At 44.7% G+C, this 71,292-nt stretch overlaps 1 protein-coding gene across 2 annotated transcripts; it reads left to right on the top strand.

Annotated features, from left to right (window-relative positions):
• The first annotated feature begins 16,488 nt into the window (after positions 1 to 16,488).
• Rassf2 (Ras association domain family member 2) lies at positions 16,489 to 65,099 on the top strand. Of its 2 annotated transcripts, XM_004661492.2 has the most exons (13): positions 16,591 to 16,759; positions 17,476 to 17,550; positions 39,788 to 39,878; positions 42,195 to 42,270; positions 45,936 to 46,087; positions 48,289 to 48,377; positions 51,923 to 52,083; positions 52,904 to 53,005; positions 54,722 to 54,773; positions 55,748 to 55,869; positions 57,585 to 57,682; positions 59,725 to 59,827; positions 61,217 to 65,099. In XM_004661492.2, the coding sequence occupies exons 3-12, from the start codon at positions 39,820 to 39,822 to the stop codon at positions 59,792 to 59,794; spliced, it is 981 nt and encodes a 326-aa protein (XP_004661549.1). In that variant the 5' UTR covers positions 16,591 to 16,759; positions 17,476 to 17,550; positions 39,788 to 39,819; the 3' UTR covers positions 59,795 to 59,827; positions 61,217 to 65,099. The 2 variants fall into 2 exon arrangements, with proteins under 2 accessions (XP_045012090.1, XP_004661549.1); XM_045156155.1 differs by lacking the exons at positions 16,591 to 16,759; positions 61,217 to 65,099 and adding an exon at positions 16,489 to 16,508 and having other exon boundaries at positions 59,725 to 61,209.
• The last annotated feature ends 6,193 nt before the right edge of the window (positions 65,100 to 71,292 follow it).

Genomic DNA, 71,292 nt, shown 5'->3' with positions numbered 1-71,292 from the left:
CCCGCCAGTGGGTTTGGCTAGCACTTATTGCTGATGCTGTAGCTTTGTAACTCATGGCCTGAGTGTCCCAAGTCCCCTTCAGGAGTCTGTCTCACTTGCCTGTATTTGGTCACCATGAGGTACCTTCATGTCTTTTTGCCCTGAGCAGCCACCATAGCCTACTGATTCTTCTTTACGTGGGGTCTCAGAGAAGATGACCTGTGCATTGTGTCACATCTTCTGGTTTCTCCATTAACAATGATTTATTCTTTCAGTGGTGAGTTCATTCTCTAGGGACCTCCACTCAGATAAAACTAGATCTTTGACTGATAGAAAAGAATTTCAAAGCTGGACCTGGTAGCATACATCTTTAATCCCAGTATTCAGGAGGCAGAAGTAGGATAATTGCCAAGAAACTGAGGTCAGCCTGGGACAACAGAATGAGTTACAGGTCATTCTGGGCCACAGTGAGACTCTACTCTACTGAAAAACCAAAAACAAAACAACAACAACAAAAAAAAGGATGGAGAGATGGCTTATTGCTTAAGGTGCTTACTGTAAAGCCAAAGGACCCAGGTTTCATTCCCCAGGATCCATGTAAGCCAGATGCACAAGGTGGCACATGTAGCTGGTTGTTTGCAGCAGCTGGAGGCCCTGGAGTGCCCATTCTTTCTCTCTCTTTTTCTCCCTCTCTCCCTCTCTCTCAAATGTATACACACACACACACACACACACACACACACACACATACATACATACACACACACATATATATATATATACATACATACATACATACACACACACACACACATATTATATAAAAGAAAAGAATGGAATTCTTTGGACTAGAGAGATGGCTCAGCCAGAAAGGTGCTTGCCTATAAAGCCTAAGGATCAGGTGTTCCATATCTCAATACCCTCATAAAGCCAAGTGTACAAAGTGATGCGTGTGTCTGGAATTCATCTGAAGTGGCTTGAGGTCCTGGTGTGCCCATTCTCTATCAGCCTCTCTCTTGTTCTGTCTCATAAATAAATAAAATATTTTTAAAATCTTTAAAAACAAGCAAACAAAAAATAGAACTTGAGGGCAAGTCTGAGGAAGCAGTTAGCACACAAGTGTTGTTCAGAGAGGGGTGGCCTTAGGTATTTTCACTGTGGCTATATGTGTAATTCTGTGGCTGTTTAAGTTAAATTGCTCAGAGGATGCAGTTTACAACAAGGTCAAAGATTAGGCTATAGAGATTTCTCAGTGGTTAAAGGCACTTGCTTGTCCACTGACCTAGGTTCAGTTCCCCAGTGTCCACTTAAAGCCAGGTGCAAAAAAACCGGTGCAAGCAATTGATGTTTGTTTGCAAGCAAAAGACCCTATATGCCCACACATGAGTGCAAATAAATAAATAATAAATAAAAGATTAAGCAAGTTTTAAAATAAGTAAAAAATATTAACTGGTTTACTTAATTTCTTTATTTAAAAGAATTTACTGGGCTGGAGAGATGGCTTAGAGGTTAAGGTGCATGCTTGTGAAGCCTAAGAATCTAGGTTTGATTCTCCAGGTCCCACGTAAGCCTGATGCACATGGAGGTGCCTGCATCTAGAGTTTGTTTGCAGTGGCTAGAAGCCCTGGACTGCCCATTCTCCCCCCCCCCCTCTCTCTCTCTCTCTGTTTCTAATAAATAAATAAAAATAAGAAAGAATTTCTTTTTGTAAATAAAATTTTAAAGTGATTTTTTGAAGTGTGTTGTTCAGATTTGGGGATGAGAGGAGTGTAAATATAGATAACTTCAGGGCCACAAACATTCTGCTCTAAGCAGGCACCTTTGTTGTTGTTGTTTTTTTGTTTTTTTTTTAATTTTTATTTATTTTATTTATTTATTTGAGAGCGCCAGACACAGAGAGAGAAAGACAGATAGAGGGAGAGAGAGAGAGTGGGCGCGCCAGGGCTTCCAGCCACTGCAAATGAACTCCAGACGCGTGCGCCCCCTTGTGCATCTGGCTAACGTGGGACCTGGGGAACCGAGCCTCGAACCGGGGTCCTTAGGCTTCACAGGCAAGCGCTTAACCGCTAAGCCATCTCTCCAGCCCACCTTTGTTGTTTTTAATACCCTTATTTGAAATGTCTTTATGAAGGTACACACTGCTTCTATAGGCAATTTTGATTTTATTAGTTGTGCTGGAACTTCTGAATCCAGGCAGGTTCCAAAGTGGGGGACTTCTTTCCCCTCCTATGTCCCCTTGAGTTTCCATATCTCTCTATCCTGCCTCAGTCCCAACACTAAAAACAAAGACAATGGCTTCTTTTTTTCTGTAGGTTATTTCTTTGAAGCCAAAGAAGTCCATACCATTCATAAGTGTGAGGGCCAGGAGTACTCCTTAAAGTGCTTTTGCAGTTGTTTGAGGCAGGGTCTCACTCTAGTGCAGGCTGACCTGGCACACTCTCTGTAGCCCAGGTTAACGTCAAACTCACTGTGATCCTCCTAGCTCAGCTGGGATTAAAGACATGCCTTTAGTTTCAGCAATTGAGAGGCTGAGGTAGGAGGATCACTGTGAGTTCAAGGTCACCCTGAGACCACATAGTGAATTCCAGGACAGCCTGAGTTATAATAAGACCCTACCTCGAAAAACCAAAAAAAAAAAAAAAATATGTACCCCACTCTCGGCCAGTGAGCCTCAAATTGTCATGTGTGAGAGCCCATGGATTTCCTAGATCCTTGATCTAAGAGAAGACAATTCTAAAGTATATTTCACTAGTTTGTTAGAAGGCATCTTGAGAAACTGAGCCCCAGTTGCTCACAACAGAAGCATCCTTGCCAGATGTTGGACATTCCCACTTCCTCATGTCACCTCTGCTTTCTGGGTCCTAAGTAAATGTCCTGCAGTCTGGCCAGTGGCTCACAATTCAGTTTTTCCAAACTTCTGCTTGTCTGTGACACTCAGGGATTGTGGGTGACTCCAAGAAGCTAAATCCAAACCCTATCTGTCATTACAGGAATACCCTCCACATTGACCTGAATGAGGCTGCCCCTTGCCTAAATCAGTGCTCCCAAGAACAAGGGTAAGGGAACTTGGCAGGCAGTTTGGTAATGTTTTATTCTATTCTCAAAAGTCCTGTTAATTCACTAACAAATCTTCTTTCCACGTTCAAAGGTCACAGTGGGGAAGAGGCAACTGGCTGACTTCCTGGCCCCTTACCACTTCCTTCCTTCTCCTAGGACCTGCTGGAAACTAAAGAAGGCCTTAGACCGTGAGTTCTCTGCATATCCTTCTCTCTCCAAGCACCCACCACTTGTCCCAGTGCTATACCAAGAGATAAAGAACACTGGAAGCTGTTTTCTTTCTGTTGGTGTTCCATACTCCGCCACTAGTTTGCTCCAGAGAAGAAGGAAGTCAGCTCAGGACTTCCTTCATCAGCAGCCTCGTGTCTGTAGTTCCTCAGACTCCCCTTCCCTGCTCTGAAAGCTCCACACTGTGCCCTCACACTGTGGAGGTCACTAGTCACATGTGACTGTTGAGCATTTGAACTGTGGTTTGTGGAAACTGAACTTTATTTGCTCAAAAGTAAAATTCAAATTTATATGTAATTAGTAGGAAAAATTTAAATATATTGGGAATCTTGTGAATATGTGAGTCTACTTTTTCAATTAGAAGTTTTATAAAATGCAAGTATAGATTGAGAACTTTTCTTTTTGCCTTACAGTTTTTTTTTTAATTTTTATTAACATTTTCCATGATTATGATTATAAAAAATATCTCATGGTAATTGCCTCCCACCCCCACTTTCCCCTTTGAAATTCCATTCTCCATCATATTACCTCCCCATCTCAATCATTGTACTTACATATATACAATATCAACCTATTAAGTACCCTCCTCCCTTCCTTTCTCTCCCCTTTATATCTCCTTTTTAACTTACTGGCCTCTGCTACTAATATTTTCCTTCTCATGCAGAAGCCCAGTCATCTGTAGCTAGTATCCACATATGAGAGAGAACACGTGGCGCTTGGCTTTCTGGGCCTGGGTTACCTCACTTAGTATAATCCTTTCCAGATCCATCCATTTTTCTGCAAATTTCATAACTTCATTTTTCTTTACCGCTGAGTAGAACTCCATTGTATAAATGTGCCCCATCTTCATTATCCACTCATCAGTTGAGGGACATCTAGGCTGGTTCCATTTCCCAGCTATTATAAATTGAACAGCAATAAACATGGTTGAGAACGTACTTCTAAGGAAATGAGATGAGTCCTTTGGATATATGCCTAGGAGTGCTATAGCTGGGTCATATGGTAGATCAATCTTTAGCTGTTTTAGGAACCTCCACACTGATTTCCACAATGGCTGGACCAGATTGCATTCCCACCAGCAGTGTAGAAGGGCTCCTCTTTTTCCAAATCCCTGCCAACATTTATGATCATTTGTTTTCATGATGGTGGCCAATCTGACAGGAGTGAGATGGAATCTCAATGTAGTTTTAATCTGCATTTCCCTAATGACTAGTGACATAGAACATTTTTTTAGATGCTTATATGCCATTCATATTTCTTCCTTTGAGAATGCTCTATTTAGCTCCATAGCCCATTTTTTGATTGGCTTGTTTGATTCCTTATTATTTAACTTTTTGAGTTCTTTGTATATCCTAGATATTAATCCTCTATCAGATATATAGCTGGCAAAGATATTTTTCCCATTCTGTAGGTTGCCTCTTTGCTTTTCTCACTGTGTCCTTTGCAGTGCAAAATCTTTGTAATTTCATGAGATCCCAGTGATTGATCTGTGGTTTTATTGCCTGAGCAATTGAGGTTGTATTCAGAAAGTCTTTGCCAAGACCAATATGTTGAAAGGTTTCCCCTACTTTTTCCTCTAGCAGTTTCAGAGTTTCAGGTCTGATGTTAAGGTCTTTAATCCACTTGGACTTAATTCTTGTGCATGGTGCGAGAGAAGAATCTATTTTCATCCTTCTGCAGATATATATCCAGTTTTCCCAACACCATTTGCCAAAGAGGCTGTCTTTTCTCCAATGAGTATTTTGGGCATTTTTATCAAATATCAGGTGGCTATAGCTACTTGGGCTTACATCTGGGTCCTCTATTCTGTTCCACTGATCTACATGTCTGCTTTTGTGCCATTACCACGCTGGTTTTGGTACTTTAGCTCTGTAGTATAGGTTAAAATCAGGTACCACCAGCCTTATTTTTGTTGCTCAGTATTATTTTAGATATTCGAGATCTTTTGTGATTCCAAATGAATTTTTGGATTGTTTTTTTCTATTTCCATGAAGAACGCGTTTGGAATTTTGATAGGGATTGCATTAAATGTGTAGATTGCTTTTGGTAAGATTGCCATTTTCACAATATTGATTCTTCCAATCCAGGAACAAGGAATGTTTCTCCACTTTCTATTGTCTTCTGCAATTTCTCGCTTGAATGTTTTAAAGTTCTCATTGTAGAGATTCTTTACTTCCTTGGTTAGGTTTATTCCAAGGTACTTTATTCTTTTTTTTTGATGCAACTGTGAATGGGAGTGATTCTCTGGTGTTCATCCTCTGTGTGTTTGTTGTTAGCATATATGAAGGCTACTGATTTCTGGGTATTTATTTTATATCCTGCTACATGGCTGTAGGTTTTTTATCAGCTCTTAACAGTTTGCTAGTAGAGTCTTTAGGGTCCTTTATGGATAGAATCATGTCATCTGCAAATAATGATAACTTGATCTCTTCCTTTCCAATTTGTATCCCTTTTATGTGTGTCACTTGCCTTATTGCTATGGCTAAGACTTCCAAAACTATATTAAATAAAAGTGGGGACAGTGGACACCCTTGTCTTGTTCCTGATTTTAGTGGAAAAGCTTCCAGTTTTTCCCCATTTAGTAATATGTTGGCTGTAGGCTTGTCATAAATCGCTTTTATTATATTGAGATATGCTCCTTCCATTCCCAGTCTCTGTAGGACTTTTATCATGAAGGGATGTTGGGTTTTGTCAAATGCTTTCTCTGTGTCTAATGAGATGATCATGTGATTTTTGTCCTTCAACCCGTTTATATAATGTATTACATTTATAGATTTGCGTATATTGAACCATCCCTGCATCACTGGGATAAAGCCTACTTATCAGAGTGAATGATCTTTTTTTTTTTTTAATTTTATTTATTTATTTATTTGAGAGCGACAGACACAGAGAAAGACAGATAGAGGGAGAGAGAGAGAATGGGCGCGCCAGGGCTTCCAGCCTCTGCAAACGAACTCCAGACGTGTGCGCACCCTTGTGCATCTGGCTAACGTGGGACCTGGGGAACCGAGCCTCGAACCGGGGACCTTAGGCGTGAATGATCTTTTTGATATACTCATATTCTGTTTGCCAATATTTTGTTGAGAATTTTTGCATCTATGTTCATGAGGGAGATTGGTCTGTAATTTTCTTTTTTTTTGTTCTATCTTTGCCTGGTTTTGGTATCAGGGTGATGCTGGCCTCATAGAAGGAGTTTGGTAGAATTCCTTCTTTTTCTATTTCCTGCAAAAGCTTAAGAAGCAATGGTGTTAGCTCTTCCTTAAAGGTCTGGTAAAATTCAGCAATGAATCCATCTGGGACTGGGTTTTTTTTAGTTGGGAGATTATTGATAACTGTTCAGATCTCCATGTTTGTTATAGGTCTATTTAAGTGATTAATCTCATTTTGATTTAATTTAGGTAGGTCATATAAATCAAGGAAATCATCCGTTTCTTTCAGATTCTCATACTTTGTGGATTATATGCTTTTATAGTATGTCCCTATGATTTTTTGAATTTCTCTGGAATCTGTTGTGATGTTACCTTGTTCATCTCTGATTTTATTAATTTGTGTCTCTTCTCTCTTTCTTTTGGTCAGATTTGCTAAGGGTTTATCTATCTTGTTTATCCTTTCAGAGAACCAATTCCTTGTTTCATTAATTCTTTGGATTTTTTTTTGTTTCTATTTCATTAAATTCTGCCCTAATCTTTATTATTTCTTCCCGTCTAATGATTTTTGGTTTGCCTTGTTCTTCTTTTTCCAAGGTTTTAAGGTGAAGCATTAGATCATTTACTTGCAACCTTTCTAATTTCTTAATATAGGCACTTAAGGGTATAAATTTACCTCTTAGAACTCCTTCATTGTGTCACAGAGATTTTTTTTTAATTTTTATTATCATTTTCCATGATTATAAAATATATCCCATGGTAATTCCCTCCCTCCCCACCCCCACACTTTCCCATTTGAAATTCCATTCTCCATCATATTACCTCCGCATTACAATCATTGTAATTACATATATACAATATCAACCTATTAAGTATCCTCCCCTCTTCCTTTCTCTACCCTTTATGTCTCCTTTTTAACTTACTGGCCTCTGCTACTAAGTATTTTCATTCTCACGCAGAAGCCCAGTCATCAGTAGCTAGGATCCACATATGAGAGAGAACATGTGGCACTTGGCTTTCTGGGTCTGGGTTACCTCACTTAGTACAATACTTTCCAGGTCCATCCATTTTTCTGCAAATTTCATAACTTCATTTTTCTTTACCGCTGAGTAGAACTCCATTGTATAAATACGCCCCATCTTCATTATCCACTCATCTGTTGATGGACATCTAGGCTGGTTCCATTTCCCAGCTATTATAAATTGAGCAGCAATAAACATGGTTGAGCACGTACTTCTAAGGAAATGTGATGAGTCTTTTGGATATATGCCTAGGAGTGCTATAGCTGGGTCATATGGTAGATCAATCTCTAGCTGTTTTAGGAACCTCCACACTGTTTTCCACAATGGCTGGACCAGATTGCATTCCCACCAGCAGTGCAGAAGGGTTCCTTTTTTTCCACATCCCCACCAACATTTATGATCATTTGTTTTCATGATGGTGGCCAATCTGACAGGAGTGAGATGGAATCTCAATGTAGTTTTAATCTGCATTTCCCTGATGACTAGTGTCACAGAGATTTTGATGTGTTGTGTTCTCATTATCGTTTGACTCTATAAATTTTCTGATTTCCTTCTTGATTTCTTCATTGACCCATTCATCATTTAGTAGTGTATTGTTTAGTTTCCATGACTTTGTGTATGCTCTATACCCTTTTTGCTACTGATTTGTAGTTTAATTCCATTGTGGTCAGATAGAATGCAAGGAATTATTTCAATTTTCCTGAATTTGTTAAAATTTGCTTTGTGTCCTAATATATGGTCTATTTTAGAGAATGTTCCATGTGCTGCTGAAAAGAATATATATTCTGCAGCCATTGGATGAAATGTCCTGTATATATCTGTTAGGTCCATTCTTTCTATGGCCTCATTTAGTCCAGATCCCTCTCTGTTTATTTTTTCCTGGGATGACCTGTAAATTGATGATAGTGGGGTGTTAAAGTCACCCACCACCACTGTGTTTTGTGTTATCTGTGACCTTAGTTCTAATAGTGTTTATTTGATGAATGTGGGAGCCCCCATGTTAAGTGCATATATGTTTAGGATTGTAAATGTCCTCCTGTTGGAGTGTGCCCTTAATCAATATAAAGTGACCTTCCTTATCTTTCTTGACTAACACTGGACTAAAGTCTACCTTGTCAGATATTAGGATAGCAACCCCTGCTTGTTTTCTAGGCCCATTTGCTTGAAACACCGTCTTACAACCTTCACCCTAAGATAATGTCTATCCTTTGTAGAAAGGTGAGTTTCTTGAGACAGCAAATTATAGGATCATGCTTTTTAACCCAGTCTGCAACCTATGTCTTTTGGTTGGGGCATTGAGGCCATTGATATTAAGAGATATTATTGAAAGGTGTGTATTTATGTTTGCCATTTTTTTTTTTTTTTGTGGTTCTGGTTCTACCTGTGCTCTCTTGTGTTAACTAGTATTTGAGTATTGCTTGTTTTTTCTAGGTTTCTTGTATGTGTGCTTTTCCTTTTCTTCAGCATGGAGGATTCTATCAAGAATTTTCTGTAGAGCTGGTTTTGTCTTCAAATAGTCCTTTAACCTGCTTTTGTCATGGAATGTCCTTATTTCTCCATCTATTTGAATGGATAGCTTTGCAGGATAAAGTAACCTTGGTTGACAGTTGATATCTTTCAGAACTTGGAATATATCACTCCAAGCCCTTCTGGCTTTAAAGTTTGTGTTGGATAATCTGCTGTAATCCTGATGGTCTTGCCTTTGTAGGTAACTTGATTTTTCTTTCTGACTTCTTTCAATATTTTTTGTTTGGATTGTGTGTTTGGTAGTTTGATTATAATATGGCGAGGAGAGGTTCTTTCCAGGTTTTGTCTGGCTGGGGTTCTAAAGAATTCCTGTATCTGCATTGGCACCTCTTTCCCAATTTGGGGGAAATTTTCTTCTATGATTTTGTTGAAGATGCTTACTATGCCTTTGGAGTGGAATTCTTCTCCTCCTACTATGCCCTGAATTCTTATATTGGATCTTTTCATAGTGTCCTGAATATCTTGAAATTCCCACTCATACTTTTCTATAGGTTTGTCTTTCTCTTTGTTGGACTATATTAGATCTGTCACTTGGTCTTCTAGCTTAGATATTCGGTCCTCTCCTTTATCCATTTCTACTGGTGAGATTTTCTACAGAGTTTTTTATTTCATTAACTGTGTTCCTCATTGCTAGTAATTCTGACTGGTTTTTCTTTATTATTTCTTATTTCCTTATTTCTGTCTTGTATTGCCTTCTTTATTTCATTAAATTGGTGTCCTGTGTCTTCTTTGATTTCCTCTTTGATTCCTTTGATTTCCTCTTTGATTTCTTCTTTGATTCCTTTGATTTGTTCTTTGACCTCTTTGAACATATTTACAATCATTCTTTTGAAATCTTTCTCAGGCATTTCCTTTAACTTGTTCTCACTGGAGGTCATTTCTGATGCGTTAATACTGTTAGGTGGATTTATATCATCTTGCTTTTTAGTGTTTCTTGTGTTATAATGTATATATTTTTGCATCTTGGATTAAGTAAATGCTTGCATTTTCTAGCTAGCTGGGTATTCTTAGCTGTATCAATTGATTTGATGTTATATATTTTCAGGGTAGTAGCTTAAGGTGTTAGGTGTGGCTCTTAAGACTCTCAGAGTATCTACAAAGGTGTTCCTAGGGGTTCAGTTTCCCTGCTATGGGAGTATTCAAGTAGGCTGAGTGGAATAAAATACAGGTAGATTCTAAAATTTAACTAAACACTGTACTCATTCAATCAAAAACAGCACTGAATATTTATGCAAGTGTAGTTATTATAACAACCAGATCCTCTGTCAACAAAGAGGTTAAGATTTCTGGTCTGTTGAGGGATCCAAGTCAGCTTGTGACCAAGTAAGAACCTTCCCTGGTGCAATCCCAGTTACCTTGGATGATTTTGGTCTCAGTCAAGTTGCTGCCTGGGTCGTCGGGCTGCTGTTCTGATTTCTGGAGCTGGGCACTGGCTTTTCCTGTGGGGCTAACCAAGCCTGGCAACTGTGGCCCTGCAAATCAGCACCCTCACTGCTGGAACTGCTGCTGCTAAAGCTGCTGCTACTGGGTCCACCGCCACTGCTGCCACTGAAGCTGATGCTGCTATATCTGCCGCCGTTTCCTCTTAAGCTGTTGCTGTTGTGTCTGCCGCTGCTGCCGCTACTGGATCTGCTGCTGCTGCTGGGGCCGCTGTTACTGGTGCTGGAGCCACTGATGTTGCTGCCGGACTCTGCTCCTGCTTGGGTCCCGCTGTCAGCCCAAGTTGGCATGGCCGGGTCCAGGGACCGCTGCTCTGTTCGCTGGAACTGGGCTCAGGCGGTGGGGGAGAGGAGGGAGCCGCAGCTGCTCTGGTTCTCTCGCTGTTCCACGTGTTCTTCTACCTCGCGGTCTGCTCCTCCATTGCTCACTGCCGCTCTCCCCTCACGTTTCCTGAGTTGCGGAGAGCGCAGTGTGAGGGGAAGCTCCCACACGTGGATTTTCCTTCAGCTGGGGCCGAGCCTGGCGGCTTTCTGGTGTGCCGCAGCGGTCGGAGGATCTGCTGGGGCCGCTTTTGCCGGCCTGTGCAGGCTCTGGATGCTCTGGATCTCTCCTACTTCTCCGCTGCCACTTCAGTTTCCTATACACCTCACTTTTTAGTAAAAGTGTGTATTTTGCTGAGTTTTTTGGTCTTTTTCCCCCCTAGGCTGCTTTGGTATGGTATCTACGCCACCATCTTAACTGGAAGTAGAGAATGTTTTATGGAAGCACAGTTTGTGAATGTTTTATAAAAATTTAACATCTGAATTGGATGTATAAAAATGTAGATACTGATTTTAGCCTTGTGAAAATAAAGTGCAAAGAAGTTCATGAATAATTAATTTGTGTTCATTGCATGCTAAAATGATATTTTGGATATACAGGTTAAATAAAAATATCATTAAAGTTGTTTATTTTTACTCTGTTTTATTGTTGTTTCATTGATGCAGTATACTTCAGGTTGGCCTAGAACTTGCTATATAGCCCAGGCTAGCCTTGAATTCAACATTCTCCTGCTTCAGCCTTCCAATTACTGTAATTACAGATGATACTATGCATGGTTTCTGTTTTTATTTTTTTGAATATTTTATTTATTATTTACTTAAGAGGGAGAAAGAGAGAGAAAATGGGCATTCCAGGGCCTCTAGCCACTGCAAATGAACTCCAGATGCATGCACCACATTGTACATCTATCTGGCTTACATGGGACATGGATCCTGGAGAATTAAACCTGGATCCTTGGGCTTCAAAGGCAAGCACCTAAACCACTAAGCAATCTCTCCAAACCTCTTGTTTTACTTTACTTTATTTTATTTAGTCAGTTGAGAGAGAAAGAATGGCACACTAACACCTGTAGCCACTGCAAACAAACTCCAGACATGTGCACCACTTTGTGCATCTGGTTTTATGTGGGTACTGGGGAATCAAACCTGGGTCCTTGAGCTTCACAGGCAAGTGCCTTAACTGCTAAGCTAGCTCTTCAGGCCCTTGTTTTTGTTCTGCCTTTAAAAATATTTTAATTATTTATTTGACAGAGAAAGAGGGGGGAGAGAGAGACAGACCTGTGCCCCCTTGTGCATCTGGCTAACATGTCCTGGGGAATCAAACCTGGGTCCTTTGGCTTTGCAGGCAAATGCCTTAATTGCTAAGTCATTGTTGCAGTCCGGTTCGCATTGCTGGTAGAAATCACCCAACCAAGAGTAGCTTCTGGGAAAAAGAGATTTATTTTGGCTTACAGGCTTGAGGGGAAGCTCCATGATGGCAGGGGAAAACGATGGCATGAGCAGAGGGTGGACATCACCCCCTGGCCAACAGAAGGTGGACCACAGCAACAGGAGGGTATGCCAAACACTGGCAAGGGGAAACTGGCTTTAATACCCATAAGCCGGCCCCCAATGATACACTCCCTTCAGGAGGCGTTAATTCCCAAATCTCCATCAGCTGGGACCCTAGTATTCAGAACACCTAAGTTTATGGGGGACACCTGAATCAAACCACCACAGTCATCCAGCAATGTTTTGTCTTTTTTTTTTTTTTTTTTTTAGGCAGGGTCTCATTCTAGCTTAGGCTGACCTGGAACTTTCACTGTAGTTCCAAGCTGACCTCCAGCTCACATCAATCCTCCTTCCTACCTCTGTCTCCTGAGTGCTGGGGTTAAAGATATGCATCACCATGCCTACATGCCTGGCTTTCTGTATATCTTTTTTTTAAATTTTTTAAAAAATTTTAATTTATTTATTTATTTGAGAGAGACAGACACAGAGAGAAAGACAGATGGAGAGAGAGAGAATGGGCGGGCCAGGGCTTCCAGCCTCTGCAGACGAACTCCAGACGCGTGTGCCCCCTTGTGCATCTGGCTAACGTGGGACCTGGGGAACGGAGCCTCGAACTGGGGTCCTTAGGCTTCACAGGCAAGCGCTTAACCGCTAAGCCATCTCTCCAGCCCTCTGTATATCTTTTTGAGGTGGGGTCTTACTCTAATCCATACTGACCTGGAGCTCATAAAGATCCTCCTAGCTCTGCCTCCCTATTGCTGGGATCAAAGACATGTGCCACCATGCCTGGCTCTGTACAGCATTTTTCAAATCTTTAAAAAAAAATTTTTGTTCATTTTTATTTATTTATTTGAGAGTGACAGAGAGAGAAAGAGGCAGATAGAGAGAGAGAGAATGGGCATGCCAGGGCTTCCAGCCACTGCAAATGAACTCCAGACGTGTGTGCCCCCTTGTGCATCTGGCTAAGGTGGGTCCTGGAGAATCGAGCCTCGAACAGGGTCCTTAGGCTTCACAGGCAAGCGTTAAACCGCTAAGCCATCTCTCCAGCCCTAAATCTTTAAAAAAAAATTTTTTTTTATTTGCAAGCAGAGAAAGACAGAGAGAGAATGGGTGTGCCAGAGTCTCTAGCTCCTGCAAACAAACTCCAGATGCATGCACCACTTTGTGTGCAACTGACTTAATGGGGAATTGAACTCTAGTCATTAGGTTTTGCAGGCAAGTACCTTAATTGCTGAGCCATCTCTCCAGTCCTCTGTACATCTTTTTTTGTTGTTGGTGGTGGTTTGTCGAGGTAGGGTCTTGCTGCAGCTCAGGCTGACCTAGAATTCACTATGTAGTCTCAGGGTGGCCTTGAACTCATGACGACCCTCCTCCCTCCTCCCAAGTGCTTACACCTCATTTTTAATTGGCTCCTACAAAGGTTCAAATCATACCTGCGGGTCTTTTATGGGTTTTGTTTATTTTGTCTTTTCAGGAACTTTTTTTTTTTTTTTTTTTTGGCTTTTCAAGGTAGGGTCTCACTCTGGTACAGGCTGACCTGGAATTAGCTATGTAGTTCCAGGATGGCCTTGAGCTCACGGCAATCCTCCTACTTCTGCTGGGATTAAAGGTGTGTGTCATTATACCCGGCTAGGGAACCCCAGGTTTGAACCATTCTAGGCAAGTGCTTTGCTGCTTAGCTGCAGCCCTGGTACTCAGTTTAATTTTTATTGGAGAATTTTAGACATTGCTCCTTTGCTGCTTCCCTGGGCCAAGAGCCTCTCTGTCCAGTTCCTAAGGATGGAACCTTACAAGAAACCATGGCTTGAAGGTAACCTGCAGTGCATCAGTTTAGCATTTTCATAAAAGTATTTCCATCTCAGGTATAGTGTTCCTGTCCTGCTCTGAAGGATGAGAACCTATTCCTTTCCCATTGGTGGCTTCTATAGGTGGAAACTGATGAACAGAAAGATGCTTACCAGTGTTCTGAGTCACCCACTCACTGTGTTCACTGAGGTGGAGAAGGTAAGTATGTTTCTGAATCTTCACTTACTCACTCACTATAGGAAGATGGAGAATACAAATAAAGAGAAAAAATATTGTTTTCACAAAAATTGTGATTTTTGCATGTGTTTTTAACTTTTTATTGACAATCTCCATATATATGTGTGTGTGTGTATGTGTGTGTATATATATATATATATATATACATATATATATATATATATATATATACATATATATATATATATATATGACATACACTGATCTGATCATAACCCCTCTACCACCCTCCTTTGTCCCCCTTCCTAGTCCTCTATCCACTGAACCCCATCTTCTTTCTAACTTTTGATGTGTTATATATTATACATATATTTGGCCTTCATATTATGCAGGTCTTGTGTAGGCAGTGACAGCCACTGTGAGGTTGCTGTGGGTTTTTTTTAATGTTTTTGTTTATTTTTATTTGTTAATTTGAGAGCGACAGACAGACAGAGAGAGAGAGAGAGAGAAAGAGGCAGAGAGAGAGAGAGAGAGAGAGAGAATGGGTATGCCAGGGCCTCCAGCCACTGCAAACGAACTCCAGATGCATGTGTCCCCTTGTGCATCTGGCTTACGTGGGTCCTGGGGAATTGAGCCTCGAACCGGGGTCCTTAGGCTTCTCAGGCAAGTGCTTAATCACTAAGCCATCTCTTCAGTCCTGCTGTGTTTTTTGAGACAAGGTCTTACTACATTATGTGGCTCAGGATGGTCTCAGATTCACAATACTGTCTCTGCCTCCTGGGCACTGGGATTATAGGTATGTACTACCTGGCTTGGCAGATTTGAATTTAAACATGGCCTAGAGTCAGTGTTTCTGACATTACTGGTTAGACATTAGGAGTGCAGCCCTACCCCAGATGATTGGGTATTAGATGGTCACTTGACTCAAGGTGAGCCAATTAGGCGCTCTCCTGGGAGACTGGCGTAGAAATTAAGTCCCTGGATGCTTTCTGGAAAAGTAAAGCCTTGGCCCCTGATATTAGACGACATGGCTATCTGTCATGTGTAGACAGAAGGTCAGGTTAGAAGAAAAGACAAGACCACGGAGAAGGCTACCTGGGCTGTTGGAAGCCCTGAGGGCTCTGAATTATCTTTCATCATGCTCTCCTTGTGGTTCTAACCTGAGACACTCAAAGCACGTTCCTTGAGGGGTCTCCTGGAACTTGTGGAAGGATAGGGGCTTAACCAATGCAGAATAATGTGGCTCCAGAAGTGAGAAATTAATGAGGTTGGTGTTTATAACTCTAAGGGAAAGAGCTAGATGCACTTATCTATTTTTTCTTTTTTCTTTCTTTTTTTCTCTTTCTTTTTTTCTTTCTTACAGTAGAAAACACTAACCAGTAGCCTCCGGGTAGCTGTTGGTTCCCAGCACCACCCTGCAGCTGCCTTTTGGGTTCAGTAGATTTGTGGCTGGCCAGGGAAGCAGCTCACCATTTATAACATTGTTTCTAAGGGAGACGCATTCCGAGATCTAAACAATGACTTTAGGAGAGAATGTTTGGCTTCCAGGCGGATGGGATGAGCTGGTTTGTACTTTGGGGGTTGGCTGCTCATTAACTGTAAGGCTTCCTTCCCCTTGCCCAGGGGCGTGGGGACCCACTGCAGGGTGGGGACATGCATACGAGAGAGAATTGTGATGAGAGGTTACAGAAATCTCAGCCTGAGTGCACTGGCAAATCCAGAAAAAGAAGAGGGGGGTGGCGAGAGATGGACAAAGAAACTTGGTCTTCATATTGCTGTCACGTCTGCCAGCCCGAGAAGTCTTAGGGCCTGCCTAGCCCCTGCTCAGCTCAAACGCTTTGAGAGCGAAGTCCAGGTGTTAGAAAAAAAGCACCTTTCCCCCGCCAATCTGCACACACTCTGCCCAGAGAATCCAGATTCCCTAGGTGGGCTGCATGGAGCAGGGGGGCTGCTCCCTGGGAGTGGCTGTCACAGCGCCAGGCTAGTTGGGAAGCCTGGGTCAAGGCTGCATCCCGCTTGTAGAGGGCCGCAGCGAAGGGGTGACGGGCGCCACTTTATCTTCCCCAGGCTTACACCCCTACCCCGTCCCCAGCTCCTCCCGCCCGGCAGAAACGCTGTGGCCCCGGAGCGGGGTCTCCTTGGCAGGGAAGGGAACGCGTTGCCACAGCATTGTCTTGGAGGGAGGGGAGAGGCTCCGCCCCCTAGGAGGGAGGAGAGAAAGAAAGGGAGGGAGAGGAGGGAAGAAAGGCTAGGGCAGAGGGGTGGGGAGAGAAGGAGAGCGAGAGAAAGAGGAGGAGAGAGGACGGTCGGATCGGGTACGGGTGATGGAGGCAGAGCGTCAGGAAAGGGGCGGAGGGGAGCTCGGAGGGCGGGGCACACGGCCCCCCAATCGCGTTGCCACCCTCCCAGTCTTGGGGGACTGAGCGGGTCCCGGGGATCCCCGGTCGAGGAGCGGCTGTAGTCCCCCCTCAGCGGCGCCCCCACTTTCCAACTCCACTCACGGCTCCCGGCTGCGCGCGCGAGATGCAGCTGGCCCGGGACGCAGGCGCCGGATGCTGGGCGCAAGGTGCAGGGCCCCTTCATCTTCTCCAGTCCCAGCTCCCCACCCTTCTCCTCCAGCCACAAGGGCTCCTGGCGCGAGCGGTCCCCAGGGCCTCTTAGGCACAGAGCACCAGCCCATGAGCCTTCTGGCCCAAGAAAGTTGCGGCTCCGCGCTCATCTTGTCCCCTCTGATCTTCAGTGGTCTTTTCTTCTGCCTGCACAAGTGCGGCGGCGGGAAGCGTCCCCTCCCCCCTGACCCAGGGTGCCCGGGACTCCTGGGCGAAGTGGGGCCCAACAGGTGCAGAGCTGCAGGCCTGGGCAACCTTGGGAAGAGTCGGACTCCGATCCGCTTCCCTTGTCCCCGGCGGTGGGACAATTTCTCTAGGCCAGCACGCGGCGCGCCCAGGGCTCCTCCGGCCGCCAGAGCGCAAAGGGGTGCACGAGTGCGTGCGATTCTGGGGCACTTCCCCTTCGCGGTCTCCGGCCTAGAGGTCGCTTGGGCACCTAACTTTTAGTTCTCTCCGCCGACAGCCGATGCTTTTGGTGGCCGCAGCCACTTCTGCATTTTAGACGCTTGCTTTGCGCTCAGCCCTGCTCCAGCTGCGTGGCAGTGGCCTGAGCAGGGAGGCAGAGTTCGTGCTTTTCCCTTCTGTGGGGCCGTGTGGATTCTGGATTGCCCACAGCACCTCATTATTCCCGGGACAGGCTCGGTTCTCAACGCTGCGTGCACTTCATTCCCAGGTGTCTGGAATCCAGCGGGCTAGAAGGAATTTTCCCAGAGAGCAGAGGCTGAAGCTGCAAGGACCAGCGCCAAGGGTAAGTACCTTACAAGTGGTGCGCGGCTGTGTGAGGAAGAGACGACTTGTCTTGGCTTCGGCCACAGCGGGAGGAAAGAACTGAAGCCAAGATTCTTCCAGCTGGTGCACTGAGCCAGAGCATTCTTTGAAGAGTGTGTGGAGGAGGGTTCCGAGGTTGGTTGGTTTTACTTTCCAATCCACATCTATCATTGGAAACTTTCTACAGGTGGTCTGAAGGCTAAAGAAACCTTCCTGTGGCTAAGATAGTGTTTTATCTCTCCGTTTCGTTTCCTTCCTTCTTTCCTTCTCTTCTACCTCCCTTTCTCCATCACTCCTTGCGTTCTTTTTTTCTTCCTTCCCAGGAGATTGTGTAGTATTTATTTTCCGGGTGGTGCCCATTTGGGCTTAGGGACCCCGGAGTAGGGCCATCAGTGTGGGCTGTTTTCTCTTCTGGACCGGAGAGCCTGCTGCTCAGGACCTGCTGCAGTCCAGTGGGCCTCAGGGGATCATCAGATGATGGCTGAGCTTGGAGAGAAGTTGTTTGAGGACAGGTGTGGCTCCTGCCTGGTACAAGATGGAAACGTAGTGAGAAGCCTGCCTGGACACCTGGAGGTGTGGGCTGGCACAGTTTGAGACACCTTGTGTCCAGAGCCTGGAAGGACAGATCCATTCCTCCTTTAGCAAATGTTAAGTGTTGAAGAGACACAGGACAAGATCTGGGATGTAGTTTAGACAATCCAAGTACTCCCTACTATCCTTTTTATGCTGTTGGAACCCCATTAAAATGAGGAGGGGCAACTTTGAGAATCCCTACTGAAAGAAGGCCAGTGGGTGGGAGGTCCTAAAGCCAGCTTCCTCTGGGGGAAGCTTTGAGATGGGCCAGGTCGGCCAGGGCAAGGGCTGCCCCTGCATCTGTTGTATCCTCAGCCAGGGTTATCCCCGCCTTCCTGAGGGTGATCTGCCTATGTCCCTGGGGCTCCACAGTACACCTTTTTGGTCTTTGTGTGGCCTCCTCTCCGTTGCATGCTTTTAGGAGTTAAGGGTGGGTCATGGCACACCTTGTCTTTAATCTCAGCTTTCTTCTTCGTTTTGATGCTTTGGCCCACCTGTGACATCTCAGTGACCACTGGTTTCACTTTGATTTCTTGGTCTATTTCCAGAGCAGGGCTTCCTGTCTGCATCCTGTGTGAGCTACTTAGGATTGCTGAGGACCCTGGCTTGAGAGGTGCCTAGGGCTGTGCAGCTTGGCACTTCTGCTGCCTTATTTGGGCTGGACTGTGGGGCTTGGCAGAAAGGGGACCTGTTGTCCAAGCACAAAAACACCCTGGACCAGAATATTGCTTTTAGTCCTCTTTGGAATACTATGGCATGAAATGTCCTCACTGCCTGGGATGGGGGTGGGATTGGGTAGAGGTAGGGCATGATTGCCAGAGTCCTAATGAGAGCCTGAGAGAGAGCTAGGGGATCCCAAGAACAGTCCCAGGGCTGCCCAAGCCTGCTTCCCTCTCCCTCAGTGGAAAACTGGGCAGATCTCAGTCATGTGCTTAGAATGGAAGATGTCCAATCATTGTCCTCAAATCATGGTTGCTGGCTTATAAAGCAAAGGCAGCAGTCCCTCCTGCCACCCTTCAAAATGTGGTCCAGTTTTTTACCCCTATGACACACAGTCACTCTCCTCTCTGGTCACCCTCCTCAGTGTCTCCTAGAATTTGAAAAGTTCTTGAGGTGGAGTAAGTGCCCACAGGCCTGTGATTGCCAGTTTCATTTATTGGCCTTTTTGTGAATTCTCAAGGAGGCCTTGTGAGGGGGAGGGGAGCTAGTAAATGGGAGGAGGTGCAGTAAACAAGGCCAGCTTAGACTGCTGGTTATGTTGCCAGTGGGTCATTGCCGACCATCCCTTGGTGACAGACTTGGGAGCCTGTAATCATAGGTTAATGTAGCATTTTGCAAAGTAGTTTGGGCTTGCAGAACTCCTGTTTGAGGACAATCAGAGGTCAATCTCCCAGAGAAGAAAGAGACTACGCAGGGTATTTGGCAGATTCTAGTGACTTCCAAGGGCTTTTTTTTTTTTTTCTTTCTGTTGATAACAAATGACAAAAAGATACCTTGTGCTTTCTTTGGACATGTTAACCCAAAGTGATTAGGCAAAATAGGTACATCTCTCATCATTCCCCACAGCTACTCTCAGCTGTTGACTGCTTGCTTCTGTAAGTAGAGTAGGAAGAGTTGGGTTTGGAGTTTGTCTCGTATCTACCATCTTCTTGCGCAGGATGTGGGTCATTTAATAGGTCCTATCAGTGTTGTGCATACATGCCCTTAGCTTCCACCAGTGACTGGCTGGAGGAGGTGTATAAACACTCCAACCCTCTCACCCTACTGGCATTGCTTTAGGACATGTTTTATGCTATCTCTAAAGTTCCTTCTTTTTTTAAAAAAATAAATTTATTTATTTAAGCGAGGAGGGAGAGAGAGAGAGAGAGGATGAGGCATGTAGAGAAAGAATGGGCCTTTAGCCACTGCAAACTCCAGACGCATGCACCACCTTGTGCATCTGGCTTATGTGGGTCCTGGGGAATCAAATCTGGGTCCTTAGGCTTCACAGGCAAGTGCCTTTACCACTAAGCCGTCTCCAGCCCTAAGTTCCTTCTTAAGATACTGCATGCCATCTACTCATGATAGGAACTTGTCTCCTTGGCTGCCTGCCTTCCATTCATGTCACTCCCCTACTCCCTCAGCACTTGCACTTCAACCTTTGTCTCTGCTTCTGGGAGAGACCCAGCTAAGATCAGCTTTTGACTAGCATTAAAAATTTATTTAAAATCTCAGGTTCCCTAATCATAAAATAGAAATTATAATACTTATCTCACAGCAGTACACTAAAGATCAAATGAACTGCTGTGTGCAGTCAGACAGGGCCTGGCACACAGCAAACATTCAGGAAACATTTGCAGCTCACTGGCTAATACTGAAGGGGGCTGGGATGGATTTGAGAGTGTATTGTGGTAGAGCATGGAAAAGTATGACAGTTGGAGAGGGAGGTTGTCCTTACATTGGTGTTTCTAGGTTGTGTCCGATGACACACTGGTGTTTAACAAATGATTTTCAAACGAGTGAGGAGTGAGCCTTATCTTGAGGTGTTTGCCAGTTTCTGTAGTGTAAATATTCCCACTATGGCTGATTTTAAGCTACCAAATGGCACCACTGAGCACTGAGTCAGGCTCTGTGAACCTTGAGAAACAACAGGACCCAGCTCCAGCCTGCCTCTGCCATGACTGGGCCAGGATGTAACTCCAGTGAGCTTACTTTCTATTTTTCATTTTATTTATTTTATTTATTAATTTTTTTATTTGAGAGAGACAGGGAGAGAAAGAGGCAGAGAGAGAGAGAGAGAGAGAGAGAGAGAGAGAGAGAGAGAGGGAGGGAGGGAGGGAGGGAGAGGGAGAGGGAGAGGGAGAGAGGGAGGGAGAGAATGGGCGCGCCAGGGCCTCCAGCCACAGCAAATGAACTCCAGACGCATGCGCCCCCTTGTGCATCTGGCTAACGTGGACCCTGGGGAATTGAGCCTCGAACCAGAGTCATTAGGCTTCACAGGCAAGCGCTTAACCACTAAGCCATCTCTCCAGCCCTCTATTTTTCATTTTAAAGACAGGATCTCAGGTAGCCCAGGTTGACTTCAAACTTGCTACGTCGCTGAGGCTGACCTTGAACTTTTGATCCTCCTACCTCTGCCTCCTGGAATGCTGGAATTAAAGGCGTGTACCACCCTGCCCAGTCTACATTCTGTTTTCATGTGGCATAGGGGCTTGCGCCCAGGGCCTCAGGCATGCTAGGCAGGCACTGTACCCACTGAGCCGCATCTCTAGCCCCTCACCTTCCAAGAGTATTCACAGAGAGGAGGAGGGTAAGAATTGTACTAGGTGTCCCAAACGTGAGGTGTATTTAACCTCTGCCCTGAGCTCGTTGAATCACTGCGTGAGACAGTGCTCGGCTTCATGTCATGATTATTGAGATATTGAGACTAAGTCTTTCTGGGCTTTGGTTTCCTCTTTTCCAAGGCAAGGGATTATCAAGGCTATCCAACCTACAGCCTGCAGTCTGCACAGGTCCCGTGATAGCCATGCCTGCAGCTCAGTACATTTTTAGAAGATAACATGTCACAGTGTCAGAAGGTTGGACACTTCTGCATTAGATTGTTCCCTGTGTCCTTTCTACCTCTTTCTTTCTTTCTTTCTTTTTCATCTTTTTTGTTTATTTTTATTTATTTATTTGAGAGCAACAGAGAAAGAGGAAGGAGGGAGAGAGGGAGGGAAGGAGGGAGAGAGAGAGAATGGGTGCACCAGGGCCTCCAACCACTGCAAAGGAACCTTGTGCATCTGGCTAACATAGGTACTGAGGAATCGAGCCTTGAACTGTGTTCCTTAGGCTTCACAGGCAAGCACTTAACTGCTAAACCATCTCTCCAGCTCTTCTTTCTTTCTTTTTATATTTAATTTATTTATTTGAGAGAGAGGGAGAGAGAAAAAGAGACAGCTAGAGATAGAGAGTGACAATGGGTGCACTAGGATCTCTAGTCCCCGCAAACAAACTCCAGATACATGTACCACCTTGTGCATCTGGCTTATGTAAGTACTAGGAATTGAACCTAGGTCCTTAGGCTTTATAGGCAAGTGCCTTAACCACTAAGCAATCTATCTCTCCAACTTTTTAAAAAAACTTTTAACTTTTTTATTGACAGCTTCTATAATTATAGACAATAAACCATGATAATTCCCTCCCTACCTCCACTTTCCCCCTCACAAATCCATCTCTATCATATCCCCTCTCCTCTCAATTAGTCTCTCTTTTAATTTTGATGTCATCATCTTTTCCTCCTATTATGAAGGTCTTGTGTAGATAATGCTAAGCACTGCAAGGTCACAGATATCCAAGCCATTTTGTGTCTGGAAGAGTGCATTGTAAGGAGTCTTAGTCTTTCTTTGGCTCTTACATTCTTTCATCCACCTCCTCTTTAATGAACCCTGACCTTGGAAGGTGTGATAGAGATGTCTTAGTGCTGAACACTCCTCTGTCACTTCTCAGCACTATGGTGTCTTTTTAGTCATTCTAGTGGTCACCACCATCTGAAAAGAGAAGCTTCTCTAACCAAAAGTGAGAGTAGCATTAATATATGGGTATAAACATCTAGAAGTTCTTATGGGACATTTTGGTGGGCATAATATATACATTTAGCCAGACAACAGCAGGTGTTACACCCCTAGGGCTCATGACTTCCCTTGCTATAGGCTTTTGACTAGGTTTTTAGTACCAGCCATGTATGCCCTCCTGTGGAGAAGGTCTCTAGTCTAATTAGAGAGCAGATGGCTTCCCCCATAACAGACTAGCTCTTGGTTTCTTTCAGAAGGGTCCATTGTATTTTCCTTTTGTATACTAAAGAAGTAATCCTGCTGGACAAGGAATTAAGTAGATATTAACCAGTAAAACTCTGCCTTCCCTATTATATATGTTTCCTTTCATAACATAGACAAAATGTGTTCCGGAAGAATTCCTGAAGGGACTAGTTTTTTATGACAAAGATAGTCCCTAAACTTTCTAAACTACTATGCAGTTTTGCAGAGACCCAAGTGGAGTCCAAGAAAGGTCCATGCTGACAAACTTTTATAAGATAGAATCCAACCTCCCTGGAGCAGTTTTACTCTTCCTGCTCTGGTGGACAACTTTCCTGAGGGAGTCCTTGACTCAGCAATTCCACTAGGGATGTAATTGGACAAGTGCGTGGGGAATGTCCCTTGCATCATTATTTTTACTAATGATGACATCATCAAAAACTGGAGACTAAATGTTCTACAGTCAGAAGTTAGCTAATTATGGCATGTCAACATACCATGTAGCATCAGAAATAAAGGCTATATAGATGTGGATCTATAAACATGGAAAAATACTGTATATCTCTAAGAAGCAGGCTACCCAGCAGTCTGCTATTATTGTTCTGGAAAGATTAATGATTACCTCAAGGCATTAGAATTTACGGAGGTTTTGATTGATGTAATTTTGTTTCCATATATAAGAATATTATTTTGTTTTTAAATAAGATTTTATATTTATTTATTTGAGAGAGATAGAGGGAGAGCGAGAGAGTAGAATGGGCATTCCAGGGCTGCTAGCCACTGCAATGAACTCCAGATGCATGCATTACCATGTGCATCTGGCTTATATGGGATCTGGGGAATTGAACCTGGGTCCTTAGGCTTTGTAGGCAAGTGCCTTAACCACTAAGAAATCTCACCAGCCCTTATTCTGTTTACATTTTTAATATTTTTTGTTTATTTGAGAGAGAGAGGGAGAGAAAGAGACAGAGAGGGAGAGGGGGAATGAGAATGGGTGTCCTCAGGCCTCTAGTCATTGTAAATGAATTCCAGACACATGCCCCTCCATGTGCGTCTGGCTTATGTGAGTACTAGGGAATTAAATCTGGGTCCTTAGGCTTTGCAGGCAAGTGCCTCAACCACTAAGCCCTCTCTCCAACCCTCCATATTTTTTTTCTAGTTAGGGTCTCACTTTAGCCAGGCTGAGTTGGAACTTACTCTGTAGCTACAAGCTGGCCTTGAACTCAGTGATCCTCCTACCTCAGCCCTCTGAGTTCTGGGACTGAAGTCATGCACCACAATGCCTGACTGTAATAATTTTAATGCTTTACTGTAAATTATAAAATTGACCATTTTCACTACTTTTAAATGTATACTGCAGTGTCAGTGAACATTGACAGTTTTTTTTTTAACAACCATCACCTCTATCCATTTCCAGAATATTTCCATAATCCTAAACAGAAGACCCATTAAGCATTAACTCCCATCTCCTGGTAACCTCTATCCTACTGTCTTTATGAATTTGCTCATTCTAGGTTCCATCTAAGTGGAATATTTTCCTTTTAAGATTATTAGTCTTTTAGGTATATGTTTAAAAAATAGGGCTGGAGAGATGGCTCAGCAGTTAAGTGCTTGCCTGTGAAGCCTAAGGACCCTGGTTTGAGGTTCGATTCCCCAGGACCCACATTAGCCAGATGCACAAGGGGGCACATGCATCTGGAGTACATTTGCAGTGGCTGGAGGCCCTGGTGTACCCATTTTCTCTCTCTCTGTGCCTCTTTCTCTCTCTGTCTGTCGCTCTCAAATAAATAAATAAAAGTAAACAAAAAAATTTAATAAATAAATAAATACAAGTGTATATGTTTGTGTAATAAAAAGGAAAGCCCTGGGAGAGAGAGGTGGTATTTGTTCTTTGCGGTTTCCTATTTTGGGGGTCACAGGGCTCTGGCTACTCTTTGTGTCCTGGAGCAGATGTCAAGCTTCCATCTCCGTCTCATCTTGGCAGGACCGGGGCAGATGGTTGGAGTTGAGGAGGGAAGCCCTGCTGGTCTGGGAGTGGACCACAGCTGTGGCATGCTTGCTGCTGACAGCAGGGCCTCAGGACCCAGGCCCCTGCTGCTGAACTCTCACCTCAGGGTTGTGGGTGGGGGGTGAGTTTGGGAGGGTAGGCATGTGGCTTAACAGGCCTTTGGCACAGCAGTTGTCCTGCAGTGAGTGAGGTGCAACCAGGTGGAAGAAGGGAGTTTGAGACCAGTGCCCTTGAATATTTACTCAAATTTTCTATTTTGAAATATTTAAAAGGGCTGGAGAGATGGCTTAGCAGTTAAGACATTTGCCTGCAAAGCCAAAGGATCCAGGTTCAATTCCCCAAGACCCACGTAAGCCAGATGTACAAGGTACTGCATGTGTCTGGAGTTCATTTGCAGGGCTAGAGGCCTGGCACACCCACACCCATTCTCTCTCTCTCTTTCATTCTCTCTCAAATAAATGAATCATATATATACATATATATATATGGCTTAGTGGTTAAGGCACTTGCCTGCAAAGCCTAGAGACCCAAGTTCCATTCCCCAATACCCACGTAAAGCCAGATGCACAAAGTAGTGCATACCTCTGGAGTTCATTTGCATTGGCTGTGGCTAGAGGCCCTGGCACACCCAATCTCTCTCTCTCTCTCTATCTCTTTCTGCTTCCAAATAAACAAATAAAAATATTTTAAAATGCTTGTTCCTAGCATGGTATGAGATGTAGGGAGATTTTAGTTAGTATAGTCCATGAAGCCCCAGGCACTCTGCAGAGAGGAGCAGATAATTGGTAATCTCTTCCTGAAGTTCCATGCAGGACTTTCCTGATTACATGGCCTTTCAGGGCAAGATTGCAAGGCCGTGCACGTGAAAGCCTCACTGGGGCTATGGTATAGGGCTATGGGCATGTGACAGGGTCCAGCCAGGAATGTGAGTGCTTCAGGTTGGAGCTGAGGGGAAAGGAGGTCAAGCGGACTAGGAAACCAGGTCTCATGGTTCTATTCAGTTATCCAGGGGTCACGGTTTTTCTCTGGGATCCCTGCCTCTGTGGCAAATGCTTTAAGATCCTTGTTAAGGGAGTCTGTGGGACTTCAGTGCAGTGATCAGAGCTAAATCTTGGAAGCCTGTCAGGAAGTCTCTTTACCTGGTTTTGTCTTTTCATCTGTCCAGTGGGAGGCTGCCCTTTTAATCCCAGGTGCTAGGGAACTGTGAAGAAGATTGTATAAAATCAGCCTTTCCGGAACATGTGGACTAGAAGTTCTGTCTTTCATAGTGCTGATTTTAGTCAGCTGGTGGTGGGGCAGGCCAAGGGCGCTGTTAATGTGACGCTGTAAAGAATTTCCCTGGAAATGTGTTGGAAACCCCCAGATGCTCAGTCTCTTCTGGTATGGGAAGATCTGCTGTGTGAGGCAGAATTTTCCTGCACATGTTGTTGGGTGTTACTCATGTTAAAAGAGGGTGGGTAAGATGCTCCATTATGGCTAACTGCTCGAAGGACACAGTACTAGGCCTTTCCCTCTAGTACAAGGAACCTGTTGATATCTGGGGGTGAGGGGTGCATCCATCTTAACTTTTGGTTTTCAGTAAAAAGTAGAGGAAACCCCAAGTCTGTGTATACACAGTTCCGATTCTCAGACTAAACACCAAAAAAGGAAGAAATGCTAGGGTTCCCTTCAGGAAGGGGATGTGAGGTCAGAGGTGAGTCTGTGAGTGGCTGGTGGCTTAGAAACCACTCTGTAAACAGGACGTGTGGCCCTCACAGAAACCGGTGGGCGGAAACAGCGAATGGGAGGCCTCTCTTTACCTGCCAGGTTCAGTCAGCGTGTGCGGAGCTGGAAGCTCAGCCTGCAATGGGAACTTAAGGCTGCAGGCCTTAGGCCCTGCCTGTGGGCCAGCTTCTCTAGGGAACCAAGCCCCACTTCCATCTCAGGCACTGGGCTGGAAGGCAGATTAATTTGCCCTTCCCAGGTAAGACATTAAAACCACCCTATAAAATAGCCCTTGCATCTGAGAAATGCAGGTCAAGAAGTGTTTCCTGTTCTTCACTGTACAGGGGCCAGCATTGTCTTCTGCAATGGGCCCTAATCTTCTTGAACCAAACCAGTCATGTGGAATTTTTCATGTGGCTGAATTTTAGTCCCTGATGAGAATAAAGTATGTATATGGTGGCAAGGTCCCTCTGGTGAAAGAGAGGCTGCTTCTGGAAAAAAAGCCATGCCAGGTCCTTCCCTGGAAGGGGGTGGTGGTGTAGATAACAGGGTCATGGGGAGGGAATCAGCATTCTAAGACTCTGGTCCCTGGCTTATCTTACCCTATTCCAGAGGAGTCCCACCTCATATCCTGGACAGTGAAATGCTGAACAGAGAGGCCAAAATGAATGGGCCTTGCTGAGTTTCCTCACCCAGTCTTTGAGTTTGTCCAGTCATATGTTGACACTGTTGTCCATGCTTCAGTCTTGCCTATGCAGTGAGATCTCCGTACTCACAAGGACAGGATTTGGACAATGTGGAAAGCTGGACGTGTGAAGGGAATTAGAGGATTGCACTGACAGAGGCATCAGAAGTGTGTGCCTGCTCCTGACCTCTGCAGCGGATCCTCTGTGTCCTTTGTGGCAGGCTTTAAGGGAAAAACCTCCAGCCACCGGTACTTCCGTGCCTTCTGTAAGCTGCTCTAGCAAATTCACCAAATCCAAGGACGGGTCCTGGGAACCTTGGGTCTTGTGACCTGCACACAAAGAAAGGAAGCGGTATTGGGAAATGAATCTCCAACCTGTGATGCTGGCTCCAAGTAGCCAGTGTTAGGACTGAACTGAATTATTGGATGTTTGGTGTCTAGCGCAGAGATAATTGCTTATGGAAGGCATTTCAGCTAGAGGTCCTCTGCATGGGTTGTGGTGTAAGAGTCCTGACACTATTTTTTCTGATACTTCATCTCTAACCTTCCAAACACACACACACATACTGCATGCATTGAACACATGACACAACTCCCAACCCTTCCTACATTCTCAGTAATTCTACACACACTCAAACCTATCTTTGCACATACCCTTTCTCTTGCACACTCATACCCATTCCTTCACAACCACTACCACACAGCATGTCTGGAGATTTTATTTCCTCCTTGCTTTTCTTTGGTCCGGGTTCTCTAATAAGAGGTAAGTAAGCTGGGTGTGGTGGCGCACGCCTTTAATCCCAGCACTCGGGAGGCAGAGGTAGGAGGATTGCCGTGAGTTCGAGGCTACCCTGAGATTACATAGTGAATTCCAGGTCGGCCTGAACTACAAGTGAAACCCTACCTCGAAAAACAAACAAACAAAAAAAAAAAGAGGTAAGTAAACACCATTGAGTTTCCACTGGAAAGGTCAAAAGCCCAAGGGACTTCCCACTTTTCTGGCCAAGCTGATTCTTTGGGTGTCTTGGTAGTGGCTCTAGCCACTCAGCCAGCCTCAGCTGGTGTGGAGCAGGAAGCAGGTGTTTCGGCCGAGTTCCTACAGGCTATTGTGTTGGGAGATTTGGACTGCATCGGTGCGGGGCCTCAGTTGGAGGCCCAGGTGAACCCCAGTGATGTGGAAGGAGCTGGCTTTAGCAGACCCAACTGCTGGGGGAAACCCAGCCTAGTCTTCTGCTGCATCGCAGTTTCTTGTCTGCCCAGTGGTCCATGGGAATGAGGTAGCTTAGGTAAGATCTGTGTCTGGCTTTTGCCAATAGTTGAAGCTTTTTTTTTCTTTTTTCTCGTGTTAGGGGTGGGGTGGAGACCCATTTGTGGGACCTACAATAGGGAAGTTTATTCTGTAGACAGGTTGCTGTTGCTGTCAGTGACTGTGTGACTGCCTGAGTCTAAGCTCTTGGACAGGGAATTGCATGCTCTTGGCCCTGGCTCTTGTAGACTCTGCCTTGCCTATAGCGTGTCATGGGGACCGGTCACTCCATCCCTTTCCAAGAATCCCAGCCTGTGTTGGCTGGTAACCAGAGCCAGCCTGCACTTTCTTCCCTATACCGTCAGTCCCTCAGCTCCAGCTTTCAGCCAGGCACTGTTCTAGGATCACTGGGCTTTCTGCTGGCTGTGGGACCTAGGACAAGTCACCTAAAAGCACCGAGAGCCTGCTGCCTGCAGCCTTGACATGCTGGAGCTTGTCAGAATTCATCTGCACCTCAGATTCCACTCTAGCACCAGGTTAGAACTCAAGGACAGTGTCTGGTTCTAATAAGCCATCCCTTCGAGGTGGTCTCACAATGCTCCACGGGGGCTTACCACAAGGGAAGCTGTGGTGTTCAGGATTCCCCTTTGCAGCTAGGCCATCTCGGGTATGAGCCTAAGCTCCCCCTCTTGCTGGCGGCGTATCTTTAGCAAGGCATATGCCATCTTTGTGCCTCCGTTGCTTCTCCTACAAACTGAAGATAGTAAAGCTTCTTTTCTTTGCAGTCTTAGGGATCCAGGGCTTCATGCGGATTGATAGGTGCCTCTCCTACTAAGCTACACCCCAGCTATCCATTTATTTTAGTGGTGTTATTGCAGGGGCTAAATGAACAATGAGTGCCAGGGCATGACAGGTGTCTATCATTCACATTTGTTGTTTAACATTAACATAAAAGACTCCCTGGTCGTTCTGTTTTTCCCTTGTGGAGAAAGCAGATATTAAACACCCTTTGCAAAAAAAAAAAAAAAATCTACTAATTTTCTGGGGCTAAGCTTCCTTCATGCTGCTTCTCAGGCAGGGCAAGCCAGCCTGTTTTCTGATGCTTGAAATTCTTCTGGGGTTGGTAGGGGCAAAGCCTGTTTCTGGCAGCCCAAAGTGAGACTTTGTAAGTGGAGGTATCCACCCTTGCTTTCCACTGCAGGGCTTCCTGTGGTGATGTGTGGTGCCAGGTGCACTCCTGAGCAGTGTGATATGTGTGGGGTGCAGCGTGGGTGGGCTCCTGGGCCCAGGCACAAGGTTGGGAAGGGACGGAAGTCATTTGAGGAGGTATCTTGAATGAGTAGGTTTTGGAGAGGACACAACCTGGCCAGGAAGAGGCCCTTGAACTGAAAAGGCGTCCAATAAAAGGCAAAATATTGAAACCCAATTTCTCCCGTTCCCAAGGTAAGCTCTAGTTGTGAACATGGAATCTCTTGTCATCTGTAATCTTGGCAGGGCCCCAGCCCTCAGCTCAAGCCTCCTTCCTCACGTAGTGCAGTGGGGCTGGGGCTTCCTGTTTGCCATCAGTGCTTCTTCCTGCCCTGATACGAAGGGCTGAAGCTCTCAGGGCCTGGCACTGTCTCCTCTGCCATTGCTCAGTCACAAAGCTGACGCCCTCGGGAGACCTGACTAGTCAGTCTTTTGGGCTATAATATGAAGCACTGTGTGAAATATCTTTCCTTTCTAACCCAGGAGATCTAAACTCAGGGAGGAGAAGGACTCAGAAGAGGTGGGGACAGGCCCCAAAAGGGGAAGCTCAGGCCTTTAGCAAGCATTTCCTTTGCATCAGACCTAGCGCCCAGGGCTAAGTTCCTGGCTGCTGTGATGGTGTTAGTGGATTACAAGAAAGGTCCTCTGCATCAGCTCTGAGGCTTCATATGTGCTAGTAGACCCTTGGGGATACTCTACATACACCATCTCTTGCTTCTTGGAAATATGAGTAATGAGGAGGGTGTGATGAATACCACCTCAGTTTGCTCTTATTCCTTCCTCCCACAAGGGCTGCTTCGAAGTACATTTGTTGCTGTCCTGGGTCAACACAGCTCTGTCCCAACCAGATTTCACAGTGGCTGTCTTCATGGGTGTACACTGGCATGACCTAGGAAGGCTCCAGGGAGTCAGACACCACTGGTCTGGGTTGAAGCTTGGACGTCAGGGCTTGTGACAGAGTTCCTCTCCTCACTCTCTTTCCTCTCCCAGTTCTGGGAGGCTCGTGTGTTTGAAGGCAACAGCTCCCCACTTCCTATTCCCCAAGGCCTGCTGCTCTCATTGATGTTTGCCATTCTGGAAGCTCTCTATTGAAAGTTTTTTCCATGTGCAGGCCTATTTGTTCCTTTTCCTAGATGTAATTTCTCTGAGACTGGGGCTGCCTGGGTACTGTCCTTTGAATGTTCATTGAACGAACCCTCCCTCCATCCCTCAGTGGCTGGTGAGGTGGGCATATTGGCCTGGCTCTGCTGTACACCATGAAGACAATATAGGAAATGCAAACAAAAGCAGTTGCCAAAGGGGCTCTACGTCTGCCTCACCTAGGTCTCTCCTACCAGGGCTGTGTGTGCCTTTCGGCTTGGGTCTAGCTGCTCTTCCCCTGGTACTTCCCAGGTGACACATGGGGGAGAGACCATCTCCAGGCTAGAGCAGAAACTGTAGGGATGAGCTAGTTTATGGGGTGTCTTCTCCAGGGAATGAGGATATCTGCAATTGGAGGAGCCATGGACTAAGAAGAGGAGGACTCTTGTCTTTAGAGAGAGTTCTGGAGGCCTTTCCAATCTCCTACAACTTCTTGAGACTTGGTAATTGCTCTCTTCACAGGAAGGTGGGTCTGTGACTTTCCCAGGCTTGAACAGCCCTTCCTTGATTCTGGGGGAGGGCCTGGAAACACCACTTTGTTAGGTCTATGCAAAGGAAGAGAGAGTGTAGTGATTTGAATGAGATGTTCCCCGTAGCTTCATGTATTTTGAATACTTGATCCCCAGCTGGCAGCAGTGTGGGAGATGGAGTCTTGCTGGAGGAGGTATGTTGTCAGGGGAAGGCTTAGGGGTGTTATGTCCCAGTTCTACTGGGCAGTAGGAGCTCAACTCGCTCTTGCTTCTTTCTGCCCACTGCTGTGACAAGATGCAACGCCCATCCTTTCCCTGCATGATGAAGCTTCCCCTCGATAAAATAAGCCCCTTTCTCCCATCAGCTACTTCTGGCTGGGTGTTTTGTCCTAGCAACGTGAACATAACTGCAACAGGGAGGCTCCTTGGAGTGGCGGTGGCAGGACCCCCCTGGCCCAGCGCTTGAGTAGGCCTCTCCCTCCCTGCCACCTACTCACCTACTTGCACACAGTATCGAGCTGGTCTTGGGAAGACAACTGCGTCCCTACAGTGAGACGAGGAACCTTTTTTATTTATTATTTTTTATTTTTCAAGATATGGTCTTGCTCTAGTCCAGGCTGACCTGGAATTCACTATGTAGTCTCAGGGTGGCCTGGAGCTCACGGCAATCCTCCTACCTCTCTGCCTCCCAAGTGCTGGGATTAAAGGTGTGTGCTACCACACATGGCAAGACCAGGAATCTTTAATCCTAGACACAGGACTGGTTTTGTAACCAGAGGTTTGGGAAAAAAGCCTTGGCTCTGCAGTCCCAGCTGGCTAGGCTCAACCTCTGTCCCAACATGCCAATTAAAGAGGTAAATAATGGTGAAAAACAGAGAAAGGAGATTTAATCAATGTGGCCACAATGAGAAAAGGAACAAATAAAGGGGTCCAGTGATCCCAAGTCCACTTTCAAGGTACTGACACGAGCTTTAGAATTGAATAGAGGAAGAAGGGGTGGGAAGATGCGGGTAGAATTAAGCAGTCCTGCTCCTGTCAGGCTGTGGTCTGTTTAATCACTGCCTCAGTTGGGTTCTTCACCATTGCTGTCATCACTTGAGGGGATCAGTATGGCTCCTTTGTGGTCACTTCTGCTCCAGTGCACCCTCCTGCTCATGGATAATCACATTCAAGGGTGTCTGTCTTGTCAAGCGTTTGCTGCTCTGGGAATCCGTGGTGACAGGGGGTTTAAGACAATAGCATGCCTTCAGCCTTAAAGTGAGATGAGGTAGATTTTGCAGATGGACACTGCTTGAGTGGTGGACATGCCTATGCAGAGTCAAGTGTGAGTTTGACTCAAAGTCAAACGAAAGGAAGGCAGAGATACCAGGTGCTTATACTGTGTTTTCTTGCCTTGTGGGCTCAAGTGAGGAGTCCATGCTGCTTAGCAGAAGCAGTTCCCATGTGACTGTTATTGTGTGGCCAATGCTATAATTTCTTTTTAAATGTAAGTTAATTTAATTGAGAGAGTGAGTGAGAGAGAGACAGAATGGGCAAAATAGGGCCTCCAGCTGCTGTAAATGAACTCCAGATGTATGTGCCACCTTGTGCATCTGGCTTACATGGATCCTGGGGAATTGAACCTGGGTCCTTTAGCTTTTTAACCACTAATCCATCCCTCCAGTCCACTGCTATCATTTCTTACCCAAATCCCCCTCTGCATGTTGTGAACATCAGTCACCCATGGGTCTTACCTGCTCCTTTATCCTGAGAATAGCTCTTGCAGGAACATGACTAATAGGTCATCCTCCTCTGAGCAATTGACCAGTGCTTATACATCCCATGGACCCTTGGGAATAGGCCATGGCTGGCCTCCAGCTGAACCAGTGCTGCTCCTTAGGTCCCTCACCTGCCTGGCCTTGTCACTCAGAGGCTTTTCTTGGAGTCACCTGATTGAGAAGAAAGTGCAGGTGTGTCCTTCTGGGAGTGGGCTTCTTTATGCTGAGACAGCAGGTTCACCATCATGGCTGCTAATGAACCCATATCCTCCACTGCAGGTAATCCCTGGTAATGTGGGCAGGGAAGGGCACAGACTGAAAGCTGCTGGCCTGGGAGGGAAGAGAAAGTCCAGACAAATACCTCCCAGCATGGCCTGGCTAGGGCAGTGAGGATGGCTCAGAGAGTGATCAAGTTTGGATGGTGGGAGTTTGTTTTGATCTGAGGAGGAGTTTCTCTGTGGTTGGGATGCACCATATTCCAAGGCAAAGAAACTCCTTTTGTGTTTTAGGGAAGGAAAAGTATGATTTTGGTTTGTCTTTGAAGCAGGCAGTAGGTCATGATTGGTCCATGAAGGACAAGCCAGATCCCACTTGACAAGCTAGATGGCACTGCTCTACAGGACTGAGGACAATTTAGAGCACTCTGCCAAGGTGTGAGAACCATGCTAGAAGGGAAACTGATGGGCGGTGTCCCAGCGTGAGTCCAAATGTGAGTGTGGCCTGGAGGCTCATGTCCAACAGAGCCACATCTCCAGATGTTTTAACAGGCATGCTTTGTATTTAGGGGACGGTCAATGTATGCCTCAGTTTCTAAAGTGATTTTCCAAAGCAAATTTATTGGTTTAGGATTATTTGATGGGTGATATTTCTGTTTACAACAATTGCATGTTACAGTTTCATGGTTTAGTCCTCCAAAGAGTGGCTCCATATTAATCATATTTGTGTAAAATCTGCTCTTTCTTGTTCCCTCTCCCTTCTTCTTTCCTCTCCCCCTCTCCTCCCCCTCCTTTTCTCTCCCCTCTGTTCTCAGAGTCATAAGCTAGAAGATGTTTCTGTCTCATGCCTAGGATGATGGCTGCTTGGTCTCTTTTCTTCCTGTCCCCTCTCTTCTACAGACATGGCTATCGTCAGCCTAGTCCCACAGCACCATGAAACAAAGTGACTGTAAATGATTTTTAAAAGGCAGTTGAGAGCACAGCAGCCTATAAATTCTAGATATTAACTGGGAGGAGAGAAAGGTTGCAGTCAACAGTGGAGCAGCTCCCTCTGTCTAGGGCCACAGCTGTTGTCAGTCCTCCTTGAAGGCCACAGCTGTTGTCAGTCCTTGGAGGAAGTTTCCAATTGAATCCACATTCCAATCCCATAAAGCATCTTCCTCTGACCCTCCTGAGTGAGGAGCTTAGCTCTAGGTTTTCCTCTCTTTGTTACCTCTGCTGCTGGGTTTGCCCTGCAGTGAGTGTGAACTGAGCTTAGTGTTTTGCTGGCTGGGAGTAGCCAGGGATTTGGGGTGATGGTTGGAAAGCCCATGAAAAGAGATGCAGGTGTCCTGGAGAAAGAAGAACAAATGGGGTTCTACATTCACCTACCTGTAATTTCAGTTTAACAATATGGTGGAATATATAAGCGTTCTCCTAACACTCCCAAAAAATGTTAAAGTAAGAAAAACTATGGGAAGTCAAGCCAGAGAAAACAGGATTGGTGTAACATAAATCTATAGGTCAGATTTTCTGCTTATGTATCTCTTAGCTAAGTAGAGACTATTGGGATTAGAAGAGTCTGTACAGTTTGGGACGTCATATATTTTATTCATATCAATCTGTTAAGTAAACAATTGTCATGAGGGAGGTGGAACACTTTTCATAGATTATTAATAATTTGAATTTCCATATTGACAAACTAAGGTCTTTCAGCATTTTCAATATTTAATTTTTGATGTAGCTATGATTTCTTTTGGTAGGAATAAGATAAATTTAACTTAGTCATCTTTTGCCTTTTTAAAAAAATTATTTTTATTTATTTAAAAGAGAGAGAGAAATTGGTGGGTAGAGAGAAACAGAAGGAGAGAGAGATAGAGAGAATGGGCACACCAAGGCCATCAGGCACTGCAAAGGAACTCCAGACACATGTGCCCCTTTGTGCACCTGGCTTATGTGGGTCCTGGGGAATTGAACCTGGGTCCTTTAGCTTTGCAGACAAGTGCCTTAGCTACTAAGCCATTTCTGTAGCTCCCCCCTGTTTAAATTTTCTCATTGGTGTATTAGAGAAAGAGAGAGAGAGAGAGAAAGAGAGAGAGAGAAATAGAGACAGAGAGACAGAGAGAGAATGGGCATGCCAGGGCCTCAGCCACTACAAACTCCAAACACATGCATCACCATGTGCATGTGGCTTATATGGGTACTGGGGAATTTAACTTGAGTTCTTAGGCTTCTCAGGGAAGCACCTTAATGGCTAAGCCATCTCTCCAGCCCTTGCCTTAAAAAGAAAAAAACCCTAATCTACTTTTCTCTATTTTTAAGGGATTCTGCCCACATTCTATGCTCCCAAATAGATGTGGGTCTATTTCGGGATGCTATTGTTTTCATTGATTTACCTACTTTTTCCCCTACAGTACAGAGAAGATATATTCTCTAACTGGTATTCTCAATAGACTTGAGAGGATGTGGTATTATAGGGGAACTATCCTAAGAGCAGAGCAGATTGCTTTCAGATGAAAAACAAAAATTACCAAATTATAGGTCATAACAGAATGAACAAGTCTTGAAGAAAGTTCATTCAGTAAATTAGAATATCAGTTGGAACATGCTGAAGAAAATAAGATATGGAGATTATGAGTGAAAAATGACATGAAGCTGGGTGTGGTGGTGCACACCTTTAATCCCAGCACTTGGGAGGCAGAGGTAGGAGGATGGCCGTGAGTTCGAGGCCAACCTGAGACTACACAGAATTCCAGATCAGCCTGCGCTAGAGCAAGACCCTACCTTGAAAAAAACAAACAAACAGAAATGCTATATGAGATGTTGAAGATACCTGAAGGGAAGAATGGGTGGAAGGAAGGATTGATGGATGGGAGGAGGAGTAGGAGGAAGGAAAGAAGGCAGGGACGAGGAACACAGGAAGAGTGACTAGTGCTAGACAGGGAATAAGAGTTTTTAGTAAAAGAGTCAATAATGAAAGAAGAAAAATGAGCAGAGAAAGAATGTCATTTCCCATGTTCAGGGTGAGAACCGGGCTGGAACCAGGCTGCAGGGTGACTCTGGCTGAGGTACCCATGACCTTCATGCGGTTTCTCAGTCAGGTTCCAGACTTCCGTTCCCTGGGCTCCACCACCAGCTTCTGTCCCCACTGATTACTGCCTTCATCTCCAGTGGTTTCTAGAATACTTTGTCTCCTGTTTCCCAGCCTCCACAGCAAGGACTTATCTTCTTCTTCCCACCCTGATGGGCTGGCCTCCCTAGGGACTTGTGTTAGCTCTCTTGGTTCTCTCTCCGGTGACCTTATCTGCTCTCCTCACTCCCCTGCACATGTTAGGTGTGTGTGTCCTGCCTGGACACATCCAACTGTCCCCAGCACCATCTCACCACTGACATCTTAGTGAGGAGGTCACTTCCTCCAGTCAGCCCCAGGACAAGCTGTCTGTCTCCTCCTATACACCACCTCTGAGGGCAGTGCAGCTTTGCTGTGGCATCACCATTGGTGTGGCTAGATGGCAATGAGTGTTTATGGAATGGGAAAATGTACAAGTGTGCAAGGAAAGAGACTTTCAGGAGTTCACTACTTATGGGTAGCTGATACTTAAAATGGGGGAGTAGAGTTTTCAGACTAGTATGACTGACCTTTTTTTCCTTTTTGTGCAGTACATATTAACTCAAGTTTTAATGGTCAAATTATGTTTCCTTTTGGAAAAATGTCATATTTAGAATTGAGAAAGCCTCGATGTTTTCTTAAGCCCCAACTGTTGGTTCACACAGGTGGTCTATGAGTTTCCCTGTCCCTCCCCCACACTTCTTCCTTCCTTAGGAGGTTTCTGTATTTGTTTCCTATGGTTTCCAGAACAAATTACCAAAGCTCAGTGGCTTCAAACAGCACACACTGATAGTAGAACAGTTCTGCAGGTCAGAGGCTGGCATGGTTCTCATGGGCCTGAAATCAAGGTGTCACCAGGGCAGGTTCCTTCTGTTTCCATAGACACATGGTGAGCCCAGTATGATGACACATACACTGAAGTATTTAAGGGAAAGTGACTGATTTGAAATGCTTCAAAAATAACACTGGCTGGTAACTGGAAGGAAGGATGGGTAGACAGACAGATATGTGACAGAATAATTGAGTAAAACCCTAAGGACGGAGTCGCCATGGGCAAGCCCTATGTCTGTCATCGTTTTGGTTTTGTTTGTTGCATGTGTATGTGCACATGTGTGTATTTGTGTTCTCATGTGTGTGCGTGCATGCTTGCAAATGGCAGAGGTTGACATTGACTGTTTTCCTCGATTGTTTTCTACCTTATTTCCTGAGGCAGGGTCTCTCACTTGAATCCTGTTCGTCCAGTCAAGCTAGCCAGCTTGCCTATCTCTGTCTCCTGAGTGCTGGACTAACAGGGGACTGCCCTGCTTCCTGGCATTTAAGTGAGTTTGTGAATCTGAGCTCTAGTCCTTAGGTTGCATGGCAACGATTTTAACCACTAAGCCATCTCACCAGAACCATGGTTTTCATTTCAATATTTGAAAATTTTCTCAGTGAAATATTTGAGGGCTGGAGAGATGGCTTAGCAGTTAAGGCACTTGACTCCAAAACCTAAGGACCCATGTTTGACTCCCCGGATCCCACATAAACCAGACGCACAAGGTGATGCAAGCACACAAGATTGCATGTGTGCACAAGGTGGCACACATGCCTGGAGTCCAGTTACACTGGCTGGAGGCCCTGGTATGCCAATTCTCCCCCCCCACCACATATACACAGTAAAAAAAAAGGCCAATATGTTGGGCTTGCCTCAGAAGAATATTTGAAGCTGGGTATTGTGGTGCACGCCTTTAATTCCAGCACTTGGGAGGCAGAGGTAGGAGGATCTCCATGAGTTCAAGGTAGTCTGAGTCTACATATTGAATTCCAGGTAAGCCTGGGCTAGAGTGAAACTCTACCTCAAAACACACACACACACACACACACACACACACACACACACACATATATCTTTGAATAAAATACCTATGTTGTCATTACCTAGATAAAATCAGCCTTTCACTCACTTACACACTTCCATGTAAGTGCTATTGGTTCTCAACCAGTATATTGGACCTCAGGGAACACTAAGTAGTATCTGGGCCTTTCTTTTTTGTTTATTTATTTATTTATTATTTTTTGGTTTTTTTGAGGTAGGGTCTTGCTCTAGCTCAGGCTGACCTGGAATTCATGATGTAGTCTCAGAGTGGCCTTGAACTCATGGTGATCCTCCTACCGTTACCTCCCAAGTGCTGGGATTAAAGGCGTGAACCACCATACCCAGCTATCATTTATTTATTTTTTTAAAATATTTATTTATTTGAGGGAGAGTGAGCAAGACAGAAAAAGGCAGATGGAGAAAATGGGTATACCAGGGCCTCTAGCCACTACAAAAAAACCTCTAGACACATGCACCACCTTGTGCATCTGGCTTACATGGGTCCTGAGAAATCAAACCTGGGTCCTTTGGCTTTGTAGGCAAGTACCTTAACTGCTAAGCCATCTCTCTCCAGCCCTATTTATTTATTTGAAAGAGAGAGAGAGGCTGATATAAAAGAGACTGGGCACACCAGGGCCTCTAGCCACTGCAAACGACCTCTAGACGCAAGTGCCACTTGTACACCTGGCATTATGTGGTACTGGTGAATAGAACTTTGGTCCTTAGGCTTTGCCAGCAAGCATCTTAACCACTGAGCCATCTCTCCAGCCCCGATGTTGTCATGTTTCATTGGTGATCGTGGATCACCTGCTGGGGTTGGTTGTGTGCACCTTTTTTGGGCTTTTTAGGAGGTTTCTTCTCCTCAGTAGCCCTCAGCAGGATTTGGACTGTCCCTGTCAGATGAATCTGTTCTGTGTTGGGAATGTCCCTTCAGGGAGAGGCACTTGCTCATCCTTGGGGCCAGTGTGAATGTCAGCATACCCCTTGGCTGGGGTATTTGTTCTGGGAGTGTCCAAGGTCACCCTATTTCCTGTGGGTGATTTCTCTTAGAGGCAGAGGTGGTGTGGTATGTCTCCGAAGCCCTGGGTTTACATTGGGCAGCCTGAGCTGTGGATGTGGGGGAAGGAGAGCCATGGGGTCTGGGTCTGATTTATGTTTTCCCTTCCACTTGCAACTTACTACCCAAGGACACCAGGACACAACCTGACCTTAAACTTGTGTTTATTTATTTATTTACTTATTTATTTATTTATGAGAGAAAGAAGGAGAGAGAGAAAGAAAGAATATGAATGTACCAGGGCCTCAAGCCACTGCAAACTAACTCCAGATGCATGTGCCACCTTGTGCAGCAGGCTCACGTGGGTACTGAGGAATTGAATTTGGGTCCTTGGGCTTTTCAGGCAAGCACCTTAACTACTAAACAATCTCTATAGCCCCTGTCTTCTTTTAATTACAGGCTTCTCCTTCTGATGAAGAGAGAAAGGAAGAATGGAATACAGTCACCAAACTTCCCTAGTCCCATGTGGGCAAGATAAATACATTTCCAAGTAAGATTTTTGGGTATTGTGTTACAGACCCAGAAGCCATGGTGGGACTTTGTGGACAGGCAGAAGGTGCTGCCAGAGGGACTTTCTCTGCACAGAGAGCTTGTGTGTGAGGTTCAACCAGCTGGACTAGTGAAAGCAATAGCTGCAGATGAAAACATGCCCCACTGAGCCTGGAAGGGAGATAAAGGGCAGATGAGACACAGCACCTCTGGGGAACTTGAAAGAGGCAGTGTCCTGGAGGACTTCTGGGAGTTGGCCATAGCTGCTTGCTAGGCTCTGAGAGTTTCATGTCCCCGCCCAAAACTCAGGCTGGAGACCAATCCTCAAGGCAGTGGATCAGCATGGGACCTTTGGGAGGTGATTAGGTCATGGAGTGGCGTCCTCACCAGGGGGATTAGCACCCTTAGAAAGAGAGAGAAGGTGTCGGCTTGACCTTCTGTGTGTGGAAGAGCTGCTGTCTGTGAGACAGCCACTCTCGAGAGACACCCTGACACGGAATCTTCATCCTGAACTTCTCAGCCTCCATACCAAGAAGTGAATCCCAGCCATTTTAAGCTCTTCAGTCTATGGTATTTTGTTGTACCACTTGAGGTGGGTTAAAATGCTGCTCACCGTCCCTACTAAGGTGTTGCCTGCAGAAGGCCTGGCTGGGTTAGTGTGTCAGTGGGCTGCTATAATTCTGAGTAAAGGCATAATTGCTATCTGAATACAAGAGGCAAGTATAGCTGAGCATGGTGGTACACAGCTGTAAACCAGCTACTTAGGAGGCTGAGGCAGGAGGGTTGCAAGTTCAAAGTCAGGCTTGGCAAGCTCAAGGACTTGTTAGGCAATTTAGCAAGAGCATATCTCAAAATAAAAGTTAAAAAGGGCCGAGGTCATAGCTCAGTGATGGAACACTTACCTAGCATCCCCAGTCCCTACTACTGGGAGGAAAAGAAGCAGGACTGGTTTGGTACTTCCTGGGTTCTAACATCTCTTGGATCTCGGGCCTCACACATGTGAGCAAGTGCTCCACACTGAGCTTCACCTCCAGCCTCCGACCTGATTTGGTTCTACTGCAAGCCTGAGTGTAGGCTTCTGTGTCCAGCACAGGGATGCTGTGTGGGTGCTCTCCATCTTTAAAAAGATGTTTAATTTATCTGAGAGTACATTGTTTTAGATATCCCTCGTCACATTCAGATGCCTATTGTGTGAGATCAGAACATTTGTAGCTTTTACTGAAGAGTTCCATGAGGAATTTCTACTGAACGGGAACTTTTAAGTCCTAGTTTCAGCAGGCGATGGAATCCTGTTTGTTTTACTAATAGTAGTCCAGTTTCTGGAGAATAATTTCTTTCTCTGGGCTTAACTTGTTGGGAGTTTCTTGAAATTTCCAATGGGTTTTGACTTCAGGTGTGGTCCAAAATTTCTCCATTGGTTGTCTGGGCTTAGAAGAGCTAAACTCAGTCAACTCTTGCCTGGGAACAGGTAAGCACACAAGACAGGCAGCCTCCTCAAGCTGCCTCTTCCCAGCCCTTGTGCAGTACAGAAACAGCACTGGGAAGCCAAAGGTAGCCAAGGCCCAGAAGCCCCGTCCTGCCCACATCTACTGACTGATCCCCAAGGTGGCCCATTGTTCTAATCGTCACACTTGTTTGAAACTCTACATAAATGCTCTACTTGGTGTCTAACTTCTTCACTCAACATTATACATGCAGCATACATCAGTATTGTATGTGACACATTCGCACACTCATCCCTGTATAATACTCCACTGTGTGACAGTATTGTGCCTCATGTATTCATTCTGTTGGTTGGTATTTGTTAGTTGTGAACATAGAATAGAGTTGTGTCAATGAAGCCCAAATGGACGTGACCCAAACCCATTTCTGTTAAACTTCTGAAAAGTCCAGAAGTTTCTGACTTTTTATAGCAGCCTCACTCACAGTGCAGGAAAGAAGAAAGACCATGGGGAGGCAGGAGAGTCCCTGTCTGGGCTGGGGAGGGTGTTTGTCTCTGAATTTGTGACTTACATTGTCTGTCCTTAAATAGCTTGGTCCAGGACAGCCCGTTAGATACACACTAGCCTTTGTGGCAGACAAGGCTGCTGTGGTGTTCCCACGTTGTTTGCTCTTGACCTCTGGGGAAAGGTGCCGATGGTGCGGTGGGTGATGGCTGCAGAATTTCTGTGTGTGTATGTGTGTGTGTGTGTGTGTGTGTGTGTACCTATGTGGACATATGCTCAAAGAGCAATGAGGCCAGGTTAGTAGCGATCAAAAGAAGAGACAGCTGTATTATATATGGCTTCAGCTGAGAATGTTGTTAATTCTCCCCAAGGAACGAACTTCTCCTCCATCTGAAGACCTACAACCTATACTATGAAGGCCAGAACCTGCAACTCCGACATCGAGAGGTGAGGTATCCCTACAGGAACTCTGGCAGTTCCTGCACTTAGCAAATTTCTGTCCCCATGTGTCCTACGCCTGAGACTCAGAAGTCTCTGCCATTTCTGCTATAGTGAATGACCCTCTCACTTAGAATATCAGTGTTAGGGAATCTGGAGAATTCTTTGGGAGGAGGCCCCAGGCCTGGTTTTGTTTCAGAAAGGATGAGTTTTTGTGTTCCAGAGGCATCCACCTGGGAAACTTTCCCCAGGTCCTGTCTCAAAACTAGCTTACTCACCCTGGAGCTGCTCTGTAAAGCCTTTCATCAGATAGATGGTGAGCTACAAAGAAGCCAGTCACAGTAATTTATACCTAGGTATTCTTAGCTGATAAGAAGGCATGAGTAATACCTCCTCAAACACTACTTCCAAGTTATCAAGCTATGGTGATTTAATCCATGAAATAGCAGATGATGGAATTTCAGTTGCTAAGGCAAGCTTTTGGGGCATAGGATAAGGGTTGTAGTGGTCTTTTCTGTGTCCCTCAAAACACTTTATTTAGGCATGATCCTATTGAGGGTTAAATTCCATCTTAAAGTCATGCAGTGTAAAGTAACAATAGCAGTCTTGGCCAGCTGGAAGTCATAAAAATAGACTGTGCTTACATAAAGCCTTTCTTCCCAAGATCCCCAAAGGCCTAAAGCTGTTCCATTCATTTCCTGCATTGTTGTTGTTATATTATTGTTGTTATTGAGGGTGTCATGTGTGTAGCTGAAGATGACCTTGAATTGCGAATCCTCCTGCCTCTACTTCCTAAGTACTTAGATTACAGTCAGTTTTACTCATTGCTGGGGCAGATCCTGAAGATGTGGCTATGTCCCAGGTCTGACACCTGTAGGCCCTTCTAATAAGCAGAGATGCAGAAGAAAGAAAGGAAACTCAATCATTGTAGGCATGAATTTGTGGCTGGGCCATGAGCAAGATTCTGGTCCTTGACCAGCCTTTTGAGTATACCCTTGGTTACTTCTTTTTGAGTTGCTATGAACCAAATACCTGATAGAGACAACTTTAGAAAGGAAGTACTTACTTCAGTTCAGTCTCTGAGGGTTTGGTCCATGCTTGGTTGTGCCCATGAGCTTTGACAGAACATCATGGTGGTTGTGGTTTGTGGCAGACAGGAAGTAAAGCCAGATAGAAAGGTACCAGGGGACCAGATCTCATCATTCAAGACCCTCTTTAGAAACGGTTCACATTTAACTTTTAAAATTTTTATTAATTCGAGAGAAGGGGGAGGGAGGGAAACAAACAGAGTGACACATGTGCCACTTTGTATATCTGGCTTTATGTGGGTATTGGGGAATCAAATCTAGGCCATCAGGCTTTACAAGCAAGTACCTTTAATTACTGAGCCATATCTCCAGTCCCCTTAACTTCTAAGTGTTTATTTATTTGAGGGAGAAAGAGAGAGAGTGGGCATGTTAGGGCATCCAGCTGCTGCAAACAAACTCCAGATGTATGTGCCATCTGGATTTACATGGGTAGTGGGGAATTGAACACAGTCATTAGATTTTTTAGGCCTTAACTCCTGAACCATTTCTTCTGCCCATCTTAAGTGCTGCTGCTGCTTCTCTATTTATTTTTGGGTTTTTGAGGCAAGGTCTCACTCTAGCTGAAGCTGACCTGGAATTCACTATGTAGTCTCAGGCTGGCCTTGAACTCATGGTGATCCTCCTACCTCTGCCTCCGGAGTACTGGAATTTAAGGTGTGTGCCACCATGCCTAGCACCCCTTAACTTCTTAATAGTCAACAGTCTTTAAGTATAACTATGGAACTCCTGAAGGATGAACTCACTGTTTGGAGCATTAAATTGTGGTGCATTAGCTCATTGCAGGCTGTGGTAAATTCTGCTAAAGGAAGTCTGATTAGCGCGGCTACTTGCAGCTCAAGGCCGGTCACCCAACGCCATTCTAAGGCGTCAAGTCTTCTGTTAGAGGAGCTAGTGTTCTGAAAATAAACTTGGGAAAGCATTGCTTTAAAACTCTTCCACCTGTCATGTCGGGTTGCTAAACATGTAAGGCTCTCATCACTTTTGGTGGCAAGGAAGGAGGAAACAGTTCATTTGAGGATTTGATTCTTGCTTCTCACTGGTAAGGCTACTCCCAATTGTTTTTGTATGCGGGTATGATTGTGTGCGGTGTGCATGCATGTTCAGGTGTGTATGTGTATGTACAGAGGCCAGTGGTTGATGTCAGTGTCTTCCTCAATCACTCTCTGCTTTAGTTTTTGAGGCAGGGTCTCTCATTAGGGCAGGAACTCATCAATTTAGCTGGCTTAGCTAATTAGCAAGCCTCAAGTGCTCAGCCTCCCCAGTAGTGGGGATACAGACACATGGGTGCTGGGGTTTGCACTTGGAGCCTCATGCTTGTTTGGAAAACACTTTAACCACTGAGCCATCTCTATATCCTCTTGATTGTTTTAAAAATATATTCTGATTTATTTCTTTTTAAAAATGTTAATATTGGTTTATTTATATTAAGATACTACAAAACCCAGTCTGTAGTGTATCCCTGCTCTGATTCAGTACCTCCTCTTCTGCTCTTCTTTTTTTTTTCTTAAGGTTGGGTCCCACTCTGGCCCAGGCTGACCTAGAATTAGCTATGTAGTCTCAGGCTGGCTTTGAACTCATAGCAATCTTCTACCTTTGCCTCTCTAGTGCTGGGATCAAAGGCATGCACCACCACACCCACTACAGAGAGAATGGGTGCACCAGGGCCTCTAGCCACTGCAAACAAACTCCAAATGCATGCACCACTTTATGCATCTGGTTTTATATGAGTACTGGGGAATTGAAGTCAGGTTGCTAAGCTATGCAGACAAGTGCATTAACCACTAAGCCATCTATTCAGCCTGTGATTTCTTTCTTTCTTTTTTTTTAATTTATTGTGCCAGGCATGGTAATGCACACCTTTAATCCCAGTACTTGGAAGGCAGAGGTAAGAGGATTACTGTGAGTTTGAGGGCAGCCTGAGACTACATAGTGAATTCCAGGTCAGCCTACCTTGACCCTACCTCGAAAAATCAAAAAAAAAATTATTGTGTATATGGGGGTATGGTATGTATGCACATGTGTGCCATGTGAACATGTGTGGAGGCCAGAGAATAATATTGGGTACCCTCCTTTGTATCTCTTCTGCAATAGTTCCTTGAGACACAGTTTCTCTCTGGACCTGCAGCTGCCGTCTTTTCAGACTGACTGGCCAGTGAGTCCCAGCAATTGTCCTTTCTCTACCTCCACCCTTAGCACTGGGATTATAGGCATGTGTGGTAATGCCTGGATTTTTACATGGCTGTTTGGGATTGATGCTTGTGTAGCAGGCAATGCTACCTGCTGAGCCAGCTCTCAGCCCCTGAACTCAGATTTCTTAAAATTCTTTAGGGTAAAGACAAAATGTTTTTATAAATTGCACATGTATATTTGGATTTTCTGCCAATGTTTTTGTAGTGCTGGGATCCAAGCAATGGCCTCACACGTGCTTGGCAAAGCTCTCCCATAGAGCATATTTTCATGTTGGTCTTCAAGGTCAGCTTCAGGGTGCTGGGGAAGCCTCAGAGCTGGGAGTATGAATATTGTTCACAACCTGTGACTATAATCTGGGACATTTCTGGGCTCATCAGGCTGATTGCTTTGTGGCAGGAAGAAGAAGAGCTCATCGTGGAGGGGCTGCTGAACATCTCGTGGGGGCTGCGCCGGCCCATCCGTCTGCAGATGCAGGATGACCACGAACGCCTCCGCCCCCCGCCGTCCTCATCCTCGTGGCACTCTGGCTGCAACCTGGGCACTCCGGGGTAAGTGGAGACAGGAGACTGGCGGTGTCTGAGTTTCTGCGCGCTGTCTTCTTCCAGGAAGCCATGAGCCTGGGTCCTCTTTCCAACCCCTCCACTGCCACCAGCTTTGGGCTCAGGCTGGGGAGGTCAGGGCTGGTGATGGTATGATCAGGTCTATGAAATGTGGTCACAGTCATGAAATGAGGTTAGAAGACGAAGCACTGAGTCAGAGGGGATGTACCAAGGCCTGGGCAACACAAGTCCTCCCTCATGGAGAATGCCAGCCTTGGCTTCTTGCTAGTGGTTCACTAGGCCAAGGCTGCAGCTTTCTGACAGTATTTAGATCCACTGAGACAACCCCTTGTGTAGTGGCCCTGTTCCGGGACATCTAGGACTTGCACCTGCTGACCAGCACTCTCTAAGTCATAGGGTAAAGGAATGTCAGTCCCTGGCTGAGAGGTTAAGAGAGATCAGCCAGGGGTCTGCTTATACCTGGAGCTGGGCCATGACCCAGGCCGTCCTCTGGGAGGGCCCTTCTGAGTCCCACCGGAAGTTTTGTGAAGATGATTCTGCTCCCCACCCTCCTTGGCCAAAGGAGTAGCTGGGTGCCTGACATAAGCCACATCCTTTCTGCTCCTTCAGGGCCTTCAGTTCCTAGGATCAAGTGACTAGCCCTGCTCCCTCCTGAAACCCGCTGAGGCTGCAGTCAGGCTAGAGCCTGGGTGGAGTGCTGCTGGCTGCTGGCTGCTTGGCCAAAACCACAGTGATGCATTCTCTAGTTTAAAGGAGAACCAAGCCCTCTCTCTGGTGGCCACATGGGATGTTTTGTTAAATTCCATAGCCAAGCATATCTGTCTCTATAGTTGAGTGAGATCTAAGGAACAGGCACACCCTGGAGCTAGTCTGGGTTCTACCCAAGAGAATTGAAGGAGGGAAGTCATTGTGCAGCCCACTGGGTGTGGGGGCTGCCTGGTCAAGGTTCTCTGGGTTCATCTAATTGTTGCTTTTAAAGCACTTTCACCGTATTTGACTTCCACTGGGCCAAACCCTGTCCACTACTTAAACTCTGACCTCTAGATTGTTACCTTTTGTTCCCCAAGTGAAGTAATTTTAGCAATTCTATTTGACCATGGTATGCTGGGGTGGGGCCATTGAGGGTCCTTTGATCTGCATACTTGGTTCTTCTCCCTTCCCTGTGACATCAAGCTGGTCTTTGACGCCTCTAAATGCTCCGAGGGCTTTCAGGAATGTGTCTCAGATGCCAACTGACCTTAAGTGGATGCCTGGAATATTATGTTTAGGAAGATGCTGAGGTCAGCTTCTGCTTTGAGCCAGGGCATGGCCACTCTGGGTGCCAAGTGTCTATCATTCTCCAACAGGTACAGACTGGATCCCTTCTAGGGGGTAGGGCTCAGAAGGCCATAAGTAGAAATTCTTTCAGGTTTTAAGCCTCACTTGCTTTTCCCTAGAGCTATTGTCCCTGTACACAGGCGCAGCTCTAGTAGGCCCAGGAAGTCTACACTCTTGGTCCTAAAGGCTAAATGTGACTCTCCCCTCTGATCATATCCTGTTGATTTGGGGTGTGTTTCTCTGAGCTGTTTCTATTTCTCCCCTTAATTTTGTGGAACTATTTGCCAGTTTTTACAGCAAACTCTGGCCTCTGCTCAGACTACCTGTCATGGCCCTTTCCCCAGCTTTCCAACACGAAAGCACTGCTATTGGTGCCCATTCTCTGACCTTGGAGCATCCAACTGATTGCTGTCTGATCTCAAGGGACGCCTGAAGAAATTTCCGATTTACTCCTCCAGCAGAAATGAATCCAAGCTGGAATCTCATCCCAGGAAACAAATGGCCACTATTAGTGTTTTAAAATAGGCCACAGACCCCACATGTGCTTCAAGCTCAGTGCAGGGAACACACGGGTTTTGTTCTGAAATTCCTCCTTCTAAGGCTGATGAATTGGGTGCTTGTGCTGCTGCAGATACAAAGAATGAACATCTTCTTTCTCCCAAGCCCCGCTCCCACCAATGCTCAGATTGGGAACAGGGCCAGCCTCTTGGATGCTCAGGATAGCCTGCCTGCATCCTTCATTGCCTGATATGCACTGCTGCCCTGCCTGGCGTAAGCACAGCTCCCTTGCAGAATGAATGGGATAAGAGTGGGACATGTTCTTACAGCGGATGAACCAGTCTCCCCTTTGCTTGTTTTCTGCCCGACCCCAGGACCATCCTGAAGCCCCTCACCATCCCCAGTGTTCAGGTCTCAGAAGTGGATGGACCTCCCGAGAACAAGCAGGCGCCCAGCCCCACAGGTACATGAACGGTGTAGGAGCCTCCAGCTGGATGCAGCAATAGAGGCTTTACTGTGATTGCTTTGACGAATATATAAAATTCTCATGGTTCCAAATTCAAAAAATATTAAAAGAAAAGAGCTAAAATCTTCCACCTCCTTCCCCCGTTGAGTTTCCATCCCTCACAGCAGTGTGCTCCATCCTTCTCCGGTAGGTCACACAGACACAAGTGAGCGCGCACAGATGAAGCGTGGGCCGCCGGCACCCCAGTGAGTTGCATGCCACGCTTCTCTTCCCCTTTTTAGACAGGTGTCAGCATTTTGCAGATCACTGTTTTTGCTTATCAGTTTATCTTGGGGATTGTCCTATACAAGTCCATGTAGACCTTTCTCGTCCTCTGTAGCTCTACAGCATTAATTGTATGGGCAATAATTATTCCTGCTGATAAGCATCTTTGCTGTGACAAACCACTATACAGCCTACATAGCATCATTTCACAGATCTGTCAGTGTGGGATTGCTGAGCCTGAAGAAGTTATCAGTTTGCAACTATTCATACATATGATCTATACTTATGTATTTTGCTTGTGTGAATGCTGTAGGCACAAGCACGAGCCTGGGCTGCATCCCATGTGCGTGCCTGTGGCAGGGTGCTCTCACCTGTGGGGGCTGAAGCTGAAACCCGGTGGCCCGCGCCACCACTCTTCAGCCAGTTCTTAATTTGAGCTGGAGTCTCTTACTGATCCTGGAACTTGCTGTTTTGTTTTTGTTAGCTTGGGTTGATTCCTGGGTCTCTGCTGCTCTACAGGACTGGCATTAGACAAGTGTGGCTGTGCCCAGCTCCTATGGATAGAACTCACAGTCTTTCTGGCCTCCTCAGTCTCTCATGCTTGCATAGGAAGTACCTTTAAACACTGAGTCATCTCTTCAGCCCCATAATCTATATAGTTGTATAATGTTCCCCTATGAAATATTAACATGTATTTTGGGAATAACAGGCAATCTGTACTTTATGAGTTGTCAGCACTTGATATTTAGAGGCATACATATAGAGAGAAATAGGTCATGAACCCCAAATATTTGTTTATTTTAAACATTTTTATTTTATTTGCAAGGGGTAGAGTGACTGACTCTGACTAGGTGCACCAAGACCTCTTGCTGCCACTGCATATGGACTCCAGATGCATGTGCTGCGTTGTGCATCTGACTTTACATGGGTACTGGAGACTCAAACTGAGACATACTTTGCAAGCAAGTGACTTTAATCACTGAACCATCTCTCTAACCCTCCAAATATTTATATTTATGTCTACTACTAAGCATTTTTCAAATTGGTTTTGTTTTCTTTCAAGGTAAGGTCTCACTATATCTCAGGCTAACCTGGAACTTACTATATAGTCCAGGCTGGACTTGAACTCATGGTGGTACTCTTCAGTGCTGGGGTTAACAATTTTTAAAATATTTCATTTATTTATATGAGAAACAGAGAGAGAGGCAGATAGAAAAAGAGGGGGAGAGAGAGAGAGAGAGAGAGAGAGAGAGAGAGAATATGAATGGGCACTGCAGGTCTTCTAGCCACTGCAAACAAACACCAGATACATATGCTACCTTATGCATTTGGCTTATGTGGGTACGGGGGAATCAAACCTGGGTCCTTAGGCTTCACAGGACGGTGCCTTACCTGCAAAGCCATCTGTCCAGCCCTAACATTTTTTAAAAAATTATGTTCATTTGTTCGTTTGTTCCTTCTTTCTTCCCTTCCTTCCTTCCTTCTTTCTTGAGAGAGAGGGGAGGGAGGGAGAAAGAGCATGGGTGTGTTGGGACCTCTAGCCACTGCAGACGAACTCCAGACGCATGCACTATGATGTGCATGCTTACATGGGACCGAGAGAATCAAACCTGGGTCCTTCGGCTGTGCAGGCAAGCACCTTAACTGCTAAGCCATCTCTCCAGCCTAATATTTTTTTTTATTGTAGTGAATTGTGTATGAAACCTCTGTTCTTGGCCATCTTCAAGTTTGGTGGTATGCATACAACCATAGCACTGGACAACATCCCTGCTGTACATCTCCAGAACTCTCGTCATCTTATAAGGATGGAACTTAGACATAGTGGCAGAGCACTCACCTTGCATGCTTAAGGCTTTGGGTTTGATCCCCAGCACTGCAAAACACACTAAAATGTGACTAAAAGCCTTGAAACTCTGTGCCCATTAAGCAGTAACTGTATTCCCTCCACCAACCACCATTCTTCCTTCTGCCTATGATTTTTTAAAAAAAATTATTGACAACTTCTATTCTGACAGACAAGAAACCATGATATTTCCCTCCCCTCCCCCACTTTTCTCTTCACAACTCCACTCTCCACCATATCCCCTCCCTCTCTCCATTAGTCTCTCTTTTTTAAAATTTTTTTTTCAGTTTTATTTATTTATTTGAGAGTAACAGAGAGAGAAAGAGGCAGATAGAGAGAGAATGGGTGCGCCAGGGCTTCTAGCTACTGCAAATGAACTCCAGATGCATGTGCCCCCTTGTGCATCTGGCTAACATGTGGGTCCTGGAGAATCAAGCCTCGAACCAGGGTCCTTAGGCTTCACAGACAAGCGCTTAACCACTAAGCCATCTCTCCAGCCCAGCCATTAGTCTCTCTTTTATTTTGATGTCATCATCTTCTCCTATTATGAGGGTCTTGTGTGGGTATTGATAGGCACTACATGGTATGGATATCAAGGCCAATTTCTGTCTAGACAGTTGCATTGGAAGGAGTGGTGCCCTTCCTTTGGCTTTTAGATTCTTTCTGCCACCTCTTCTGCAATGGCCCCTGAGCCTTGGAGGGTGTGATAGAGATGTTTCAGTGCTGGACATTCCTCTTTCCCTTCTTCTCAGCACTATGTTGCCTTTTTGGGTCACCCCAGTGGTCCCTGCCATCTGAAAAGAGAAGCTTCTCTAACCAAAAGTGAGAGCAGCATTAATATATGACTATGAACATAAGTATAGTGCTTTCAGGGCAGTATGGTGAGCATAATATATGCATTTAATCAGATAAGAGTGGGTTTTATACCCCTGACTGCCTATGATTTTTGGCTACTCTAAGCACCTCACATAAGTGGAATGTCACAGAACTTGTCCTTTTTCACTGGCTAATTCTCCTCATTCTAATACTGTTGAAGCTCTTCTGTGTGTATCATGAGTCAGAATTCATTTGTGATATACAGCAGGCCCCTAGGTTGTGCTTATGCTGAGCCAGACACTGTTCTAAGTGCCAGATGCATGTTAACTCACTGTGACCCTATAAGGCAGATGCTATTGTCACCCCTGGGAAAATAGGCACATGGAGGCCAGCGAGGGGGCAGTGGTGGGGTGGGTTTGAGAGTAGAGCTTCGCGGCCGGGCTGTGAGCCTGCCCACTGACTCACTTCCCATTCAGTTATGCATGCAGTGTGCCTCTCCTCCAGCAGGAAATCAGTTTTATAAAATTTATTTATTTTCTGGTGGGAGAAGTGAGTGCTGTAGCATTGGCCACAAAGGAAACTGGGTCCAAGCAAACATCTTATCCTCCTTTTTTCTCAGACTCTAGGGGCCTGAAACCCGTGCAGGAGGACACCCCCCAGCTGATGCGCACTCGCAGTGATGTTGGGGTACGTCGCCGTGGCAATGTGAGGACATCCAGTGACCAGAGGCGAATCAGGCGCCATCGTTTCTCCATCAATGGCCATTTCTACAACCACAAGGTAGAGTGGAAGATTCAGGGAGAAACGCCACGTGCAGGTCATCTGCCATTAGAGGGATATGGCCCCATCTCACTGGTATACCTGGGAAGCCAATGGCTTCCTGTCCAGCCTGTGGGTCAGAAGAAGGCTGCAACCTCTGCTGGCTTCCTGAGGAATGAGGAGTGTCAAATGAAGAATATGCTCCTTAGCCAGTGAGCGAACTCAGCAGGCAAAGCAGCCCCTGCTGTACACTTGAAAGCTCATAAGCATACCTTATGAACCTGCCTTCCTATACCAACCATCTGAATCTTCATGGTCTCTCTTCCTACAGGCTCCATGTGCCTCCCTTCCAGGTACATAGCCTCCCTTTCCTCTGAATTAAGGGCTGTCTTTGAGCAGAGCTGCAAAGTTCAGATCACACTGCCACCTACCCCAAATGAGCTGACTCTCCTCTCCTTTTGCTTCTCGGTTCAGATCCTACCTCTAGAAGCAAGTACATGGTAGGAGGGAGGCCAGAGACCACTTCATGCTCACATCCCAAGGGAAGGATCTTTGAGAATGTTTTACTTGGAGAGTGGGTCTGTTTAATTATCTGATTTGATCTCCACCTGTAACCATGTCCTTTGAGGACTTAGACCCAAGCTTTCCATACTTGAACATGGACCAGGTTAGGCAAGAGAGAGTCACTTTATGTATATCAAAGCCTGATACCCACCCAAATGCCAGCAACTCTCTGGAGTACATTTTGAGTACTGTTGTCACTGTGCCCAATACCCACCTGAGATTTGAGCCCCCACCCTCGTCCCCACTCTCACCCTGAGCCTTACCCCTCTGTTGACAGACGTCAGTGTTCACGCCAGCCTATGGCTCTGTCACCAATGTCCGCATCAACAGCACCATGACTACCCCACAAGTCCTGAAGCTGCTGCTCAACAAGTTCAAGGCAAGTTCCCTGTGCTGGCTGTGCTTCTGGGGCCCCGAGGCCGGGGGAGTACATGCTTTGCAGAAAGGGGTTGGGCACTTCAGACTCTTGCTACTCAAGGCAAATCCACAGCATCAGAACCTTCCAGAAGCTTGCTGAGAAAGCAGATTCTCAGGCCCATCCTAGACCTGCTGGGTCAGTACTGCAAGGAATGGCCAGGGAGCCTGTTTAACAGGCCTACAGGGAATGACACTGTCCACTGAAGGTAAAGCATGGCCCTCAGTACTTTAAGGGCTGCTGTTCAATGAGCTGGGGGTATGACCCACAGTTTGGGGGCTCAATGCACAGATCAACTTCTAGAACACTGCTGAAAGCCCTATTGTGAAAAATGATACTTAATAGATGTGCAAGGCATAGTGCTTTTAAGGTTTCATCACTCTCCATTTTCCATAATCACCTTAAAATAATAATAATAGTTATTATTATTGTTGAGGTAAGGTCTCACTCTAGCCTAGACTGAGCTGGGACTCTGTAGTCCCAGGCTTGCTTTGAACTCATGGTGATCCTCCTACCTCAGACTCCCAAGTGCTGAGGTTAAAGGTGTGTGCCACCACATCCAGCACCTTATAGTTCTTTTAGAGACCAAGTTTTTATTTATTTACTTAGTTACTTACTTTCTTAGTTTTAGAAATGAAGCTTCACTATGTTTCCAAGTTTGGTCTCAAAATCCTGGGTTTCGGTGATCCTACTGCCCCAGCCTCCCAAGTAACTGGGACTGTAGGTATAAGCCACTATGCCTAGCTAGTATTTTTAAAAATTAGTTTATTTTTATTTATTTGAGAGTAACAGACAGAAAGAGACACAGAGAGAGAGAAAGAGAGGGAGGGAGAATGGGGTCTCCAGCCACTGCAAACAAACTCCAGATGCATGTGCCACCTTGTGCATCTGGCTTATATGGGTACTGGGGAATTGAGCCTTGAAGTGGGGTCCTTAGCCTTTACAGGCAAGTGCTTAACTGCTAAGCTATCTCTCCAGCCTGCTAGTATTTTTTTAAACACTTTTATTTTTATTTATCTGTTTATTTTTGTGGTGTTGGGAGTTGAACTGAAGTCATCAACGTGCTATGCAAGTACTGTACCACTAAACAATGGCCCAGTCCTGGGGTTCTTATTTGACACGGAAGCCAGTGTAGCGGGAGTCTGGCTTTGAGCTCTCATCCACCACATGTACCTGGCTGAGTAGGGCAAGCGGCTTGTCTTCTTTGTGCTCCAGCTTACCTGTGAAAGGAGAGGAATGCTGTGGGGTTGCATGAGTATGAAATGAGCTAAAACATGTTGCTTGTTGCATGGATCTTCACGTTGCAGGATGTTAACTATGACTGGTTGAACACCCCTAATCCAAAAGCCTGAAATCTGAAATGCTCCAACATCAAATACTTTTTAAGTAATGACATGATTTCAGATTTCAGAGTTTTGGACCAGAGATGCGCAACTGGTAGAGTTTATGCAAATATTCCAACACTTGAAAAACTGCAATCTGAAGCCTCGCTTGTCCCAGCGTTTTGGATGAAGGGTGCTCAGCTGTGGTTATGTCAGTATTGATGTAGTTATCCTCCTCCTCCCTCGCCTGGCTGCAGAAACCTAGAGCCTGGCTGTGCAGAGCCCAGGCACAGGGAGTGGCTTAGAGTTCAGTTTGTAAATGCATACTTTCAACCTGTTTCTCTTGCTTCTGATTCAGATTGAGAATTCAGCAGAGGAGTTTGCTTTGTACGTGGTCCATACCAGTGGGGGTGAGTCTGAAGAGCACAGTGTACTTCAAAACTTTTAATTAACTCAAAATAGCAACTTGAAAACTACTTCTGTCTCATTCAGTTGTTGTTTGGGTTTTGGAAACTTCTAAATGTTTGCTTCCAAGCTGATGAGCTTTCTGGATGAGTCCAGTGGGAAATACTGTATAGGGCAGTGAACTTTAAACCTCAAAACTTAACTGCCTATTAGAAAAGGAACTGGAGGGCTGGAGAAATGGCTTAGCATTTAAGCGCTTGCTTGTGAAGCCTAAGGACCCAGGTTCAAGGCTTGATTCCCCAGGACCCATGTAAGGTGGCGCATGTATCTGGAGGCCCTGGAGCACCCATATTCTCTCTCTTTCTCTCTCTCTCTCTCTCTCTCTCTGCCTCTTTCTCTGTCTGTCGCTCTCAAATAAATAAATAAAAATAAACAAAAAATAAAATAAATAAATAAAAGAAAAGGAACTGGATTTTATCATGAAGCAGATAACCCAATTCTTCCTCAGTGGCATCTTTCAAAGGGTTTCAGGCCTGGTAGTATTGGAGGAGGAAGTTGCTTTGTTTTTTTAAAAAAGTATTTATTTATTTGCAAGCACAGAGAGAAAGACTAACAGAGAAAAGAGAGGGAGAGAGAAAAGAACAAGAGAGAGAGAGAGACTAAGTATAGGCATTCCAGGGCCTTTTGCTGCTGCAAATGAACTTCAGATGCATGCTCTAGTTTGTGCTTCTGGCTTTATGTGGGTACTGGGGAATTGAACCTGGGCTGCCAGGCTTTGCAAGTGAGCTCCTTAATCGCTGAGGCATCTTCCTAGCACAGGAAGTTGCTTTTAACAACACTTGTTGAATAGTTTGGTTACAAACCAGTCTTCTGACTGAGCATGGCTGCATGCTCCATTTGGGCACCTGAGTTCACCACTACTTAGGTGAGAGAGGCCTTGGGCCCAGCTCAGGGCTGCTTTGGTTGTATGTGATTCTAGAGAAACAGAAGTTGAAGACCACCGATTACCCCCTGATTGCCCGCATTCTCCAGGGCCCATGTGAGCAGGTCTCCAAAGTGTTCCTGATGGAGAAGGACCAGGTCGAGGAAGTCACCTATGATGTAAGTTCCCTTTGGGTGGTCAGCTGGACGGGGACTTGTTGTGATGTATTATGATCAAAAACCACTTAACTGCCATTGTGTATGTGTATGTATGTGTGTGTGTGAGTGTGTGTGAGAGAGAAAGAGAGAGAGGAAGAGAGAGGAAGAGAGATAGAGTGTTACTCTAGTCCAGGCTGACCTGCAATTCACTATGTAGTCTCAGGGTGGTCTTGAACTCAGGGTGATCATCCTACCTCTGCCTCCCGAGTGTTGGGATTAAAGGCATGTGCCACCATGCCTGGCTGACTGCCACTTTTAATAACAGGTTCTTTTGATACCATTTGAGAGTGAGCCCTGTGGAAATAGGGATGCTTTAGCAGAAAGTGGTTTACACAGGAGAAATGAATGCTTGAGCATTTCAAGGGTGCTATTAAAAAGCTCTAGAAAGCTGGGTGTGGTGGCACACACCTTTAGTCCCGGCACTTGGGAGGCAGAGGTAGGAGGATCACCATGAGTTTGAGGCCTCCCTGAGACTACATAGTGAATTCCAGGTCAGCCTGAGCTAGAGTGAGACCTTCCTCTGAAAAACCAAAAGAAAAAAAAAAAAGAAGTTCTAAAAACACTCTCTTAACAACACCAACAAGTTAGCAGTGAATGCACCTTTCTTAGTTATTGGCCAGCATTTTTTACAGTAGTAAGTATCCCCAAACCTCAGTAGCTTGCAACATTGGCATTTAGTTCATAATTATGGTAGTCGTGCTCTATACTAGGCTCTGGGTTGAGTTCAGGTCTGCATTGCATATCTAGTTCAGAAATCCAGGCCGAAAGGGCATTGGGTACCTGGGCTATGTTCCTAGCGCAGGGGGCTGCCACCTAAGAAACTAGTACAAACCATATATGCACATTTGAAGCCTCCACTCATAGTTAGAGCAGTCCTATATGTCTGGATGGTATGGCCATAGAGTCCACTCATAGTTAGAATATGTCATGTCTACACACATTCTATTGCCCAAAGCAAGTCACCTGCCAACCTCAACATTAATAACAAGGAAAAATATCCTTTTCCATGGAGGAAAGTTGATAACATAGATAATAATTCTGGTCAAGGAGAGGAAGCAAGTTCCCATTTGGATACTAGTTTAAGACTTGAGACATAAATTGTCATGCAGAGCCTTATATTCCCTTAGAACAATGGAGCAGTAAAGGTCCCCACCCCTAGTTCTGGGGCCTTGTACAAACTAACCTGCACCCCAGCCCCCCCCCCAAGGTTTATTAAGTGTAATAAGTCGAGCTGCTTCTCTGCATCACACTATCATCCAAGTGCTTATCTGTGTTTGAGATCAGCGAAATTGTGGATTGCAATAATGAGATGAAAAAAGAGCAGTCAGCTGGGCGTGGTGGTGCACGCCTTTAATCCCAGCACTCAAGAGGCAGAGGTAGGAGGATTACTGTGAGTTCGAGGCCACCCTGAGACTACATAGTGAATTCCAGGTCAGCCTCAGCTAGAGTGAAACCCTACATCACAAAACCAAAGAAAAAGAAAAAGAAAAAGAGCAGTTATTCGATGGTGTCATATAAATGAAAGACTTGTTCACTCTGTACCAGCCGTGGCTCTGCTTTTAAGGAAATCCTGGGATAGTGGAGGAAAAAATAGATTTCTGAAGGCTTTGTGTCTTGCAAGAAAGTGATGGCAAAAGACCTGAATTAATATGGGAGATTTAATTCTTCCTCCTCAGGTAGCCCAGTACATCAAGTTTGAGATGCCCGTCCTTAAAAGCTTTATTCAGAAGCTCCAGGAGGAGGAAGACCGGGAAGTAAAGAAGCTAATGCGCAAGTAAGTGTGGCCTCTAGGTGCTGTTAGGGTTCTCCTGAGACCTCAGCCACAGGGGTGTTATTGTTATTGTGCCTTCAGGGACTGGTGCCAGCTGCTGGGCCTCACAAGTTCTTTTCAGGGGACTGCCCCTGGATTAATCCAGATCTCAGATGAGGACATGAGCACTTAAGTGTGTTAGTTTCCCTGCCTCCTGTGTTACCTGTTTATTTCGATATGAAATATCAAAATGTCCTTTCCCCTTCGTTTATGAAAGAGCTCTGGATAAAAGAAGATGCTGATTTAAAATCTCTTCAGGATCTAGATTCAGAAAGAGAGGAGTTGGATATCCTTTCTACCCTTTATTACTGAAAGAAAATATTTAGGGCCGTGTAATTTGAAAAGAAAAAGTTTATTGAGCTTACAGTTCTGGAGGGCCAAGAGCTTGGCCCACTTCTGCTGGGCCTCTGGGCAGACGGCATGACAGGGTGGTGGCCTGTGAGGAAGAGATCACGTGGCGAGAAGGGAGGTCAGAGAGGACTCAGGGCCTGAGCTTGCTCTCTTGTCACAATTTGCTCCTTCAAGAATGAGCCAGAGTCTTGCAAGAACTACTTCAATCCCTGACAAGGGCAGCAACCTAATACATTCCATTAGGCTCTTAAAGATTGCATTACTCAGGCTGGAGAGATGGCTTAGTGGTTAAGGTGTTTGCCTGCCAAGCCTAAGAATTCATGTTCGGATCTCCAGATCCCATGTAGCCAGATGCACAGTAACACAAGTGCGCAATGTTGCACATGCACACAAGGGTCTGGAGTTTGTTTGCAGTGATTGAAGGACCCAGAGTGCCCATATTCATTCTCTCTCTCAAAATTAATAAATTTAAAAACTGCACTACTCCCCCAAATCAGCACCATCCTGAGTGCCAAGCTTCCAACACATGAACTGTTGGGAAGCACGCTCACATCATGGCATCCTGCTATCCCATGGGTATGACCAGACTCTCAGCAAGAGTAGGCGTACCCTTAGATAAAGATCTTTGAGGAACATTTGATGAAGGGACTATTTACAAAGACATGACAGAATCTGGGGTCATTTCAAGGGGACAGTGAAGCCCCAAGAGCAAGTATTGTCACCAGTGAAGGCAACTAGCTGACCAAAACCAGCAGGTTCTAGAGACGTTAGGAAGGTTATCTCCACAGTGGAAGTGGTCAGAGCCAGCCACCTCTAAAATCCTTTCTTCCCATTCTTCTTGTCTCTTAAACATTTCTCTTACAGAAATTTTATTTGGCTTATCATCCAATCAGTCTTCTTTCTTAGAAGGAATTTAATATTTATGGGCCATTTTAGTCACAGAGTAGGCTGCATGTCTTAGGTACAATAATAAAGCCAAAAGTTTGTATTTGCTATTCTCAATAATTAGTATGATGGCAGTGAACATTTTGTTCAATACCTGCTATGTTGTAGACTTTAAAAATAGTTCTTACTATGCAGTACAAAGCTCCAAACATGAAGGGTAGGAGCCCTTCAACCCTGTACAGCAATGCCCACTTTAGTCAGTGATATCGGGGGTAAACTGAACTTGCCTTAAGCCATGGAGCTCTGGAGCGGGTGACTGCTTTGGCCTCTCCTACAAAAGCGGGCGCTGGCACAGATTGAACCATATGCATTTTCCATTTTGGTAGGCTTTCCAGAAGGGTGAAATATGGGTGAGTTCTATGTGCTAGCGTAGATGAGCTACTGTGTCTATAGAACACTGTGCATAGCACCTCCTCTAGCTTAGTAAGCATTCAATGGAAACCTTACTATCATCGTGGTTTCTATTTTCACATTTCTATCCTGTTTTCTCCAGGCTTTGAAAGCATAGTACACTAATCTAATTTGAATTGGCCCCTTTACTCCTCATCCTAAGGTGAAATGATGTGAAGTGGCTGAGAGTGGGCCACTCTGAAAGCAAAGGGACCAGATGGCTGCACCACACTGCACTGCAGTGTTGTCTGGGTGGCAGGGAACATCACGAATGGTACATCACAGACCACCATCTACCACATACTGGTTTTTGCCTCCAGGTACACAGTTCTTCGGCTAATGATTCGTCAAAGGCTGGAAGAGATAGCTGACACCCCCGCTACTATCTGAGCCACATGAACAAGGGGAACCCAAGTACCCCAGGTACTGTTGTTGATCTGAGAAGACCCATAGGAAGCTGGCCACTCTCTTTTCATGAGAATGTTTCAATGCAAAATCCTCCAGCTTCTGACCTGCCACCCTTGTTCCCTGGAGCAAGATACAAAAGCCAGCAGACAGTTTCCATCCCCAATCCCTCCTCTCCTCTCCTTTACATGCAAGGACTTTTGAGTTTTGTTCTAAGTAGGACCTAATGTGTGTGTGTGTGTGTGTGTATGTGTGTGTACATATGTACATGCATATACATGTCCATGTGCCTCCCTTATGTTTTTCCATACAATTCCAAGAAATAAGCACAAATGCCCTGAGGCTGGCAAACATGCTGTTCATGGGCAGCAAGGACAAGAGGAGTCACTCACTGCCTGAGAGGCTTTAGGCTAAAGAAAAGATTTCTTCACTCCAGTGCCATGTTTGGAAGGGAAGAAGGTTCTGCAAGTTCACCATTTGGAATATCTATAGATTCGTAGTAGTTTTGTGTATGCTGAGAAGGATGGGCGACTGTGTTTCTTGGAAAATAACCAACTTGCAGCCCCATACCCTTGGGCAAATCCAGTGGAAAGAAAAAAAGACCATCGAGGGATAAAGCAATACATCTGTAAGGTTTTACACTGGAAGCTTTATCATCTTAAATGATGAGATGAATGTGTTGTCCTATGTGGATGCCTGAAGAGTGTGAATTCTGCCTCAGTCCCTGACTCAGTGGCCACCTCTAGGAGTCTGGGAACCTGTGTGTTTCTGCTCACCAAGCTGCTAACCTCTCTCTCTGGTGCCTCCTTGGGTTGAAGGAAAGTCTCATGAAAGGTCTTGCTGGGGTGCATACAGCACTGACCCGCTCACGTATCCAGGGCCAGCCTTATTCTGGGCTAGACAGTATTCACAGTTTCTAAACAACCTCTGTAGAACTGATGGGAGTGGTCGAGGCCACCTGCAGAAATGACAGCTGTCTTCAAACATAGCCTACCTTCATATCAACAAAAGTTGGGGCTGTGAGTTTGAAGTCAGAGCTTTATTCTTTCTACTCTCTGAGCCTTGCAAACTCCTTTATATGTCAGGGTGTATTCCAGTAATGAGGATTTGTCCTGCCTGCCGTGGGCCAAACATGGGCCTGAAGGAAGCTCTTTGGGCTTTTCTGTAAGGATGGGCAAGGAGGATTATGCTCTCTCAGCCTCTGAGCAGCCATGCTGTTGATTTTTAGAACCAGCCTCCATAGGCATAACGGGCAGGGGTAGTCTTGTCTGTCCCCTGGAACCTCTGTTGGAAAGATTGTCATGATACCATTTGACAAATGATAGGCATTGAGTGTCAGACTGTGGAGATCATCGAAGTAAGACCAGTGGTTCCTAATTCAGGTTTCTCTGACTCTTGCTGCTGTAGGATGCTCCCTAGTGCTTTCCCACTGCTTCCAAGACTCTCTGGAGGATCCCTGGACAGTGCCTCTGAAGGAAGATGGCCTTTCTACCACAGGCACGCTCCTGTCCTCCACCTTCTTTGGAAGGTTCACAGCTGTGGTCTCATTATGCATTTTCAAAATGACAGCGGTCTGTCCTACTAAACATTTTGCTGGTGATCTCTTAGCAAGCCTGGCTTACCAGCACTGTGGCGGTGTCGGGGAGAACGCTAGGGGGGCTGAGTCTCAACCCTACACCTCAGAGAACATAAAAACGGCACAGGATTGAGGTACAGGAAGCTGGAGCTGGGGGCAGGCAAGGTTTTCTTTATTACAGATGGGAAAGAGTAGTTTTCTTCATGCAACTGACAAATGATTTAGACAATTTCGCTTCCAGTTATTTTTATCTTGAATGTTCAATGCTTGCATTGCTCTAGTGATTCTCCTTTGGGAGCAGGGAGGAAGAAGTTCCACAATACAAATTACTAACCACTAACTTCTTTCAATTTGGAAAGATGTTTAAGCTTACTAGGATTAGGGAAGTGCAGATGAATATATTAAGTTATCTCCTACTTGCAAGATAAAAATTCAAAAGCTCAACTGCTGTTAGTGAGGACAGCTGAAGGAAGTGTGAAGCGGGCAGGTTGCTGGGAACGTGAACTAGAGCACAGTGTCCGGGACCTGGAAAGGCTTTCCATGCTGGGGTCCGGCAACTCCATCTCCAGGTGGCAGCAAATGGTGAAGGGGTGATTTATGAACGTGAGGATGATAAGATTTTAGAAATGTAATTGCTTCTAAGTAGGGAAACAAGTACTTTCATTACATAAGACTATTAGATGAGTAGCCAGAATAAATGAACTAGATTTCCATGGAGAAAATTCAAAAGTACAATGTTCAATGAACAGAGAAGGTTGTAAAAGAATATATATGTGTGTGAATACCACTTATGTAACTTGTTTAAATAATTCAAGCAATAGTATGCAATATTAACTTTTAAAATGGATTATAATAATGTCAGATTTGCCTTCCAGGGACTATTTGGCAATGTTCAGAGACAATTTTGGTCAGTAATATGAGGTAGTGGCATGGGGACATTGTTGCTATTGACATCTAAAGAATATTGAATTAAATGACCTATCAGGCACAGAGCAGCCTTCTACAATAAAGAGAGGTCTAGATCAAGCAAGCACCTTTAGCTGCAGAGCCATCTCTCCATCTCCTAAAGAAAAGTGTAGATCATCCACTGAGATATATAATGTATCATCACCATTCAGGGGCGTTATTCACAACATATCAGCTGCAGGGGAATGGGGTGAGAGGAGTCTTTTTTAGTTGTATTCTTTCATTTCTTTTTAAATACATATTTTTAAATTTTTTGACCCTTTCATACATATATTTTAATGCATTTTGATCATATTCACCTCCTTTATCCTCTCCTAGTCTCCTTCTATGTCTACCGAACTCCTTCTTTTTCCTAAGTCCCCCTCCCATATTAGTTCTTGTTTGTAGGAACCACTGAATTTAATTAGGGTTGCTTGCATACACATGGGTAGGGGGTACTTACTGGAGTATGGTCAGTTTACCAGTGGCTATACCACTGAAGAAAGTGGCTATCCCTCCTCTGGCAACAATTACCTGCCAGTAGCTCCTTAGGGAGAAGTGGCTCCTTGTGAGCCCATCCACGTCCATGATGGGGTGTTGATGGGGCAAGTCTTGTGCAGGTAAGCACCACACTGTGTGCTCATGAGTACAGTGGCCACGTTGTGTCCAGAAGATGTGGTTCCACAGCACTCCTCACCATCCTCTGGATTTTACATTCTTTCTGCCCCTTGAGGTTTCCTGAGGCCTGGAGGGAGTGATACAAATGTTCTGTTTGGGTTGAACACTCAACAGTCACTTTGTCCAGTCATGAGTCTCCACAATAGCCACTGCAAAAAAGAAGCTTCTCCGACCAAAGCCACTGTTACTCTATGGATGACTCTTGTTGGAAAGCTATTCCTGTCTTTTAAGAGTTTTCTATAGTTTGTGCTCGCATGGTGATAGTGTTAAACACAGAACTATTGCAGAATATCAGGTTATCATGTCATGTCCCAGGAAGGCTGTACTATGCGTAGATGGAGTTCAGGGTGGCATGGAGAATGCACAGCTTATCCCACACACTCTCACTAGTGCCAGCCACCCTGTGCCATCGGCCCCACCCCTAGAGATCATTTCTCTCATCCTAATAATGGGTCTTTGGAAACTTTGGCCATGGCTGTAGCTCAGCGGCACCTGCCTAACATGTATGAGGACCTAAGTTCAATTCCCAGTAACTTCCTCCCTTCCCCACAAAGAAAAAGAAAGAAAAAGAAAAAGGAAAGAAAAGGAACTTGGTTTGGGGATAGAATGCATGCTTGGTATATATAAAGTCCTCCATCAACTAACAACAACAACAACCCCAAAATGAAGTTTGGAGAATGTAAACTAGCAGCTGAGACAGGCACATGACCACCTCTTGAACCGTAATTTGTCACTAGTGTCACACGGCCTTGCAGCTCTGAATTGCTCAACTGATTTGTGTGGATTTATGTAATTGTGCACAAAAAACCTGAAATCATGTGAGGAATAAAAGGCTAGTGCCTACAGGTTTTTAAATCTGGCTTGTAAAAAGCAGTTTAGCTGTATCTGCCTTGCTTTTTCCTTGCAAAGGTTTATGTTAAAAAGTGATCAGGTGAAGACCAAACTGGAGTCCATCTGGCTGAGGTGGTGGAATTAAGCACAAGGTCACATTCTTGGTGATCATATGAGTAGGAAGGAAGGCGACTTAAAGAGTGAGAGGTGTTACTTGGGAAGGAGCTAAGCCCTGGTGATGGCCTGCCCTGGCCGTGAGTGTTGATGAAGGGTGCACACACCCTGGTCGCTAAACTGGATGGACTTCAGCTTCAAGCTGAGGTTGAGATGACAGGGTCTGCCAACCCACCCCTGAGAAAAAAGAAACCAAGATCAAGGTTTTAGTCCAAGACAGGAAGAAATATTTGCATGCTTCTCTACTTACCAGAAGAAAAGTTTCTCCCAGCAACTACTGGAGAAAGGCGTTTTATCATCTTATCTGTGGCAATGGTCCTCTAAATCTATTCTCTGTGCAAAAGAATGTTGACAGTAACTGTTGGATGGTTCTCTGGTATCAGGAGGGTAAAAGAAGAATGATAAAAAAAAAAAAAACAGGGCAAGAAGCACTCAAGAAAAGAAAGCAGCTTAAAAAAACAATAAACCCACATTTTATTTCAAAGCTTTATGACATGGAGAACTTGGTGTCAGGCATACATTTTTAAGCAAATTTAAGTGTCCTACAGTGACCACACCCATGGCAAGGACAGAGCGGGAGCCAGGAGACTGCCCTAACACCACTCCTGCAGCAACACACACTAGTCCATTTCTGCTCAGGCTGTTTGACATTAAGTCTGGCTTGTGTCAGATGAGATGGAAGGTCCTGCAGAGGTGAAAAACATGAATGTGACACCCCTTACCATGTCTTGGGACATTAAAGCGCCTGCCCCTCACAGTGTTTAAAGTGAACACAACGATGCACGTGCTGTGATGGGAAAGCCTCCATCACCCCTCCTCACAGACGTGCATCCAGGCTGATGGTTTCTGGGGTGTGGTTAGCACTTCTTGAGTGTTTCCCCTTGTTTTCCTTTTGTGAGGGTGTCTTCTCTTTCACAGCTTGCCTTTCAGCAATGGTACATGACCTGGTTCTGTGGTTGTTTCCAATTTCAGCATCTTAACATAACTTGACAAGGCTTCAGTAGGAAGCCACAGTTTTGTAACCTTTGGATAATTTTTAAAGCACTGGCTTAGATTTTATTTAAATAAAGCATTTTTCAAAGAGAAGTTCCCTGTTGATTTGTTCTCTGTGTGTCCACGATAGGAGGGGAGCTCTGTGTTGGGAGAAGAGGATTCTTAAAATATGTTTATTTTCTTCCCCCAAGGGTTATGGTTTGACTGTGCACAGATCTGTCTATAATGTTCTTAGTCCATTTTCTGTTGCTTTAACAAAATAGCATAGACCAGGAAATTTATAAAGAATAAAAGTTGTAGTAAACAGCTTCAGGTTTACTGAGATGAACTTCCAGACCAGGCACAGTTATGGAGGAAGGAATATTTATTGAAGCTTACAGATCCAGGGGAAGTCCGTAATGGTAGAAGAAGATGGCCCCTCTTAAAAGACCAGGCAGAGAGAAAGAGGCCACAAGCCAAAAGCCACACAGCACACTTCAGGAACTCCAGGTGGCACTAGGTAGTTGGCATATCTTTAGATTGGAAGTTCAAACCCACCACCCCACCTTAAGATCCACTCAGTGACACCTCCTCCAACCAGGTGGTTGCAGATCCAAACTACAAACTAAGAAAACACTGAATATACTGGGGGGGGGGGCATCTATTCAAACTACGACAAAAATGTACTTAGCTCACAGTTCTGGAGACTGAGATGTCCAAGAGTATGGACTCAGCATCTGGTAAGAGCCTTCATGCTTATCATGATACCACATGGCATGATAGAGCAAGCATGGTAGAGACAGCTCAGTTTTATAGCTTTGTTCTGTTTGTTGGTACTGGGAGTTTAACTCAGGGCCTTGGACTTGCTAAATGCATATTCTACCATTGAGCTACACCCCAGCCTGAGAGCCCAAGTTAGCAAAAATCCAGTCCCACAGTAACACATCAGTTCATGGAGGGATTACTCTATTCATGAGACCAAGCTATAGTGTTCCAGTTCCCTTCCATGTATCTTCCTTGTTGCGGCAACAAAATACCGGACCAAAGCAACTTCAGGAGGAAAGAAGGAAGGGTTACTTTGGCTCACAGTTCAAGGTGATAGTCCATCATGGTGGGAAAGGCATGGCAGCAGAAGCATGAAACAGCTGGTCATATTGCACTCATATTGCAAGGAGGCAGACAGCCATGAATGCTGTTGCTCAGTTCGCTTTCTCCTCTTTATTCAGTGCGGGACCCCACTCACAGGGTGGGCCTTCCCACCTCGACTAACCTCATCTAGACAATCCCTCACAGACATGCTCAGAGATAGTTTATTCTGGGGCCAAATATGTCACTCATGGCCTGGAAACACAGATTTAGGTTACCCCAAATTCCATGTTTCAACATGTTAACAATTTTATGAAGGTTTTATAGTTATAGAACAAAAGCAAGTCATAAACCAAGGCTCTTTTTAAATACACTGGATGACCATCAGGTAGGCGGGTTATAGCAAAGCTGGGAAATCAGCACAGGCCTCAGATGCCATCTGATGACATTCTTAGCCCTTGGGTTGGTGGAAGCTGGAGTCTGTTCTTGCATTTCAAAAAAGATTACACCTAATTTTAAAAAGGTGGTATCCCAGAACGGGGGTTCTTTTAGATGGTTAAAGTAAAACTTTGTTAATTTAAAGGTAGGAATTTGTTTGGATCCAAATTATACTGAATCAGAGAAACTTAAATCCTTTTAAATATGAAATCTTGGTTCAAATAAGGTAGTAGTCTAAGTAAGCAAACAGTCATAACAAGTATTACCATGCTTTTACTAATGCACACTAAGTGATTTACAAACAGAAGTTTCAAATTTATAGGTTTTCCATTAGAGTAAGCCTTTATTTTTTTAAAATAACATCTACTTGTACACTTACAACAAGGTTTCTTGAATATTCTGTTTTTACCTGTGTTTATAAAAGTAGCTTATAGGATTTAATGTCTCATCCTTTTACTAATGAAGCCTCTAAGTTTACATGCTTTCCCATTTAGTTAAGCCTCCATTTATGAGATTAATGGCTTAGTGGTTAAGGCACTTGCCTACAAAGTCAAAGGACCCAGGTTTGATTCCCCAGGATCCACATAAGCCAGATGCACAAAGTGGTGGCTCATGCATCTGGAATTCATTTGCAGTGGCTGGAGGCCCTAGCGTACCCATTCTTTATCTCTCTCTCTCTCTCTCTCTCTGTCTCAAATAAATAAAAAATATTAAAAAAAAAAAACTAGCCAGGCATGGTGGCACACACCTTTAGTTCCAGCACTAGGGAGGCAGAGATAGGAGGATTGCTGTGAGCTCAAGGCCACCCTGAGACTACATAGTGAATTCCAGGTCAGCCTGGGCTACAGTGAGACCATACCTCAAAACACCAAAATAAAAAAAAACAATTTATTTTAATTAACAAAAGTTTAAATTTGTTTATAAAATTTGAACAATTATTAAATTTTATTATGCTTTAAAAAATTTAATCCTCAAGAGTACTAGTTAAAAAAATGATGTTGACAGCTTGCCAAAATTTACCAAATATTTGGTTTCCTAAAGTAAGTACTGAGCACCCTATAACAATTAAGTATACATACGTGCATACGTCATCTCTAACAAGAAAGTTGCAAAACAATTTTAAATTAATAACTAAAAATTCGGAATTATAGTTTTCCACCATGAGCTACTGAAAGATGAAGATGACATCAAAGACTTCTGCTTACAGAGTAAGGACTCAATCAAATTATTCAAACCCCTGTGCTACAGAAGGGTAAGGGATGGGCTCTCAGATTACTCTTTCCCTCTTCAAACATCTAAACATTCATGTGGACTTCAGTAATGCTGGGTGACACTGATCTTCAATTGTGTCAGCGATTAAGTGCTCCAAGTAAACAAACATCTCTAACTCTTATTTTTGTATTTTTTAAATCCCTTTATATTTAAACTTTTTTTAAAAAAAAGTTGTCTTAAGCGGGTGTGGTAGCTTATACCTTTAATTTCAGCAGTCTGGAGGCAGAGGTAGGAAGATCACTGTGAGTTCAAGGCCACCCTGAGACTACATAGTGAATTCTAGGTCAGCCTGAGCTAGAAATCTAGAAATATATTATTACCTTTATATCTTTAAGACGAGTTCTCTGGATAAGAAGGAGTGGCTTTTCCTTTCCAGTTTTACCATATAAAAAGAAAACTGTTATCAAAAGCAACCAAAGTAATATAGCATTTTTGGCATCTCTGTTTCAAAACCCTTTAAAAAATATATTTATTTGTTAACAGAGAGAGAGGAGACAGACAGAAGCTGTAAACAAACTCTAGATGAGTGCATCACTTGGTGCATCTGGCTTTATGTGGGCACTGGGAAATTGAACTCAAGTTGTTAGGGTTTGCAGGCAAATACCTTAACTGTTAAGCCATCTCTCCAGCCCTATTTTTTTTTTTATGGTTAATCTGTAAAACTCTGTAGGAAAATATATTACTTACTTAAGTATGTTAATTATTTAAGGAAGCAGAAAGCAGAGATAAGTCTTCTCAGTTTCTGGATTTCTGGTCTAAATGAAACATTCCTTCCTTCAATTCCCCAAGTGGGAACAACTGGGTAGACAGAGGCTTGAGTTCTGAGAGCCAATCTAAGCAGAACAAAGACTTTGTAATTTGAATTAAGGCAAGGACATATCAAATGAAATTTTGATTAATATTTGTATAACTTTTTGTTTAAAATTTTAATTATGTTAGTTCTAAAAGGACATTGAGATTAATTTAGTAGTCTTTACTTATATGACCATTTACTTGTAAGTTAATTTGACATTACATATAGACCACACATAGAAAGATAGACTAAATAAAAACCAAAGATTTTGTAGTCTTTATTTAGACCTAACATTGTTAGTTTCTATTTTAGATATCAGTCTGGCTAATTTTTAAAATTTTAAATCTATACCTTAAAAATATATAAGTTAACTAAAATAAAGCAGAAATTTTAGATCTTAAAAACAGAGCTTTTGGGCTGGAGAGGTGGCTTAGCGGTTAAGCGCTTGCCTGTGAAGCCTAAGGACCCTGGTTCGAGGCTTGATGCCCAGGACCCACGTTAGCCAGATGCACAAAGGGGGGAGTTCATTTGCAGTGGCTGGAAGCCCTGCTGCGCCCATTCTCTCTCTCGCTCTCTGTCTGCCTCAAAGAAACAAAACAAAACAAAATTTAATTGGCCACAAGTTTTATGTTTTTGGAACTTTATGTTTGTCTCTGTTTGGACAAAACACACATATAAATGATCATAGACAAGCACAATACAAATGTAACATTTAAGTGCACCCTAGGAAAGTAAAATTAAGTGAAAATTTTTATCCTCTCTTGAGATGTTAGGCTCAGTAACACAGAAGATCAAAGGTGAAGCTTGTTACGTAGATCAATAGCATATAAGTGTTTCCATTTTCTAAATGTTTTAATTATTTATTTGGGAGAGAGAAAGATAGGCAGACAGAGAGGTGGGTGGGGGGCAGAGAGAGAATGGGCATGCCAGGGCCTCCAGCCACTGCAAATGAACTTCAGACACATGCGCCACCTTGTGCATGTGGCTTACATGGGTCCTGGAGAATTGAACTGAGGTTCTTTGGCTTTGCAGGCAAACACCTTAATTGGAAACAACGGCCGGAGAGATGGCTTAGCAGTTAGGGCATTTGCCTGCAAAACCAAAGGACCTCAGTTCAATTTCCTAGGGCCCAGGTTTGTTTTGTGTATTTTGTTCAAAGAGTGACAGCATAAAGTTCCAGATATACAAAACTTGTGGCACTTAAATTTTTTTTTGTTTTTTGCTTTTTTTTTTGAGGTAGGGTTTCACTTTAGCCCAGGCTGACCCAGAATTTACTATATAGTCTCAGGGTTGCCTCAAACTCACAGTGATCCTCCTACCTCAATCTCCTGAGTGCTGGGACAGTCTGGGCCCGGCTCTTGCCACTCCTAGGGCCTATAATTGGGCTTTTCTTGTTGCTTCTCCTGGCCCCTGTGCCTTCTGGTCACCAAAAATTCAACCAACTTTACGGAGCAGTCCCTCCTCTATCTCCTACCAGCCTCTAGCCACCATGAAACTGCATCCTCGTCACCTGTCCTGAAGGGAGACCCATCAACTGCATTACCCAGCCTCTCCCCTAAGAACTCATTGCCCCCCCACCCCGTGTTAAGCATGAAGACACTACAGAAGAGAGATCAGCGTCCCTTATCATTAACAAAAGGCTGGAATGTTAGGTTGGGTCAGGCTGCCAAGATGGAGTCACCAAGGGCAGCAGAATGGTGACAGAGGCATAAGGAAGTGGATTATCCACATTCCTTAAGAAACCACCTGGTCATTATCCCTTCCTTGCCTAATAATGCACCAGGTCATGGTTTCCTGCTCCCTTATCTGGTAAGTCACATGGTCACTGTTCTGGTGTCACACCCTAGCTATTTTAAATGGTTAATGTAATGATCTCCCCTAAAGAAACTTTTCTATACAACTTAACAGATAAATTTCTTTTTTATTCCTTTCTCATCTTCCCCCAACTGAAAAAGCCCTACAAAGCCCACAGCCTGAAAACTCAGGTTGGCTGGGCTCCTCTCTTGTGAGTCAGCACTGGCAGCTTGTGCTTTTCCTGAATAAAAGCTTTTATCTTTGCCTCAGAGTGGTTTGTGTGGTCTTGGTCACTCCCAAACCTTACAGGTAAGTCTTAAAAACTATTGATTCTCCTCAACTGTATTCTTTGATTGAATGATAACTTAGTTTCATTAATCAATTTTTCTGGTCAAAAAACCCATATAGTGTTCAATGAGTGCCACAGGCACTAAAGATAAGAATCCCCTAGACATCTGTACCCTGTTCCTAGGTCAGATGGAACAGTCCATGGCTTTTACAGGGGACATCATATAAAGGCTGATCCCCCAGATGTCCTAATCCACTCTTTTGTCCTCAACAGAACACCTGAGACACAGTGAGAAAACCACTAAAAACAACACATTCTGGATCCTAAACACAAGGAATGGCCACTTCTTAACTTTCCCTACATGTCTCGTTACTCTGTGAAACTGATAGCATCAGACAAAGAGATTCCTTAAATGCTATCTTACTATCTTTCACTTAAAAGAACTTAGAGCTAACCTCTCTGCTTATGAGTCTGAGTCTGATCTGTCATTTAATCCATATCCTTACTAGATGATATTTTACAGGAGTTTCCCTAAGTTTCAAGACAAAATTAGATGCAGGAATAAGCCATTTCCATCTGCTTAAAAAAAAAAATCCCCATTTTTTTCTAGCTAAGTTCTGTAGAAAGTCTTTCAA

This window comes from Jaculus jaculus, chromosome 8 (assembly GCF_020740685.1).
Source record: "Jaculus jaculus isolate mJacJac1 chromosome 8, mJacJac1.mat.Y.cur, whole genome shotgun sequence".
In the NCBI taxonomy this organism is placed as follows: Eukaryota; Metazoa; Chordata; class Mammalia; order Rodentia; family Dipodidae; genus Jaculus; species Jaculus jaculus.
Note: the sequence above shows the minus strand (reverse complement) of the source record. Positions and strands in the feature narration are given on the sequence as shown.

Coding starts and splice junctions, on each gene's coding strand:
- Rassf2 (XM_004661492.2), top strand. CDS start 39,820: ATGGAATACAGTCACCAAACTTCCCTAGTCCCATGTGGGCAAGATAAA. Junction 52,084..52,903: donor GCCATTTCTACAACCACAAG/GTAGAGTGGAAG, acceptor CTCTGTTGACAG/ACGTCAGTGTTCACGCCAGC. Junction 53,006..54,721: donor TGCTGCTCAACAAGTTCAAG/GCAAGTTCCCTG, acceptor CTTCTGATTCAG/ATTGAGAATTCAGCAGAGGA.